Consider the following 72,089-nt stretch of genomic DNA (forward strand, 5'->3'; position numbering starts at 1 on the left):
CTAAAAGGGATTTTTATTATTTTTATTTATTTATTTAAAAATATATTTTGAGTGATTTGGTACACCTAAACTCAATACCAAATGACGACTCCTATTTTTTCCTAAAAACCTTTTTTAGACTATCATTTTGGGCCAAAATTGTCGCATATTTTAAGTCTCATTTTAGGCCTTTTTTCTTTATTTATTTTCTAAAAATTGAAAATACATTTTTAAACACCTAAATTTTATTTTTTTAAAAAAAATGGGGCGTGACAACTACATTTGGCTTGTGACCATTTATTTAGAATGTTAGTGATTAATATGAAAGGTGATGATGCGATCGTGTGAACTCCAAAAGTTAGCAGTCTTATTGATTATTGTCACAAGTGATACAGCCATATGGGTTCTTGCCTAGAAAAATAACATCAAATAAAATAGGTCATTTCAGGTCGGGTTTGGGTAATTCATGAATTTAAAGGGCCATATTCAGTTCAATATTGTGACACAAAAAATATAGCAGATGTGTGTATGAGTTAGTGTGTTATCTAGGTTACCTGGGTTTTAATATGACCAACCAATTTGTGACTTGAACTGATTGACATCCCTAATCACCCATCCTAATACTACTCTATTCAAGTATGTTAAACTTTGGAATTTTGATGAGACCTGATACTAGTATGATTGCCACCCCATCAATTGTCATGTAGAATCACTTTATGAAAATTAGAAGGAATAGGACCATAGTTGGGAAAGACTCTAGGCCAAATGCTGAGAAACTAAGAAAGATGGTGGCATCGTCAAATAGAACAAAAAATTTAAGTGTGTATCTATAAGTGAAGTTATACCAAACCCATGCCATAGATCTGTGAGTTACTGGTACATTGAGAGACTATTTCAAAGTTCTTTTACTAATGTTTGGAGAAGAGATCTTTTAGAGAAACACTACAAACAGGGAATGATAAAAATTTACTTCATGATGGTTGTGATGAAAATAAAGATAGATGGTGTAAGGCCTAACATATAACTTAAGAGAAGGTTGAATTAGGTTGACTAATAATATCAAATATTTTACCCAATTAAATATTAAATGGAACCAATTTATAAATATTCCTAAGTGTAGGATTTTTCCATCTCTGGCAACTTGATCAAAATTTATAAGTGAGTCAAAATAACTTTGTAAAATAGAGTTAATCTATGCCCTTAAACTATAGATCTTACCCTTCCCTTAAGTAACCTCTTAATCTTATTTGAAATAATTTCAATACATGAATAAAAAAACTCAAAATTCAAAATACTAGCTATTAGGAAAATCCAACCGCCAAACATATGGCAAGTGTCTGAAAGATGCCTTGAAATTTTGCTAGAGAGAAAACTTGACAAAGAGGATCATTGATCCTTAGTCCTTCATCTGAACTACTTTGGCCAGCGAAACCTTTTTTTCTTCTATATGAAACTGTGTATGCAATCTTTATTTTTTTTCCTCTTAGATCATCTTTGATTTTTCTTCTAATGAGATCTATTTGTCTATCATTTAAATACATTTTGAAATTGTTGAAACTTCACATCAATCATTTTTAATCATCAAAACATGAGTACTCAAGAATTGTTAAGTCTTTAGATAGGATTAGATGTTGGAAACTGTTCAATGTTTTGGTAGAATTGGTTCTTGAAAAGATATGTCAAAAATTCTTGAAGATCTGGAGAAGAAGCCTAATTTTGAACATCCTAAGGAATTCGCTTGGATACCGTTTGCTAGAACAAAAACTAAGAAAGATAAGAAATTTACATTTGAATTAAAACAACAAATCTAGAGAAGGAGTTTTCATTAACACGTTAAGCTAAATGAGAATTATCATAGAGTTCTAGATGGAGAGCCTTGAATGATTGAAAGGGTAATATGTTATTTTATCTGCCCTTTGTCTTTAGCTTGCACTTCTTTTTCCAAAAAGACAATTTGATCCATAGATTATGTAACATTTTTGTTGCTCAATTTTTTTCTACCCTTTTTCTTTTTGTTATTGTCTTTTTTTTATCATTGATTCTTATCTCTTTTATCAATGACTCTTATCGCTTCTTTCTTCAAAAGCAAAAGGATTCAATTTGTAGCACACATAATACATTTTATAATCTACCGTTGAAAATTTATCAATACTTTCAATTTCATTTAATCAACTAACATACTCAATTTAGTACCCTGAGGACATAATGGTGAGGTTAATGACTAGAATGATGCCTATGATATTCAAGATGAACACATCAATCTTTAAATTTGTTTATTAATCCGAATCTGGTGCTTTGAGAGTTCATTAATTAGAAGTCATTAAATTTAGTACTCAGTCCATAATAACTAGGCATCTATGAGGCAAGATTCCAATAGGGCAAAAATATCAACGATAGTCAATATCATGAGAATACTATATAATAGAATAGCATTTGTTGATGAGTTCCAAAAATATTATAACGTTGCCAACAAGTCAATAGGCTATGAATTTGTATTTGCACAAATTAATGGCATGAAAGATACTATATTTTATCCATTTACTAGTGAAAGGCTTCTCAAACCTTTCATTCCAAACTAAGAACTGATCATGCACATTGTTTTTCTCAGACCGTGACTGTGTTCAAAAGTTGGGAATCGAATGATCACAAAGGTTGGAAAAGATCAAGGAATAGAGTGTAATGCATATCAGGATGAGTAGTATAGTTTATGGGAACTATATTGTGCAGGGATTCATGGTATTGATTGTAATAGGGTTCGACGATTGATTGATGTAGTAGATAGATCAAGGACCAAAATAAATTCTGTTTGATGATTGTTGGGATGGTTTAGAAAGAAGTTTTAATTGTTTGTTCAACTATGGCTATGGGTAGTTGTAGAAAGAATGGAAAAGAGAGTGTGAATTATATTTTGGTTATAAACAAAGAAAGTGAAAAGAAGAAATGTGAAAGGACATATGAATAGTCGAAGCGTTTAGGAGAAGCTTAGGAAACTAGATAGCTATAAATGCCAAAAATGATGAGTTTTGAAGTTCAAAAGACGTACCTGATAAGAGGGTTTAAAAGTTCATAAGAGAAGACAAGAAGTCGACTAACTATATTACGAGTTCTACATAAAAAGGCTAAGAAAATTCAAAATGAATAGTTACATATTTAGATTCTTAGAAATGACTAGTTGGTGAAATATGTTATCAGATGCAATAAGTGCAAAAAATTGATGGGACTTCTCCAAATTTTTAAATCAAACATTTCATTAGTTTCAAAATTGCCAATTATGTGTTTGAAGGGGCAACTGTTGGGACAAAATAGACCAAGGTCAATGCTAGAGAATCGCATGAAGCTGATGGAGATTAAATTCTATTTATCGGTGTAAAAGAAAACTTGATGGGACTTGACCTCTTAAAGGGTGAAGATTATTGAGCAAAGTGGAAAGGTAGAGTTGAGCAAGAATGGTGTTACTGTGACGACCCACCTTTCCCCTAAGATGAACCAAAGGGTTTGGCGGATTACCTGCCCAACTCTCGTCAGGACTCACTCACGAATCTTAGGAAACAATAACAATTTCTAACTTTAATAACATGAACCCCAAAATAAACATCAAAACTCCATGGTTAAATATTACACACTATCCAGAATTCCAAATCATCCAAACTTGTATATACAACCAAACGGATAACCATCTAAGTCATTTAATCAAATCTCTAAGTATAACTAAGATGGCAAGTTATTTAAAACAAGACGTCAACTCTTGAGCTATATCTATTTACCCCAATTCCACGTTGCCAACCCATGTTAAGGAAAACAAGCTAAAGGGATGAACTTTCGCCCAGTAAGGTTCCAAGAAAACATGCAAGTAAACTAACAGGCATCCTAAAAGTCGCATTAAGAAATGATCACATCTGGCATGTAACAAGAAATATCCAGAGACATCATTTAATAGTGGTACAATCACGTATTTCATGGAGCATGCATGAACAAGCCAAGTAATAACACATAGTACAATCAATTTCAAAGGATATAGGACTACTATGGACTCTAGAGGTGGCTCGTACGGGCTTTAGGGGTGACCTCCTGTCTGACATGGCACTTAGTCCTGTAGGCACTAGAGATAGTGCCCGTCGCAAGTAGCATTTAGCCCCACACAGTACTTAATTCTGTTCAGTTATTCAAGGTCAATAATCCATATTTGAACTCTAGAGGTGGCTCTCGTCCATTTCGGACATAGCACTTAGCTCCGTCAGGAATTCAATAGCAATAATCTATATTCGGACTCTAGAGATGGCTCCCGTCCATTTCAGATGTAGTACTTAGTTCCATCAGGAATTCAATGGCAATAATCCATATTCGGACTCCAGAGGTGGCTGAATTCAACGGCAATAATCCATATTCGGACTCTAAAGGTGGCTCCCATCCATTTCGGATGTAGCACTTAGCTCCATTTGAAATTCAATGGCAATAATCCATATTTGGACTCTAGAGGTGGCTCCCATCCATTTCAGACGTAGCACTTAGCTCCACCACGAATTCAATTGCAATAATCCAACACGTATCAGTCAACTAGGCACTTAACATTTTTCATTCATCCAATATTCAATCATTACTGATAACATACGCAAACGACTTCAAGTCATGCACATGAACATCATTTCTCTTGTAAATAGTGTCAAGTTAGGGCAAATGCGATAAAGTATACACTTACCTAGCCAAAAGCAAGCCAAGCAAGTTTAAAACGTCACTAGCAAGTAACCAGTCAATCAAGTAGTCAGATTACATTTCAAGTAGTAGCTTAGCAGTTCAAGTAGTCAACAAGCCTGTCAAGATTACATGTCAATCAAGCAACAAGTTCTAACATGCAGTTGGACCACTCACCAAATTAAGTGGACAGTCACGTCTCGGCTTCAGGGTTTCCTTCTAGCTCACTACCAACTCCTGAGACATGCCCAAACCACAATTACACTTATCATCTTGATCAAAACAAGTGAAAGACACATAAAACACTAATTTAGTTAAAAGGTATAGAATCTTGCAATCAAATTCATGAAAATAAGGTTGGAAATCTTGCCCTTACTTTCGGCTTCTTTCATACAATTCTCTCACCATGATTACTTCATGTTTCTCCAAAGCCAGTGAATCGACTCATGCATGCCATTTTTAAATCATTAACAATTTAATGAGTCGAAATGTACAAGTTCGCAGCCAACATCTTAGAGTAAAGCTGGAGTTAAAGTTCAAAAAAATGATAGCTATATGTTATCGGTTTAAGCAGGAATTTTTCAGTAAAATAGCATTCCATTTGTCGAAAGTAAGGTTGAAATGTAACCATAGGTCATAGCTGGACAATTTCCTCCAAAACAAGTTGTATGCAAGTGGATTGCTAACCAAAAATTCAACTTTCTTTCATGGTTCAAGTATAAATCATGCAATACATCATAGAGTGACTATAAGGCATGAATCTCTTTGAAAACTTCAACAAAAATGGAAGTTACAAGCTAGAAAACATAGCTTCCACCTTACGGTATAGGCAAGAAATTCCAACTTTTATACAATTGGGTAAATCTGAAAAAATTTTAGCAAAATCAATAAACATGTAACTATGATTCAACCATATAAACATACCAGCTTCTATATAAATAGTTGTCATGATAGAAAACGTGAAATCTTAGCAAAACTTCACTCAAAATTCAAAGTAAAGGCTGACATTTCGAGCTTTATGCAATTGGTCAAGAACTTGGAACAATTCCAGCAAAGCAATGAGCATGGACCAACATTTTAGCCATAAAATCCACCTTGTTAAATAAATCAATGAAGTAGATAATGCACAAAGGGAGTTCCTAACTTAAACCAACAAACTTTGGGTTTTAAGGCTGAAACTTTTAGTTCTACTCTCTTCAGTCCACATTCATTAACCGTAACAGAATTTTCAACAAAGTTTCTTCACACATCAAGTCCTATTCCTTATGAAGTTCAGCAATACAGTATGTGTAGGTCATAGAAAGAGAAATGGGAGATTTATATGCCACGTTTAGACATATTCCATCAAGATTTCTTGGAAGAAAGGAACCAAACTTGCAACTTCACTCTATCGGTTTCATAGAGGTTATTGTAGTTGTGTTGCTGCCAATTTTCTCACATCTAAGCCAACAACTTGCTACTAAAATCAAAGACAACATACTATATATCATAGTAAATAAGAAATATAACATTTATATCAGGACTTCCTAGTGGAAACTCCTCAAAATTCACACTGAAAGGCTATAAATTGAGCTCATGTTTCCCCCTCAGTCAAATCTGAAATTTTTTTTGGCAGCCACAAACTCATATGGATGCTATGTGAGGACCCGAAAATTTTCTTATTTTTATCGAATATTATTGGTTTATTTAAATATTTATTCACCCGTTTTCTCCGAATAATTTATTTCAACCATTTTAAGTCCATCGTATGGAACAATGTCTTTCATATGTTTTTAAAACGTCTCATTAGCAAATTTAATTTTTCGGAGGTTCGTTTAAGTGAGGAATAATGAGTACACGTGTTTTGAGGCAAAATTCTATCCGAAAGTGCAATTATCTTGGAAAATTAAGAATAATCAATAGTAGATTAAGAAAAGTTAATTGAGAGATTAGATGTGAGTACGTTAAAATTAAGCTTATACCGTACGCGCGTCGAAAGTTTTTCGAAAGACGCACTGGTACAAATTAATTGGTGATTTGAGAAATTAATACTAGACTCATGTGAGGACTCATGTTTTATTTCTAAAATAACTATTTTTATGATTAATTACCCTAGTAGTAGTTACTTATATTATCGTTACAAGAATTCCTTTTAAGTTTCACTTTATCGCACGCAAATCGAAAATTCGCATAAATTGAGGCGGAGCGGCTAAGTGGAGATTTAAGAAACTTAATCTAGACTACTAAGAGTGAATAATAATAGTGTTAAAGGAAGTGCATTAGAGGTTTAGTGCACAAGTGAAACAAATTCGAGAGGAAACGGGCACGAAACGCGCCCGTACGCGCACTATTGAGAGTTGACTTTTGTGCCAAAATTTGAACTACAACTACCAAGCTTCCATGAGAAGCTTCCCATATCAGCACCATCTCTCTCTTTTCTCTCTCAAAGCTGCCGAAACCCTCAAGGAAGAAGAAGGAGCAAAACTTCATCTCATCTCACTCAAATCTTGCACCTTTTCACTCCAAATTCACTACACAAACTCACAACAACTTGGAGACTCACTTGGACTTGGAAGAGAGCATCATTTCCACGGTTTTCTTGGAGCTCTTAGTGGCCGAAATTTCTGATTTTCATCAACCAAGAGGTAGTAAATCATCCAACCTTTGAAACTTGATTCTAGTGAGTTAGATTTCACTTGGAAGTTTGTAGCTTCATGTGGGTATCTTTATTTGTTGGAAATCATTTGAGTGGGCTCTATGAAATCCCACAATGGACATGTTGGACTGATATGATGATTTTAGGTGTTATTTATGTTGATTAAGTGTTAAACTAGTGGATATAAGTTGAAAAAGTAGAAAGAAAATCAAAGAAAAGCTTGCATGAGAAAGGGCCGAATTCTGTCCTATTTTTGCAGAGCACTTGGTGCAATTTTTCTGTGATCAAATGACCTTGAATTTGTTGTAGATATGTTTTTTAGGTTGTTTGGAAAGTTTTCACAAAAAATTACATGATTTAGTTAAGAAAAAGTTGAGTTTTGGACAAGAACAAAACTGGAAACCGCGTAACAGGGGTCTCCTAGCAGTGATTTTTGATTGAGCATATCTCTCTGCTCAGATGTCAAAATCAAGTGCCGTTTATGGCATTTGAAACTAGACACTTCCAGTTTTCCAATGGTATAAAATTAAATTTCTGATTCGAAGTAAGTGAGCTGTACTAGTTCACCAAAGTTACCTATTCTGTTTTGTTGCTCTGCTCGAGAGTCAGTGAGGTGCTAGGACTTGTTGCTTGAATTTGAGCTAGCAATGAACTGAATTTCAAAATAATTTCTTCTGATGAAATGTACCCTTATGAATGTAGTTTCCAACGCCACCAATCATACCCATTTCCAAGTTGAATTGACTTAGTTATGGTCAAATTACAGAACTGCACCAGTGATAGAAAACCCTAATTTTGGCTAGCCGAATGGTTTAGCTCGAATTGGGACTTGTTATTTTGAAACTTTTGGTGTCAATCACCTACCAAATGTATGTTGGATGTTTTTTAGACAGTTTCTTCATAAATGAACCATGTTTGAGATGATTTCATTGGCCAAAGGTTTGAAAAAAGGAAAGCGGAAGCATAAGGCAGAATTGCCTTGGAAATTCCAGGAATTTTAGTGGTCTTGTTAACTGACTTCCCGTACGAATTTTTCCATGAAATTTGATAGAGGAGTAGCCCTTATATGGTAGTGTAATCATACCAAATTTGGTGCCATTCCAAGTCCATTTCGATGGCCAACTGAAGTCCCAAAGTTTATGTTTCAAATCTGGAAAATTGCCCAATGGTCTTCATTTTGAGCCAACTTTGAGCTGCTATATCTTGGCGCTCAAAACTCTGATTCTTGTTCCATTTATTGTGTTTTAAACTTTGATTGTAACTCTAATTGAGTTTCAAATTTTTGAGGCTAACTCACATTCTGTGAATTTTGCCGAATTTCCAAAATTTACCAAAAACCAACCCCAAATCTGTCTTGGAAGTGCAAGTCAGTAGCTTTAAGCCGAAATTTGAGTGTCTTCCATTTAGAATCATGGAAAAGTGTCTTCTAGGAACTTTTAGTACTTTGGAATTAGTTTCCAATGGTACCAAGTTTTCCAATTTTGGACCTACGGAGAGTGAGATATGATTTTTCAAAGAATGCACCTCAAATTTGAAATTTCTGAACTTAAAGGAAATTGAATTTTTAGAACTCTCCATTTCTCTTCCATATTGCTTGACCGTTTTACACTTGATTTCAAAGATGAAAATCAGTTTTTCCTTGTATTATTAAACCCCACTTTTGAGTCTCGATTTACGAATGATTAAGGCTCATTTTCATGATATTTTCTTAGATTGTACAAGAGTACAATCTTCCTTGATAATTAGGGGGTCTTAAGCGATAGTGTGTGATAGATAATTATTATTTACCCAGGCATTCAAGAGGACCTTCAAGAGGACCTCACAACGGACGCTTAAACACTTGAATTGAGTACCACTCTCTCATTTTAACTAGGTGAGTGTCAAGTTTGTGAAAACGTGTTACGTGTTTAATTGTCATTGGAAATTGAGTATTTTGAAAATGCTGAGTCGAGTGTGTACTTTACCGCACTTGTTCTCATTAAAGTGAAGTGCATTTGAATTACTTGACATGAAATATTTGAAGTGAATATTTACGTGAAGTATATTTGAATTACTTGAAGTGACTTGTTAAGTGAATTAAGTGAAGTGTTTCAATGATTAATTATGCTATGGCTGCATAAGTCGATTGGATTGAATCTCCTCGACTCCTAGTGATACTAGTGGGGGACGCCCAAATCTCATCGGCAGGCCTTGCAACTCGAGCCGGCATGGGCATAGTCGAGAAGCTTGGTGAGCCATGAGAAACGTGTATAAGCTTGATCTAATAGAGAGATCTTGCTTGGCATATTCGAATAGTATCGCCTTATATAAAAGACAGGCAGGCCCGGTACAGGGGTATGTAATGGTAATCGGGAAACGAGTAAGTGAAGTTTTACGGATTATAACCTACCCAATTGACGGAGTGTCAACTCGTGGAGGTTCTTAATCGTGCAAGTGAAAAAGAGCTCCTGAAAGCTCTTATATCCTTGAATTGTTTCTGTTTACTTTTCTCGCCCGAATTGTTATTTACTTGAATATTACTATTTATTCGTTAAATAGGATTGTTACTTGGACAACGTGCTTGCATGTGTATTTCTTGGCCTCACTGAGTATTGGCTCATTCCATTAGTTTGTTTTCCTTAACAGGTGGATTGGAAGATTATGAAAAGCCTACTAGGTTATGTTTTTTATTGGAATCTTAGTTGTAATTATTTAGTCGACTTTTAATGGTTGTATTTTGGGACTTGATGTATCTTTTGAGAACCTAATGTAAGATTTGGATATTCGGTTAAGGAAGCGACTTTTCTTTATTTAGACTGGTATTAATTTGGTATGTATCATTAAACTTGAATTGAATTGACTTGAGTTCTGGCGAGAGTTGGGCAGGCGTCTCGCGGATACCCTTGGGAGAAGTGGCGGTGTCACATGCTATATTTACATCAAGCTTTATCTATCAAAAGGCATTCAAGGATTCCCTAGCAACTTCCAGCAAAACAAGAGCCAAAATCTAGAAAACAAAAGGTTATCTCTAGTTCGATCCAAGCTAGGAAATTTTTAGCAATAAAACAAGTCTCTACAACCAGTTTCTACTTCAATCTAACCTCAACCAAAGATACATCAAAAGCCCTCTAAAGTATGTGAAAGAAATTGAAGTTCCAAGTCATGTTACCTTTAAAACAAACTGGAAGTTAACTCCCCTGTTTTGGTCTTTCTCCTCGGTCAAACAGGCTGGAAATGGAAGCAAGACTCAAGCTTCTTTTCAATTTTCTCTCTCTGGTTCCTCTTGGCTAAAGTGGAAGCAAAACAAGAGAAATTTCTTTGTTTTCTCCCAATCTTCTCTTGGCTGGAAGGTTGGAGCCGGACACAACCTTTTCCTCTCAACTCTCTCTACTTTTTCTCGGTTGAAACACTTGAAGGTAAGACAAGAATTTCTTAGCTCTCTGTTAGCTGCAATCTCACTCTTTCTCTCTGGTTTTCTCTCGGTTGAAAGATCGAGTAAGACAAGGAAAAATCCTACAGCTTTCCCTTCAATCTCTCGACTGGAAATGAAACAAGACAAGGTTATAATTCTCGCAACTCTCTCTCAAGTGCTCTCAGCTGGAATGATGGCAAGACAAGAGAAATTTCTCAGGTTGCCCTCAAATTTTTTTCCTACTATCTTGGAAAATGAAGAAGAAAGATCTCTCACATCTCCTCTCTTTAGAACCGGCAAAGCAAGAGAAAAAGAAGAGGGAATAATGCCGCAAGAAGCCTCAATTGGATAGATATAACTCTAGTCTTGGTCTAGAGTGGTCAAGATTGGTTGGTTAGGTGACAATTGGCAAGATTGCAAGGTAAGTTTATCTCTTTGTCTCTAATTCACCAAGATATTTAGACCTTCTCCAATTACCTCTTAATACCTCATGTCACTTAATCCCTTTTGCACAAAACTCCTTCTAATCCTCCAAATTTATTGCCCACCCTTACTAGTTGGTCACATTAGTATCATGCATTAGGAAACTTAACATACACCAAATTAAATAAGATAATAGGGTAAAAAGCATGACATAACCAGTAAATCAACCAAGAATTTAAGGTAAGTAGGTTAAACTAACAAAATCATAGAAAACGAATTTCAGATTTTCACAGTTACTAGATTAGGATTTGGAAAGGAAACGGGCTATCACAACTAGGGATGCATTCATGTTGAGTACAGTTTGAATAGTGCATTACTCAACCTTGACTTGAGTTCAAATAACTAAGTTCAAACTCAAACACGAATTCATCAACCTTTTAGAAGTCAAGTTCGAGCTCGACTTTAGTTTAACTTACTTGAGCTCTTAGTCGAGTCTAATCAAACCTAACTGAGTCGAATCGAACTCGATTAAGCCTAATCAAGCTAATCTAATAAAAATTAATATTTTCTATATAAGTTTAAGCAAAGGATATAATCAATTTTTCACTCTAATAAATGTGATATATATATATATATTGGAAGCTTGATTAGGCTCAATGAGTTTAAGAATATAATACTCAAACTTGACTAATACATATTATCGAGCAGTTTGAAGTCAAATCAAGTTCAGTCAGTGTCAAGCTTGAGTTGAGTAGTTGATTAAGCGACTTGGGAGTTCGAGTCAAGTAGTTTGGTCAACTTGTAGCACTAATCATAATTAGCGAGATATACGTTGAATCATAGTATTAATGAAAAAAGTGAGACAAGAGTCTTATCCCTAAAAATAAGGAAATATGCGTGATGAAATAGTCTAATGAGTTTTAGATTAAAAAAAAAAAGCATACATATATCTAATATAGTAGGAAATGGATGAATATAAGCCGTGATTTCAAGAAACGGGATAGAAATAGAGAACATATTAATGTTGCTAGCAACTATGCAACTGTCAAACCACTTGTATAGATACCAAGATAAGAGAAAAAATTAGACAATATTCATAGTTCAATAGAAAAAATATTGAAAAAATCTTTCTTAAATGTAGCAGTTTTTTAGGTCTTAGTTTTAGGATTTAAAACTTTCAGTCATCCATTTCTAATTTTAGAATTTGGGCTAAAGTTGTTAAGGTTTCATATTATTTTATATGTAAGATTTCATTAGTATTCATGTCAGTTGACTTCATTCGTATTCATGTCATCCAGAATTTTTGCTGGTTGAGAATTTGAAAAGGCTAACCTATATTTTTCCTCATTCATGAACGGGGAACTAACATTTTAAATCTAAGATGGCAAACAAACGAGTTGCTAGGTCAAACCTTGACTCCAGATCGAGTTCGTTTGAGCTCAAATCAAACTCAAGATCCTTGTCGTGCCCCATTTTTTAAAAAATAAAATTTAGGCATTTACAAAAGAAACGAATTTTTATTAAAAGTTGAGTGAAAAAATGCTTTTTTAATTTTGGAGAATAAATAAAGAAAAAAAGGCCTAAAATGGGACTTTAACGAATGTGATAGTTTCGACCCAAAATTTAGTCTAAAATGGGTTTTAAGAAAATAGGAGTCGCCACTTTGGTATTGAGTTTGGGTATACCAAGTCACCCAAAATGTTTTTCTAACAAAATTTAAATAAAATAAAATTAAAAAATAGAATAAAATAAAACCCTTTTCGACAATTCCGGGTCTTTGAAAACAAGAGAAAATGAGTTCGAGAGTCGTGGTTGAAAAAAGGGAAGGCAAAGGTTCGATTAACTCAAACCTAAGGCACCCTTTCAACCTAGTCTAAGCTAGTTGCGAGATTTAGTCAAAATTTTCCTAATCTAACCCTTAAATTTATCACGTTTGGATGTTTCCTACATGAATGCAAATCTAAATTTATAGAAAATATTGAAAGGGACAAAATATCCATTCAAGGATTTAATTGATATCAATGACATTAATTGCGAAGACCAAAATAATCCCTCAAAAGGGTCACGAGTATGCAAAAATGAAATCTAAAAGAAAATTAAATTAAATTATATATAAGTATAAGTGGTCAAGGGAAAGGGGATGCAATATAATGGATACGAGAGGCAAAATCTCGTGACACAATTTTTCTTATACAGGGATTAATGGGATATTTAAACTAAAAAGTTATAATCGTTCATTTCCCATGTTCAAAGAGTAATGCTCCTAATCTAGACAAGCAAATGAATTAATTTTTTTTTTTTTACAATTTCTTAAATGATGTGCAATTCTAAATGATATGATTAACACATATAAAGTGTAGGGGATAATATAATAGGAGATATCATGCAAATGAGAAAAGATCCTAAAATAAAAATATGCATGAAAATGTAATGAATGTCACACAAAGATGAATCTAACGCACGAACGCTCTAAGGATCTAGCATTGGACTAACCCATTTCTAAAAATTCTTACTAGCGTTGAACTAGCAAGTAAACGGAGGGAGAAGCCACAACTAGCGTTGGACTAGTGTGGTGATGTCATGCATTCTTAATACATAGTAAGACAAATAAGACATAAATTAAAACAAATAAACATGTAAGAGCACATAGTAGATAACATATAAACATAATATCTAGATGCAAAAATCGTAAGAAAAAACGGATAAAGTACATAACACATATGTCACATAAACACACAAAACATATATATTACAGTGGGGAGTCCAACTACAATCTAAAATAGGGAACTATAAGAAAAGAAGCCTATCTATCATATCTATTACATTAGGCTATCTAATTACAATTTTTGTAAAGAATATTACCTATCTATTACATTTTGAGGTATTTAAATACCTTTCAGATAAGCATAAAAAAATTAAATGAACATTTGAATTAAATATATAACAAAGCATGCGAAAATATATAAACACATAGGATCACGCAGGAGCACATAAAGCACGTACTTGACATTTAAATAATAGCAGAGGTACCTCCCTTTTGAAGTGGTGACTAAATGGAGTCAAATTGTCCTATTTATACTCAAAATGAACAAAAGAATCATGACACCAATTTAATTGGAAACAATAATAATAATAATAAAAGTACTAAATTTACATTAATATGTCAAACATAAAGAAATTTAAGGGTATCTAAAAATTACATATTGAATACATTCAAAAATAACATAATTAATTATTAAAGAAAAGAAACAATTATAATAGAGAGAGTCAAAAAGTCATGAGGGACTCAATTGTAAAAAATCAAAAAAATTTGAGCTCAAAAATATAATTTTTCAAAAGTGTAGGGGTCAAAATTAAATAAAAGATAAAGTTTAGGGACTAAATTAAAATTAAATTAAGGCCTAATTGAAAAAATCCAAAATTTATGGGGCATAATAAAACTACCCCAAAAATTAGGGGCCAAAGTGAAAATTTCGATTTCTGATTTGGGCAAGGAAAAGGGCTCTGGGCCGTTTATCTTTATTTGCTTGGGCCGGATGGCTCCGGCCTGAAAGAAAAATATAGGCTGTCTTCATGAAAATAAAAACAAGCCCAAATGGAAAATTACCCCAAAGCCCGGACAAAAAACCCTAAAAAAAACTCTAGCCCAATCAAAAGTCAAAAAACAAGCCCACCAAAAAAAATAAAAACCAACCCAACATTTTTTTTCTTTTCCTTTCTTTTCTTTTTCCTCTCGTTTTCTTCCTCCACTCTGACCAGCTGAAGCTCCAGCTTGTCACCGACGAATTTTTTCCGGTCACAAAATACACCCCTCACTCGATTTTTTGCATAGAATCCATTTTTTAAGTTAGATTTTACAAAAAATGACCCGAACGTGGCCAAAATGCCAAAAAAAGCCCAATTTTTTATTTTTTAAAAACACTATAATCACTACTAAAAATCATAAAATTTATACCAAAACACTCCTTATGATTTTTACAATATAACTATGGCCGAAATCAATAAGAAAACAACAATTATATGACAAAATTAAAGCAAAACAGTCCAAAAATAAGGAAAAATTATTCACACGCTTCTAAGGCTCAAAACTTCAAATGTTTGAGTACTTAACGTTTTCCGGCCTTACCTAGCCATAATCATCTACTTTAACAAAAAACATGCACAATAATGGGTACTTTAATTTGGTTTTTGATTTAGGCATTTTTACAAACACCTAATATGCATTCACAGAAATCATCTTTTTTTCTTAATGTCATTCGTGGCCTACCACCAAAACTTCAACAACATCAGTGGCAACAACAAAAACGAAAACAAGAGACAAATAAGCATAAAAAACATGCATTTAATCAAATTAATTAAGGAAAAGAAAATCTGAAAAAAAAAAGAAGTACCTCGATGAAGGTTATAGTCCTTTGCCTAAGAATTTGATGAAATTCCAAGCTTCAATCCAACCGGTTGATGCCTCCCTTTTCTTTTTTTGATGTTGTGAGTGAGTGTGTTGGGAATTTTGGGTCAATGGCCGAGAGTGAGAGTTGGGGAGTGGAGAGTGCTTTTTTTTGTGTGTTGTATCTTGTCCTCTTGGACAATAAGAGACCGAGAGATTGTATATGGGAGCAAGAGTGGAGTGTTTGGTTAGTAAAAAATGGTGGTCTTTTACCTAATGATAAGAAAGGTGAATAGGAACATGGAGTGTAAAAATGGGTTAATAGTGCATTTGGTGAAAAAATGATTAGGATGATTTTTTATTATGATTTTTGATTTCTTGATTTTGTTTGTTTCTTTTCTTTTTCTTTTTTATTTTTTAAAACCAACCTAAAAATTAAATAAATAAAAAAAGCACATTAAAATACAAGAAAATAAATAACTCATTAAATAGATAAATATTCAAGAAAACATTAAAATTGACAAAATTTTTGGTGTCTACAATACTTGAATATGGTTATTGAATCGAATTCAAGCCTTTAGGTATTCTATTTGAAAGCTAGTCAAGCTTTTCAAGCATCATATATATACACATATACATACATAAATACATACATATATATATAAACCTATACTTTTAGAACAGAATTATATGTCATACTACTCGAATTCAAGCATGAGCTCGATTTCAATTTGCTTTTCGAGTGAGTGCGACGTTGAACTCGAGCTCTCTATATTTTAAACATCGAGCTTGAGCTTCGAAATCAAAAATTCGTTGAGCTTGAGTTTAGATGTGTATTCGATCTTGACTTGACTCGTTATCATCCCTAGAACAAAGGTCATGCATTCCAAAAAGATTTTCAACATAATTTTTGCAAGAGTTAGGGTTAAAAGTCAAAAAAGTAGATGCCAAGTAGATGCTAGGAAAAATGGTTTAAATGGTTGAAAGGATGAGGGACTGGACTCTTATTTGAAAAGGGTTAATTACATCTGCCTCCCTTGTAGTTTGGTCAAATTACCAAATGAACCCCATGATTTGATCAAACTACAGTCTCCACCCTTGAATCGCCAAATGTTTTACAAAATTAGAAAACATTAGAGAATCTATTGATGCTAAAAAAAACTACATTTGAAAATCTGAAAATGCCCTTTTCTAGGTAGCTCTCATGGGAATGACATTTTCGTGGACTAAATTACCCTTCATCGATTATTTCAACTTACCTATCTTTGTGTATTATAATGAAATAGTATCTCTTTTAAAGTCAAATTCTTTTCTCCCAAAACTCTAATAAGTTTGGGTGAAAAATAGGGTTGAAGATTTAAGGGATGAATTCCAAGAATCAAATCTAATTATAGCCTAGAAGTATGGTGATGGTATTCTTATTGAGTATTTCAAGTATTTTGTGAATATAATCTCTAAAGTGTTAGGGCTTTATTCTTAGATTTGGGATTTTTAACTTCGTTCTAAGAATTAGTAATTTGAGAAGGTTTCGCTCAAATTGCAGCTGCATCCTCAATTATATATTGTGATTATAACATTTAAAGTGTTTTCCTTGTATTTAGAGGTTTTTAAATTTGATATCTAAGAATTGTAATATGAAAGAGCATTCTCTCCATGGTATCCACATAATCAATTTTTGATTTGTTGTTATAGATGGCTTTCTCAAAGAATAGTACAGCTAGTAGGAGATGATGAAGTGAGTTATGTCAATTGGCTTTCTCAAGTAATAGTATCTAATCTCATGGAAAAAGATCTCAAGAGGCTATACTATAGTTATTCCTTACAAAGATGGTTAAAATGGGTTGTGCTGTGTTCTGTCACAAATGATAAAGTGAGTTTTGAGTCTGAATTCATGAGAAATGTAAATGTCTAATTCAAGCATTAATGATAGAGAATTTTTAGAACATTAATTACTGCTAATTTGGTTTTACTTGTTTCATCTCTATGATAGAGAAGAAGAAGGAGAGAAAGATATTTTGGAAATAACCTTTTTCTATATAGAATAAGTGATACAACAATTATATATATATATGAGATTCAAATCAATCAAGATCCTAAAATCAGACTAGGATAATTAGGCTATCTAATCACTATAGTTAAACTAGATACTATAACCAAGCTACTCACAATAATTAAACTAATATATTTAGATATTTTAACAAATGTATCTAAACATATTCAACACTTCCCCTCAAGTCGAAACATATAAATTGTGTGCACCAAACTTGTCACATATATATTTTATTCAATGATCTGTGAGTGACTTCGCGAGAAAATCAGCAAATTGATCATTTGAATTAACAAACCATATCTCAATAACTTTGAAAATCAACTTTTCTCTCATAAAGTAACATTCAACTTTAATGTGCTTAGTCCTCTCATGAAAGACTGGATTGGAGGTAATATGAAGTGTGGTTTGATTATCGCAAACCAACTTCATTGGATTAATGAGTCCCTAAATGCAATTTATTGAACAATTGTTTGAAACAAATTAGTTCACATGTAGCCATAGCCATAACTCAATATTCAGCCTCGACTCTAGATCTAGCAATCACGTCTTGCTTTTTATTTTTCTAGGATATTAAGTTTCCACCAACAAGAATACAATACCCTATGGTAGAATGACAATCAATAGGTGATCCTACCCAATCTACATTAATGTTACCAATTACTTGCATGTTTCCTCTGTCAACATATAATGATTCTTGGTTTGGTGCTCTTTTGATATATTTAAGGATATAAATTGCTGCATTTCAAAAAGTATCACATAAGGAGTCCAAAAATTGATTGATAATTGATATAGGAAAAGATATTTCAATCGTCCAACAAGTTTTTGATATCTTTTAGGATCTTTAAGAGACTCCTCCTATCCTGACAATAATATAACATTTGGATCTATAAGGGTATCGACATACTTAACATTTGACATGCTTGTCTCCTCCAAATACCCAAAGCGTACTTCCATTGATAAATAACAACATCATCTTTAGATTGGACAACTTGGATGCCTAAGAAATAACGAAACTGGTCCAAATCTTTAGTCTAAAAATGGCCAAAATGATGTTTCTTTAATCGAACAATTCCTTCATGATTATGTCCTATGATAATAATGCCATCCACATAAACAAGATAAATGCTACCTTTTGATGGAGAATGATGATAGAACACTAAATGATCAACCTTGCTGCAAATCATTTCATATTTTTGGACGATATCACTGAAGCATCCAAACCAAGCACGAGGAAATTGTTTTAGATTGTAAAGTGTACATTTTATATGACAAATCATTCTACTAGACTCCCTCTAAACAACAAAGTTAGATAGTTATTTCATATAAACTTTCTCTTGCAATTCACCATGAAAGAATGCATTTTTTATATCTAATTAATGCCAATGATATACAGTAGCAATAGATAATATGAGATGAACGAAAGACATCTTGGCCATTGAAGAAAAGGTGTTAGTGTAATCTAGACCAAAATTTTGATTATATCCCTTAGCAACAAGACGAGATTTAAGATGATTAATTTTATCATTAGGACCAACGTTAACAATGTAAATCCAACGACTACCAACAATTGATTTATCAAGTGGGAGATGAACCAACTCCCAAGTGTTATTGGAGTAGAGAGCAGCCATTTCATCTATCATTACTCGACACCAACTAGGATGGGATAAAGCCTCCTTAACTATAGTTTTCGAAACAGACACAGATGACAAAGATGGTAGAAAGGCATAATGGGATGATGAAATATGATAATTCAAACAATTATAATTTGGACATTGATTTCAAGCAGAACGAATACTTTTTCTGACAACAATGGGTGGACTAATAGGAGATAGGACCACGGTAGATGAAAGAGTTAATCAAGAACTTCAGTAGATTCTTTAACACCATTATTTAGAATTGTAGTCAGATGATCATGTCAATAAAAAGTAATAAGTGGTGGTGATTTGGATGGATTGATAGGCTTATTTAGTTGCTTACAAGCATCAGTGTCCTGGGTAAGAGGAACAAAATAAGCAGAGAAAAGAATATTCTCAGTGATCGTAGAATGCTTCGATTTATTAAGAGAAAAGAAAGGAGCAATATCAAAGAACATAACATTTACAGAAATGATGTACCATTTGAGATTAGGAAAAAAAATATTTGTACTCTTTTTGTGTCCGAGAGTACCCAAAAAATACACATTTGATAGCACGAGAAGACAACTTATCTTTCTTTGGAGTTAAATCACGAACAAAATATGTATAGCCAAGTGTACAAGAGGAAATAGAAAATAGAGGTTGATTTGGTTATATAAGCGAGTAAGGAGCTTGATCATTAAGAATAGATGATGGCATGCAACTAATTAAATAGTATGCATTGAGAATAGCATCCCTCAAAAAACGTAGTGGAACATTTGCACAAAGAAGTAAAGTACATGCAAATTTTACCAAATGTCTATTTTTTTCTTTCAGCTGTTGTGAGATATAAGAATATGATAATTAGTGAATAATTCTTTTGGAACTCATAAATGACTTAAAAGAAGTAGAAAAATACTCATGTGCTTATCATTTTGCAAGGTTCTTATGAGAATGCCAAATTGTGTTTGAATTTTATAAACAAAATTTTGAAAAAAAAAAACATTTCATATCTACTTTTTATAAGAGACAACCAAATACAACGTGAATAATCATCAATAAAAAGAATAAAATATTAATACCCTATAGTGGAAGTAACATGGTTTGGTCCCCAAACATCATAATGGACTAAAGAAAATGGAAATTAAGCTCTATTATTAACCCTTCTCAGAAAATGATTATGGGTGTGTTTTCTAAGTTGACATGACTTGCACTCTAAAGAAAACATAGTAAAAGATGGCACCATTTTCCAAAGTTTATTTAAATTTGGATGGCCTAAATAATTATGAATTAGTAAAGGATTATCTATTGCGGAACAAATTATTGATGCCCTATGACTTATGTCCTGAGCCAATCATCTGTCTCATACCCCAATCTTGTACAATAACAAATTGCTCATCAAATGTAACTAAACATTTAAGAGAATGACACAAACGACACAGAGACACTAAATTAAAAGGACAACTAGATATATAAAGGACAGACTCAAATGGCATGGAAGAAAGAGGATTGCCTTGTCAATCCCTTTAGTCTAGGTTTTGTGAATCATCAGTAAGAGTAACGTTAGGCAGAGAAGTAGAGCTACTGAATGAAGAGAAAAGATATGGATTAAATATGATCTGTGGTAGCAGAATCAAAAACCCATAAACCAAGAGAAGGAGATTGAGAAACACAGGTGCAAGCATTATCGAAGCAGCAAGCGTGGAAGACTATTTGGTTGTAAACCATTGCAAAAAGACCTCATACTCAGGTGTCTTGTTTAGAAACGCTAAATGTCCCAAATTTTCACAATGCACAAATTAGACAACATTTGCTGCTTATGATAGAGGTGTCTTTTGTGTGTTCAACCTGTCACAATGGTCATAAGAAGGACGGTTTCTATTACCATTGTAACCACCTCAATCTCAGCCACGACCATAGCCTCCTCTTTGGCTAGATTAAGATGCCAAAGCAAAAGAGTCAACAACTATAGTCTATGTAGATAATAGTGATTTATTAGGAATTCGTAGTTTTCTAGAAAATGCTTGAGATTGGGTAGGAATTATGGGAATAGCAGGGATTTGATCACAAATAGCAAAATATTATGTTGGCAAACCAAAAAGAGCCAAAAGCATAAAAAAGATACATTTTTGAGAGAGTTGTTCGTATTGAATTCCAATAGAGAGTAGCAACTCATTAAAATCTAAAAAAGATACCCTGAATCCTACCTAAGAAAGAGCTCGTAGGTACGTCAAGTTTTCAAGGGGCAATAAGGCTGACCAGATTAGAACAATCATTGGTGTATAGTGCTTTAGCCTGCTTCCAAACACTAAAGCAAATCTATGTAGATGAAATATTTGCTTTAATGAAGAATCAATAGTTTGCCAAAACATGCTACACAATTGAGTATCAATTTTCTCCCACTTGGATCAATCAACCATAATATAATCAGATTTTGTAATGAGATGATCTCTATATCCTTGTTCCATAACCATAACTCAACATTGGCGGCCTAAGTAGAGTGGTTACTACCTTTCAATAGTGATAATTGTAGAACTAGTAATAGATGGATTGACAATAAGAGGAGTTGTTGTGATGGACTTGGATGTAGATGTTATAGATATATCGGATGTAGACATGATGATATCAGATCAAAAAAATCATTGGGTAAAATTATCAAGGGAGAGGATTGGAAAGTAAAAGGTCTAAATATTTCTTTCTCTCATAGCTTTGATACAAGGAAAAAGAAGAAGGAGGATAGGAAGATATTTTGGGAATTACCTTTTTCATATAAAATAAGAGATACAACAATCATATATATACAAGATTGAAACCAACCATGACCCTAAAATCAACCTACCAAGATTCTAAAATCAACCTAGTATAATTAGGCTATCTAATCACTATAATTAAACTAAATACTATAACTATTCTTCTCACTATCTTTAAGCTAATGCATTTAGACATATTCAACACTAAAGGGTAGTGTTGAATTAGAAGCTGAAGAAAGTTGGGTAGTCTATCAAGTGGAGAAGAAGGACTGCTTTTGACATCTAAAAGATAAGTAAGTGATATGATAATACCATGTTTTTATTTAAATTCCTGATCATTTTTCTTTATTGGCTTTTTGTCTCTTTGCTCTGGCTGTTGACAGATGTTAGCCAATCACACGTTTCATTTGATAAGTTGGTCAAACCATAAGAGAGGTAGATATAATTAGCCCTATTTGAAAGGAGAAGATCGAGACGTAGAACGTGTAAATAAAATAAAGGGTTAATCATATTTTATCCCCTTAAAGAATACCCCATTTCTCAGTTTACTCCCTAATCTTTAATTTTGCTCACTTAACCCCCTTTAGGACAAAATTGCCCTTGTATTACTTTGACTTTTTGTTTACCTTGTTTTCCTTTCTTTCCTTTCTTTTTCTCTTTCTTCTTTATTTAATTCTTCCTCTTTCCCACAAAAATTTTTACCTTAATGATTGAAATTAAAAAAGAGGAATTGCAAAGATCTATTTTCTTCTTAAATGATTAAAAAAATATTCAAATCACTTTCCTAAAATACAATTTTTTTAGCCTTTCAATTCTTTTAATTTTGGATTTTCCTCTTTCCTTTCTAGTTTCTCATTTTATTTTCAAGAAAATATCATAAGATGAAATTGTTTTCCTTTCTTTTATTTCTTTTTCTCTTTCTTCTCTCTTTCATCCTTCCCAATAGAAATTTCATTTCAACGAAAATTTTTGTTTTGAGTTTATAATTACATATTTCTAGGTGAAGGTTTAAAAGACATCAAAAACTAATTTTGATTTTTTGTATGATGCCACGTGTCACAAATTTCAATTGATGATTATTAATCAGGTCACAATTTCATCTTAAGATATTTTCTTGAGAATAAAATAAGAAATTATAAAGGAAAGAGGAAAATCCAAAATTAAAAGAATTGAAAGGCTAAAAAAATTATATTTTAGGAAAGTGATTTGAATATTTTTTTTAATCATTTAAGGAGAAGATAGATCTCTGCAATTCCTCTTTTTTAATTTCAATCATTAAGGTAAAGATTTTTGTGGGAAAGAGGAAGAATTAAATAAAGAAGAAAGAGAAAAAGAAATAAAAGAAAGGAAAACAAAGTAAATGAAAAGTCAAAATAATGCAAGGGCAATTTTGTCCTAAAGGGGATTAAGTGAGCAAAATTAAAGATTAGGGGGTAAACTGAGAAATGAGATATCTTTTAAGGGGATAAAATGTGATTAACCCTAAAATAAAATACAAAAACAAAAATGATGGAGCACACGGCTCTTCTCTGCCTTCCTCTCAAATAGAACAGATCAGCCCATCCGTCCTCAAGTCTACAGCCCACAACCCAATAGACCTCCACTGGTGGTCCGTCCCATCTCGTATCTGATTCTTCATGTCTTAGTTCACAAGATATGTCCAGCTTCGTACATCAGAAGAGGATAGCAGCAAACGAAAACGATTGAAGGAACTAACTCTCTTCACATAGCCGGGCCTTTTTCCTTCTCCATCATTGTTGCCGCTGGGGAGATATACATCTTCACTTGCAGCAAAAATGGTAATTAATCCTTCTCGCTTTTTCCCTCTCCCTCACTCTCTTTCTATGTATTTCGATCGATCTCAGAATTCTGATTTATGTTGTGTACTCTATTATAGGGTTTGCTAAAGGACCAAGCTCAATCTTTGTTTTCTTACAATTTGTGGTTTTCTTTGAGTAATTTGATTATAAAGTTTAATTTTTATGCTTGTCGTTGTTTGGTTTTCGGTTTATGATGATTTGTTTTGATTTTATCTGGGTTGTTTTAACTGGTGGATTAATTGTATTTCTGGTAAGCTGGTGAAGTTCTGGATATGAAATGCTTCATTTTTTTGAACCTTGAGTTGTCAAGGTGTTTCTTGATAACCTTTTTAAGGATTTTTATGAGTTGCAAAGATTGAATTTTTATAGTTATTGAGTCAATTGTGCTTGACTATGTATAAAATCTTTTTTATGCTTCATTTTTATTCTTGCCTTTTTTTTTTTGGGAATTGATCTTTGAAATGTTGTATTGTTAGCAAGTTAATGGATATCGAGTAAGGAGATTCTGTTTGACATAATATGATGGATTTAGAATGGAGAAATCTGATGCTGGTGGGAAGCCGGTTGGAGTTAATTGGCAAATGGTTTTGCTGAAGTAGATGTTGCTTGCAAGCCTATATTGGTGCAAGTAGAACATGAAATGGAGGACAATAGTATATTGGTTGTCCTAGGGTTCAGTGATTTTGCAAATATAGTATATTATAATTGGAAATTGTGCTTAGGTTGTTCAATTTTCTGTTTTCTATAGGCCGACCCTGAATTGGAAGCTATCAGGCAGAGAAGAATGCAGGAGCTTATGGCTCAGCATGGTGTGGTAAGTGCTGCTCCTTTGTTTGTGTATATTGCTGTTTCAGTGAATCATAGTGTTAAGAGTTTAGGTTGGATCGGAGCCTCATCTATTCTAACTACTGACGAACAGGGAAATAATCAAAACTCAGAGCAGCAAAAAGCTCAGGACGATGCTAAGAGGTTGATATCTGTCCTCATCTAGTTTCAGCCTCTCTTATTTTAATAGCCTGGTATTCCTGGACATGTATTTATCTTTTTTTATAGTAACTCTGTAATTTTGACAGGGAGGCTGAAGAGCGGAGACAAATGATGCTGAGCCAAATTCTGACATCTGAAGCACGAGAAAGACGTAAGTTCGAGCATAAAGATAGCATTCTGTTTGTTGTGTATTTAGGTTGCATGTTCACTTTTAGAATTTAGTGGTTTATGAGAAAAGTCTTTGCAATCTTTTGGTTATCTAAAAATATCCAACTTCTACATTTTCATTCCACCTCTTTGTTGCATTTGTAGGAAGGATGTTTTGGCTTTTCTTAGGTACATAGCATTCTTCATTTTGTTCAATGACATTTTTTGGTTGAATCAACTTTGGTCTATTTCTCGATCTGACAGTATCAGGAAGGAATATTATCTTTCAGTTTCCAATCATTTTCTTTTGCAAATCAAAAATAAAAATTACTCGGAAAGTGCTAAGTTTGCTTTTTCTGTGTGGCTCATTTGGAGACAAAATTGTGAGCAAGATCTATGTATTGGCATTTTGCACGAATACTCCTTTTCAAGCTAACTAAATCATTGAATAAGTTGTGTAGGTGGTCTTCAGAACCATATCTTGGAGTATGTGATAGTAAAGATATTCCTTATTAGGATGCAGTTACTTTGAATCTGTGTTATGATCCATAGGATATGGATGATGAGGTAATGCTAGATCTTTGAGGCTTAGGTGCATTGTACTTGGCATGTCAATTATGCAACATGTGTAATAGTAGTTTAAGGAGGATGTGGAAAACATGTTTAGCCATCGTATTACTTGATTCAAATTTTGAAGATAGAGAAGGAAATACATTCTATATATATATATATTTTTGGTGCATAAAGTATTTAAAAGAAAAGATTTTTTTTAGTCTAAATTTTCATGTAAGAAAAAAGTGAAATAATTGTCAACAAAGGAAGGAAAGCATAACCTTTTTTTTTCCCCTGATGGATGGAGTAATTGTTTATTCTTCAATTTGGTTTGTTGCTAAAGTGCTTTTTTCTTTGATCAGTCACACTGAGGAGAAGAATTGTTCCGTAGTTGTATAATTATTCGCTTTTCTCTGCAGAACTATAGTAGTTTTTCCCTCTGGCATGACTAAGTTACTCTATCTTAGCTCTCCTGGACTTTCCAACTGTATAAGATACTCCTATAACAAAAAATGTCAGTATTTTTCCTTCATTAAGTACTGTAAAGGTTAAGCTGTCTTTTCCCCTATATTTGGGTGCCAAAAATTTGACTTTTTACTTACAAAGTGTTCTCCTCAAAGAATTTTTCTCCAGTACAAGGTAGTGTCTATAATATATGAAACTTGAAATTCATGAATTGGAATCAAGGCTTTGCCTTTATTTGGCGTTTATTATTCTTGGCTTGTGTGAATTATTTTGATCCATACATGTTGCCTGAGAAATTGGTGGTGTATATGAGCTTGGTGGAGCTATATTAGACCTGTTAATGAACATTGATGATGATTGATGTTTTCTTGTAAGAGATGTATGGATCCAATCTTTAGTGGCATCATTATGGTTTATATAGGTTCTTAGTTTGGGCTGCTTTATGTTCGTAATGCAGAACATGTTTTTAAATCAGTTCTTTGAGAAGTTAGATTCATAATTTTCATCTTCAGAATACTGTCGCAGCATGATTACTCAAGTAGTGGAGAGACTGATTAGGGATCTAGCTGGACCTATAATGACACCATTGGGTCTAGTTTGACTATGTTTTCTAAGACCTTATGGTTGTTATTTTTATCTCTGTTTTAATTCTGTTGCTTTTAACTTGATGATCACATTTGAACGAAGAAATTTATACTTGGTTTTATATTATATTCTTGTGGATAGTCGCTCGAATTGCATTGGTGAAACCTGAGAAAGCTAGAGGAGTTGAAGATGTTATTCTGAGAGCTGCACAATCGGGTCAGATCGCTGAAAAGGTGCATCTTTGCTGCTTTCATTGGTGAATGCTTATACAACATATGTGTTCAGTGATTGGACTACAAATATATTCTATCAATGATCTGTTATTAGAAACATATTTGAATATTTTATGCAACTCGCGAAAAAATTGGGTGTTTATCAATAATGTTTTTTATTTAGGTTTCTGAGGAGAGGCTCATATCATTGCTTGAGCAAATCAACACTCAAACCACTAAACAGACAAAAGTTACGGTAAGTCAGAACTTCTCTTTTTGGCTTTTATGTCAGTCATGATTGGAATGTCGTTTGTACCTTTTCTATTTCTCAGATTCAGAGACGTCGGAGTGTTCTTGAAGACGATGATTAGCATGTCTGCAGCCTTGGATTCTTATGCCCCATCCTTCCGCTTGGTTTTCCTGCCATGTTACCTGGTAGCATTTCAATCTTATGCCTACTCTGCCCTGGTTTTCCAGTCTGGTTGTTGTAAATTTGAATAGATCTAGAATATTATTGTCCAAGTTGAGAGAGTAATATTTGTCATTTTAAATCTTTAATCTGAGTGCCTCTTGTACTTAGATTGTCGAGTCTCCAGTGAACTATTTGCACCTCGACATGGATGTATAAACATATGTCACCAGTTTCACTTGTGATTCGTTGCACTTGCAATGGGGAGGTTGGGAATCAGATGCTTCAGCATCAAATGATATCCGAGGCAGATTTTCATGCTAAATACTGGTATTTTTCCCAGTTTGTGCTGAAATAGTTCTCGAAACTAAGGAATAGGGCTCAATGCCTTCGTTTATGTGAAGATGCCCTGGATGTAAAAAGGTTGTTCTCTTCTCGGACCTCGCCATTTTCCCAAAAATATGTCCTTTACTAGGCACTGGGCGTTCTTGCATAAAAACCAAATGTAGATTTTGAAATAACAAAAAATCAAATGTAGATCTTGACGCAACAAAAAATGATTTTGAAATAACAAGATATAGAGACAACAAAGTTTGTCACTCGTTAATATTGCATGCAGTAACTAGAGCTCTTAATTGAATCGGGTAGCTCGCGAGTTGAGCTTGACCCAGCTCGATAAGAGCTCGACTTGGCTCATTTACTAAGAAAAAAGAGCCGAGCTCAAGTTGTATATATACTCGTCTATTAAACGAGCCGAGCTATGCTCGACTCGTTAACAGCTTGATAGGCTCGAATAGTAGGGGTATTATTGTAATTTCATTTTGTATCTAATAGTTTTAACTCGGCTCGTTAACAGCTTGATAGGCTCGAATAGTAGGGGTATTATTGTAATTTCATTTTGTATCTAATAGTTTTACCCTCTTTCCTTTTCTCGATTAGGGTTCGACTCAGTTCGTTAAGCTCGGTTCGATTTTGAGCTCGAGTTCGAGTTTTCAGCCGAGTTTGACAAGTCAATCTCGAACGGCTTTTGAAACTCGAATTGCTAATCGAGCGAATTCGAGCTAACTCGATTGGAGGTTCGAGTTGAACTCAATTATCATGTGCTCGAGCTCGACTCAGCTCGATTAACAGTTCTAGCAGTAACATAATTAAAGCAGCAAATGTGGATTCTTGAATAGTAATAATATATTATGTATACAGGAAAATGTTAATCATACTCTAAAATTTGTCATTCTCACAACACTTCGAGTTCGGACAATTATAGCCACCTCTGTTGAGGTTTGGAAAATTACAAGAAACCTCTTCTAGAAAGCATGTCTTGGTAACAAATTGGTGATGTAAGCATAAAAAAAAATTTCAATGAATATTCCATATAACCTCTCTGTGATGTATAAAATAAATTAAATGCTAAAAAAATCAACTATCACTATTATGCGTTAAGTGAAAATTTCAAGTTAGTTTTTCACAGAAAAATTTAAGTCATGTTTTGAAAGCATCCTTTTTCCGGTATTTTGGACATTTTTTTCGCTTAAGTAATTTTTGACGATACTTATTTTAATAAATGCATTCCTAATTGGTTGGTTGCCTTTTTATAAATTGATTAAGAAATCTAGTCAGAAGAATTGGGAATGAAGTATAATGTACGAGATAAGATGACATTAGAGTTTTAGGATAAAGAAACATTACCAAAAAAGGATTTTTGTTTTCTCTTTCAAACTCATTTTTCACTCAAATTTTGTAAAGTTTGTGAAGGTTATCATAGTCTTTTCATAACATCAAGAGAGGTGTAAGTGTAATTTTTCAAATTTCAAGGGAGGGAGCCATAAATGCCAAAAACCTTAGAGGAGGTTTCTAAATTATGCTTTCTTTTTTGTTGCTCTTTAAAACTTACCATTCTATAGGTGAAAAAAAGGGTTGGGGTTGGTTAAATATATTTCCCGAAATAACTTAATCCTTTTTATTATGCGTTAGTAATGCTAAAGCAGCAGTCATATTTATATCATTTGTGGATGCAGCTAACTTCCCATAAGGTAGTTGTATGATTTTTCAAAGTAAAGGGCCCTTGACTTCCCATGAGATAGTTGTATGATTTTCCAAGGTAAAAGGCCCCCTGACCATTTAGAAATTTAAAAAAAAAAAAATGCTCCTAGTTCCAATAGAAGGAACCCAAAAGAGGAGTGTGATTGTGTGAATAATAAATTTTGGAACGCCATTAACGCTGTCCTATATAAAACACAGTTGAGTTTGTTTGGACAAATATAATTTAGTTTGCAAAATTTATTCTCACAAATCCCAATCACCTTTTTATCTTCCCAATCACCTTTTTATCTCACATACATCACATCACAAAAAGTGCTACAGTAAATATCTCAAATAAATCATCCAAATAAACTCTTATCCAAACAAACTCAGTTAATGGTTGGTTTGCTTGGATCAATTGGTCAGGCACTTGAAAGCGACGAGAGTGATTGGACAGGGGATTATTTAGAATAATTAATATATCACTTTTTTATGATATAATGTATGTAAAATAAAAAATAATTGAAAAGATAAAAAAACGTGTTGAATAGTAGGTTTTTGATGCGAGTAAATATATATATGTTTTTTTTTTGCAAATTATTTCTATTCCAACATGTTGGATTTATTACTTTGCGGGAAGAAAAGAGAGAACCAAACTAGTGTAATACCGCTGCTTTAAAAAAGAAAAAAACTAGTGTAATACCATCGGTTGAAAAAAAACAAGCATGCCCTGCAAAACAGGGTGCACAATGTTAATACACTTCAATGCACTTTTTAGTCACCATTCCCTTTTCCAACACACTTGATTTTATTGAACAGGGCCAATACTTTGATATACACGGCAAAATAGCAAATTACACATTTATTTTTTGAGTCCACCTATGTTTGTTTTTTGAGTCTGTTTACAAAAAGCTATTGAAAATCACGAATATTTCTAAATGATAGATACAAATATGGAATAAGGTTGGTCCATCCTTTAGTTATTTTTATCTCTAATCGATTAGGTGTATTGTGCCGATTTTTTTGAGTAATATATCTGGAAATCTCTGTTAATACCTTATTAACACTATTTCGAACACAATCCATACATTCCAAAATCACCGTTACTCGTATATCTTTATCGTTGGTCATGAACCCCTTGAATTTTTTATTTACTCATCTATTTTTATTCGATATTAAGAAGAAAGGAAAGGAAAAAAAAATAGAAGCACCGTGCTATTTTTATTCTGATACCATGATTTTAACATTTTCAAGCATTTTGAGAACACTTCCTTGGTTTAGTGGTTTATGTGAAAGCTAACATTCTCCTATATTACCACAAATATTGATATTTTTTTTTGGAAGCACACAAATATTGATGATTAATTAAAAGGCTTGCACAAGTTGATACTTGTATAATTTTAAGCTAACAGCCACTACAAGTATCAACCACTTCCTTGTTAAGTTTTTATTACTGTTGAAGGAAAAATGGTTATTGGTTCCACTTAAAAGGCTTACCGGTTGTCTTCGCAGTTACGAAACTGCTGAAATCCGTCCTTCAATCCATGGCGGAAAGCAGCCGCAGCGGTGGCGGCGGAGCTTTAGAGCTACCACCGGAGATAATCCACCATATCCTATCTTACCTCTCAGCCGAAGAATCAACAAGAGCGAGTTTACTATCGAAATCATGGTTAGGAGCGTGGCAAACACGCCCAAAGTTGGAATTCAATCCTAAGCTCTACTTCCACAAGAAACTCAAGCTACGCCGCACCTGGCTTCGGAGCAAAAAACAGATAACGAATATTTGCGAGGAGTTTTTCTGGCACGTGAAGAAAACCCTGAAGCCCTACCGCAAGCAGGGGATATGTATAGACACGTTGAATTTCAGGGTTGAAGGAGTCTTTTCGCTGTTGAACCCATTCGTCATGGAATGCACGAAGGTAGCCGCGCGAAACGGGTTGGAGGAATGCACGAAGGTAGCCGTGCAAAACGGGGTGAGGAATCTTGATTTTTCACTCCCAGACTGTGATTTGCCTGAAATTGTGTTTGGGGCTAAATCCCTAGTTGAATTGAGTGTTAGGGACGGTTATATCATGCCAATGTCAGTTGGGAAGATTATGTGTTCTGAGCTTAGAAAACTATGCCTTATAAAGGTAGATTTGGATGTAGAGATGTTTGATAATATAACTGAAAGCTGCCCTTTAATTGAAGTGTTAGAAGTTCGGTACATTGAGGGGTTTGATAATTTTAAGGTGACTAAGTTGAATAATCTTAAGGAACTTGCAGTTGGATTACTTGAAAATCAGTCGGTTATAGTTGATGCACCAGAGCTTGAGTCGCTCACTTGCATAGATGAGGAAAATGGTAATGAGGAATCGACTTGTTTGATTACTTTGACTGCCTCATGGTATCAGAATCTCAAGTGTTTACTGTTTACTGGGATTGGGATCGGCGACTCTTTCTTTATGGAATTTGCATATAAGTTTCCCAACCTTGAGGATTTGATAGTGAGATATTGTAGAGAATTGGAAAGCATCAAGATTTCAAGTCAGTCCCTCAAGAGGATACAGTTGATGGACAATAATAGGTTGGTAGAGGCACAGTTTGATGTTCCAAAGATTGTTTCTTTTGAATATTGTAGTGGTCGCAGCATCGTACCCCGGTTTCATTTCGCAGCTGCATCCAGCGGTTGGACTTCTTACTTTTGTTTATCCAAGAGGGTTGATGTTAATAGTTCATGGTTTGTCAAATTGAGAGAATTATTAGCAAGTGTAATTCAGTCCAAAATTTCACTTGAGATTGACTTTGGATGCAGCATATCCTTTGATCTGGATGAGATTAGAAATATAGTAAAAACTCATGAGCCTCAAGAGGTGCATGAGTTGGCTTTGCAATTTGATTGGATGTTCTCCTTAGAGAAGGGACTTTCAGCCCTTGATGGTCTTTTTTGGGTTTGTCGTCCTAAATATGTCTACGCACACTGGGATGATGACGTACGAGAGAATGAGGCAATGAAGTTTCTATATGAGACACTGATGTTCAGAAAAATTCAGGATAGGTTTCATGATTCACAGCTAAGTAAGATTTGGCTGCATGATTTAAAGGAAGTCAATGTTGAGGTCTTTGATATGGGTACATACGTGATAGTGGATAGAATTGTTTTTACTGAAAGGGGGATGAAGGAGCAGCAGCAGCAGGAAGATTTGGACTGGGAGAACTTTTTGAGTTTGTTGAGAAATAATGGGATTAGGGAAAGGATAGTTTGCTTCAAGTTGGAATTTAGAACACATGATATACCACAAGAAGTTAAAAGATTGAAAATGCAGAATTTGAAGTTGGATCAACAACAGAAACTGTGAATGGTATGTTTTTAGGAATATTCTGTAAGTATGGTAATCTAGCTGAAGCTCTCTAGTTGAGGGTATTAGTTTATTGAGTTTATCTGTTCATTTGTGGTTGAGTTCATAATATAGCTGGACATGTTTCTCTTGATTCAGGTACCAAAATTTTGGTGTTTTTAAAGGATGGAGAAGCTTATTGCTAGTGTAATTCACCATTAAGTGCAATAAGGTTTCACCTATTGCTTCAGTTATTTGGTGGAAATATTGTTTTTAAAATTGGTTTTGCAAAATATGCTGTTTTCACATATTGTGGTTTGTTTATTTTGTGGGTTGTTGAGTTCATTGCACTTTTTTTTGTTTAACATCACAGGTTACATGTCATCAAGAAGCATGGAGGAAGGGTTAGAGATTGCTAGGATTCAAGAAGGAATTTGCGGTGATGGTTATATTCTATCATACTTACATGAGCTGTTTAGGAAGTTGGACAAACCATGGCTAGTATTTCTTAATTTTTAACCAGTTGTTGGGAATATTGAAAATTATACTGATTTGGAGGTTTTGATTCATTTTGGAGTCTGTTTATGCTTTTACTTGATATTTTAAGGTTACAGGTACTACTATTTCATCTAAAGATCCAGTGCTGGTTGAACTGAAATAGCAACAGTTGAATCTAACTGGCAACCATTATCTGAATTTTTGAAGCCCATAGTGCTGATACTTTAGGTGCAACACATAATTGATCATATATAGTTGCTTTAGCCAGCTAGTTTACTTAAATTCAGTTTAGCTGCTGTTATTTTTCTTGCTTTAAAATGTTTTTTCTTTTATATGGTACTATGAAAAAATGTGAGATTCTTGCCTGTGAAACTCTCTTTGAGGACTCTCTTAAGATGTTGCAACATGCACCAAAATACAGGGACACTACATCCCTGCCTTTTGGCACCAAAAGACGGGAATTCTGCTCCTAGTAGGCCTTCTTTTTTTTGTTGGGGGGGTGGGGTTGATTCTGAAGGTGACTATTTAAAATGGCCTTAGAAATTGTGAAACAAACTTGAAAAACTGTCTGTACATGACCAAAAAGTCTTGATAGCTTTCCTTTCTTGAATCTTAGGCATGTTCATTGAACCAGGGTTGAAGTATAAGTTCTTTCAACAATTTGTGGGGCATTTTTCTTTAGGTAGAGATTTTCTTGAACAGTGCAGCAAGATAGATGACTTTAGGAAGACACTAATTGATTACATCTAAGCAGTGCTGCCTGGACCTTAGTTAAGACAATTACAGGCAATGTTGTAGACACATTTGCTTGGTGTGTACAATTTCTTTGGAACATTACAATGAAGGTTACTCACGGAATTCTTGCTAGCTTTAGGAGCTCAAATACCAAAAAAGTGATACTCTTGCGGGTACTAGATGCTGGATTTGCTCTAGATTAGCAAATGCAACAGTACAGCAACTTGAGTAGCTTATTCGTACTGCTTCTTATCTAATTCCTTTGCTTCTGATTCACCTCTGTGGCTACTTGCTAGTTAAATAGTTTTCTTTCAACAGTGCTGTAAAGCATTTAAGGGAGATTGGTAATGAAGTCAATTAGCATGAGATGGTACCGTAAAAAGGTTTTGTACCATAATTTGCTTTAATGTCTTGGCTCTTATGGAGACTTGGCACTTAGGCTTATATGCTAGGCAAGCTCCACCAATCCACTTGTTCTGTCTGCGGTGTTGAAAGTAAATTGATGAACTGCCTCTTTTTTCTGTCCAGTTCCAGGAGTGCTTTACAGAAAATATTTGCTCCTTCTTTGTATATATGAGGTAGATATGATTGGTCAGTTGAACTATCATGATTAGAAGGGCTTTTGCTCGGAGTTTTATCGGGCACATTGGTACCAATGTACCATGCTGGTCTGTTCAGATACATCTTTTTATTGTTTTCTCTTTGGGAAATTGTCATGGACATTTTGGGTATAAGGTTGTTTGTTGGAGACAAATAAACAGGAACATAGAGAACTATGATTTAGCTAGGATGGAGCCAGTTTAGTTGATACAATTGGAGTCTACATAACCGAGTTTTGGTAGCATGATGCAAAGGATCTATGCATCTTTTTTGGAAGACGTAGTTGTTAAATCATTAGTGGCATAATATTTTGCCTCTTGCTATAGTTATTTGTCAATAGTGTCTTCATATGGATTGTGGTTGTTTTAATAAATATGGCTTTTTTGCTTCATTTGACAATTTTTCATTTGACAACGATTCTCTGAAAAGACAAACAGTGTTTGGTAATTTGATTCATCATATGTTAAAAATTCCATGAATATTTCTTTATACACTTTATAATACGTTTTTGCTTTACATACATCACATTCTAAAAAATGGCATAATAAAATTTTCCTAAAAGCTCCTCAAAAAATGTGATCCAAAAATTGTTTTTGTCTTTCAAATCTACATTAATAAATTCCAAAAATACAACACATAATATAACCAAAAGAAAAAAAAATTCCCACCGTTCTTCTTCCACACACTATCCAACACCACCACCACCACCTCCACCACCACCACCACCAATCACTCTCCACTGCCACCGCCACAGCCACCATTCTCCCTCCTCCACCACTGCTGCCACTTTCCCCCTTCCTTTCTCCTTCCTCCCTTTTCTTCCTCCTCTCTCTTCTCTCCTCCATCGCCAATTTTGTGTTTTTGGTCGAAATGATGGATAGAAGACTCAAGCTTCTCATAAGTAAACATTGGTGGAAGAAGACTAGTTGAGCAGTGTCTCGATGGAAAACAATGGCGGGATCTTCTTCTAAAGCCAATCCTTTTTGCCTATATCAAAAAATAATAGTACCAACAAAAAATATGATCAAGAAACACATTAACAAGAAAAGAATGCACAAGATTGCAATCCTATTGGCACCCTTTTCACGAATTTGTGCAGCTGGGGATTTGAAACAGAGGAATGGCTTTCCACGGTCTGAAGGATTGAACCCACAAGAGCCATTATTAGCCCTGCAGGTTTTGCAGCTCATAAAGTAGCTATTTGGTCTTCATCTAACTCAACTTCAACTCCAAGTTTCAAGAAATTGTCAAGAAATCCTAGAGCATCACCTTCGCAGCCCTGTTGAGAGTCTTGTTGGTGTTTTGATCTACATTCAGAAGAAAGGTTTTATAGGGGTTCTTGAGAAGTTTGCATTCTCAGGAACAATGCTTGAAATTTGGAAGGTTTGGAGGTGGACAAAATTTGAGTACGAGAAGGAGAGGGAGAGGGAGGAGGAAGGATGTAGGAGGAGGAGGGAGAATGAGAGAGGGGGAGAAAGAGGGAGAGAGTAGAGTGGTGGTGGTGAGTGGTGTAAGCTTTTTTCAAAATATCTCAAAAAGGTTATAAATTCAAAAAACAATTCCTAAAAATACACTCGAAAACACTCCTAAAAACATTTACAGTAAAATTTTTCCATATGTACAATTACAGTAAAGTTTTTGAAAAATACCTTGTGTGGATTTCCTTTGTTTTCTCAAAACTATTTTTTGTTTGTAGAATCTATAGTAATAAATTCCAAAAATAACTTCAAAAATAACTCCAAAAACACACAAATTCAAATACACCTAAAAACTAAATAAAAAATACTCTCATCTTTCTTCTTCCACACACTACCCACCACCACTACCCCTCTTTGCTCAACCGCTGTGACCACCCCTCCTCGCACCACCGCTGCCGCCATCCACCCCCTCCTCCCTCTTCTTCCTTTTGTTGTTTCTGTTGGTCACAATTCGTCAAAATTAAGCTCAATCTAGAAAATATTATCCAGTTCTTGAACAATTACGCAAGTCTCCTTATCTAGCTTCCAGGGTGTTACCCTGGTTTAAAGCCAAGTAAATCCAATCTTTAGTACTGCTATATATTCTCAGCTTTGCTACCTATATTAAATTAATCGCTCATATTCTTCGACTAATGTATTGTTTATACTAGTTATAAAGCAAGAAGAGATGGGCATTTCCCGCCACCCCATGATCATCATCAAAATCCACCGCAGGGCCAAGGCCATCAGTAGCAGGAGGAGAAAGCAGCATTTCATCCAAATGCCATCCCATTAATCAGGAAAATCCCGATAGTCAGCAAGCTGCTGTCGGCAAGGTTGCCACTGCCGTTCAAGAAGATTTTCATTTGCATATTCTTCAAGATCAAGAATTGCATGATGCAGCTTCACTAATCCCAAATCTTGAACTTCAGCCTTTCTATCAAGACTAAGAACACCATGATGCAGCTACACTAGTCCAAGTTAATCTTGAGGTAGATATTAATACTAGTCTGGAATTCGATATCAGGAAATGACGCAGTCAAATCACAAAAATGGGATCCTTTGATCGTCACCATCATCTTGGTGTAATGGTGACTAGAGCTGTGGTAATTTTAGAAACAATTTTCCAAATAAATCAATGTAACAATGATATGGATACACTAGAAGCTCAAATTCTCATTAATTAATTCAAATATTACGGAGAAACAGATATTTGTGTGGGATTAGAGGGTGAAGAATGTTGTGAAGGAAACTTGCGAGAAAAGGAAGAAAGTATTCACTTAACTAAGCAAACTCAATCTTGACAAAATAAGCAAAATTGTATCTGAAAGAAAATGTGAGCTCACAAGGTTTATTTAATCTTAACTAACTCCCTAACAACTAATTGAATGACGACATGTGTCCATAAGGGAAAAGACAAAAAGTTACAACTGCTACTTATACTCTTCCTTTTGCTCCAGCAGAGGCGTGCTTCTCAGCAAGGGTCGTTCCTCGCCTCTTCAAAAAATTAGCTTTTACCTCTCATGCCTTCTTCCCAATTTCTGACTACCAATCTGAGCTTCCATTTTGACCTGTCCACTGTGACAAGGCCTCCCCCTTAGCACAATCTTGTCCTCAAGATTGGAAACTTGGAAAAACTGTCTCAATGTACTTAGCATCTTCCCATGTTGCTTCTTCTGGTGATGAGTTCCACCACTGCACCAACCAACTGTAGCATTATTCCTCTTCACCATCCTTCTATCAAGCACTGCAATAGGCTCCATCCTCACTCAACCCTCTTTATCAGTGACTAGAAGCTGTGTGGTGGGAACAGCATGCTTACTTACCTTCCTTTTCAGTAAAGAGACATGGAAAAATTGGATGAATTAAGGATTGAGCTGGTAATCTCAGCCTATAAGCTACCTTTCCAATTCTGCTTAGGACCTGATATGGTCCACAATACTTGGCAGAGCGCTTGCGAGTCTCTCTTACAGCCACTGTGTTTTGTTTGTAAGATTGTAGCCTCAAATGCACCCAGTCCCCCACAGCAAATTCCCTTTCACTTCTCTTTCTATCAGCATACATATTTATTCTCTGCTGTGCCAACTCTAGGTTTTTCTTTAGCATAGCGTCTAGCTTCTTTCATTCCTGTAAATAATCCTTCACAGCATCTATATTGGTTTGCAAATATGGCCCTAGAGCTAGTTGTGATGGTTTAAGACCATAAAGTGCCTCAAATGGACTCATCTATATGGAAGTATGGTAGGTGGTATTGTACCACCACTCAGCCAAAGACAACCACTCATTCCATCTTTTTGGTCTATCATTTTAAAATTTAAGGTAATAGTTAATTAACGTAATGTGTTGATTTAATATGATGTATGTATTAATTTTAGTTTAATAATAATTAGTTACCTTTTTTTGAACTATTCAAATTAACAGGTAAAGGTATCCGATGAATAATCTGAACTAGAGATTGAGAGTGTTTGGTAATGGAAGTTAAAATCTGTAGAGTTACTCATGGAGTTTGGTAAAAGACTTAAATATATGGTTTAGAGTTTAGTAAAATGGATTTTTGAGAGTATCCGACCCCTGCCATGTCTAGTCAACATGACTTGTTTATTCTCACACATGAAATGTCCCGTACTTCTTCTGAGGCCCAAACTTGTTGAAGGCCCAAATGAGATTTTGATACGCGAGCTAGTAAGTTAAAGATGACAAATTGCTTTTCTTTTAGACAAATTTCACCATTTCTTGTGCACACTGCACAATCCAGTAACCGTCAACAATCGTCCCTAACGCGGTCGCTAAGTCTCTGTTCGCTTGATATAAAATTCCCTATAAGACAGAGTTCAAAAATCCCATCCCATTTCCTTCAATTGATTATATCACAACTCCAACTTCCATTCTCATTGTTCTTCCCCACGTATATATTGAATTCATCTTCTGTATATCTCGTTTGAGAAGGACTCAGAAGCAGTAGTTGAAAATTTATCCTCCCAACCCAGATTGCACAGCCATTTCTAGTGCAGAGCTGGAAATAGAGCTATTCAATCGCCCCTGTTCTTCTCCTACTCATCTCTTGATCATCTCTCTCCATTTTTAATCAATCTTTATACTTTCTTCATCCCTTCAGTCGGTCAATGCTAATCAGATTCTCCTTCAGTCAAGAATTATTGCTTTTCTTGATAATTTCTTGGACAGATTCGGTCTCTTTTTTCCAACTTCTAAGATGAAGGACAAGCAAGTCAAAATTTTGATTTACTCTTGCTGTTTCTCACATCCATTGCGTTTCTTAATTCATTATTCATATCTTGGATTGATTGTTTATTGTACAGACGGAGAGCTGAAGGGTCTAAGAAACAAAAACAAGGTGAAGATCCCGAGGCCACGTCGAAGGAACTGGCTCATCTTCCTGAGTAAGAACTATCAAGAAGTGTCCACAATCTAAGACCACGTGGAAATAATGGTCTTGATCTTAAGAGTACTGGTGAAGTAGGCAGCATGGGCAATGTTCATCATCAGCCTAAACCTGTTGATCCTGATCAAGGCCAAAAGGCAGGTTCTTATAATCTAAGCTCGCATAAAAATGCTGGTCTAGGTCTCTAAGAGTACTGGTGAAGGAAGCAGCAAGGGCAATGTTCATCATCAGCTTACACCAGTTGATCCTCAAGATGGTTAAGGCTCAAAGACAGGTTTTTACAATCTAAGATTGCATAAAAATCCTGCTTTTGGTCTTAAGAGTACTGGTGAAGGAAGCAGCAAGGGCACAGTTCATCATCAGCTTACACCAGTTGATCCTCAAGATGGTCAAGAACCAAAGAACAGATATAATCTAAGACACCGTGGAAATAGTGGTGCTGTTATTAAGAGCACTAGTGAAGGAGGCAGCAGGGGAAAATTCCAAACTCAAGCGAGTACTAAATGTTCAAGGCGGCCATAGTTCTTACATGAGTACAGATTCAGCAATTTCAGAAGATAACTTCAAGAAAGATCCTGCATATCCTGGCTTGCATTGTAAATCTACAGGATCATCAAAGAAACATCCACCTTATGGAGATGATGATGACAATAAAGGTCCTCCCGGTGCTTTTACTGGAAGCAGCATTGAACTTCAATCTGGCAGAAGGACATCAACATTAGTGAAGTAGCAGACAGAAGAATTCTTGTTTCTGTGGTCATATTCTTTATAAAGTAGATTAGTAGGTATGTCTTTGTATTGCTATTCAAATGATTTTTGTTGATCTTAGTCCCTAACTTTTGATGTTTACAAAATAAATGGATGATACTAATATATTTTCAAGATATACTTTGAGTTATGAAACAAATCAGATTCAAAGATTAAGTGCAATTGAAAGAAACAAAAGTTGCTGAAAGCTGTTGGACGCTTGTTAAGACAGGATCGGACGTCCGATAATTATTGTGCAACTTCGGACGCATGAAGAACTCCATCACCGGACGTCCGAAGGAAATAAGACATTCCCCCTAACTCACTGACTTCGATCGGACGCAAGTATCGGACGTCCGATAATATCCTTCAAACTTGACGAAAGCTGTCGGACGCTCACAAAGATAATATCGGACGTCCGATAGAATTGAGATATTCCTTCTAACTCATTATCTGCTTTCGGACGCAAGCACCGGACGTTCAATAGAATTGAAGAAGCTTTTCAAACTCATTGCCTGCTGTCGGACGCATGCTACGGATGTACCGGACGTCCGATACTCCCAACGGCTAGTTGACTCTTCAACTACTTTCTATCCGTTGGAATCATTAATGAAGCACTTTCTTGGTCTCCTGTAAATAGAGCATGGTCAGAAATTTCAAATAACTTTTGTACACTGAAGATACAAAAGATATAGAGTAGTTTTAGTGAGAAAACACTCTCCAAGAAAGATTTGTAGTCTTGGTGGTATGAAGTTTATTGTAAGCTTTTCATTTGTGAGTGAATACTTCAATAGTGTAACTCTGTGAGGGTTGTCCTAAGGGATAGTAAAACTTTCCAACTTGACCGAATGGAGCTTGGGGTAAGGAGGAAGTGAACCTTCCTTTATACACAAGATTGATTGTATTTCATGAACTTGAAAAAACTTGTTTGAATTGATCTACAAGCTCAAGAGGCGCTTGGTAGTCAATTGGTTTGCAATTCTTCTCTTCTTATTTGCTTATTGTTATTTTGTGATCTTTAAATTGCTTATATCTTCTACTTCTCTCAAGTGATTTTGTTCATTGATTGATTGATTCATTGTGTGATCACTTAGAAAAGAGGGTAAATTTCATATTGAGCAAAAAGTGCCCATAATCTGATTAGTTTCTTAATTCACCTAATATACCCCTCCTTAGGTTGTTTTCGATCCTTACAATTTTGACAGTGGATTAATTGAACAACTATAACGAATTTGACTGGCTCAATAGCCATTTTGATTTTCTGTTTGATTCGCTTTCTTATCGTTAAGGATTTGCCTGATCTGAGATTGGTTAAGTTATCTTTTATTTAGCAATGTTTATGGCAAAAAAACAAATGGAAGTGCTGGCTAATTTAATGAAAAAAAAAAGTTTGGCTATACATTGATTACATTCTATTAAAATTTATTTACGTGCGATGTGGATGGTTTTGCATTTTCCAGGAAACGGAATATATCCACCATACACTATGGTAGGTATATTGGGGAACTTTAGTGCATGATGCTTTTTGTTTTGATATAATCTGATGAAATAGGTAGACTTATTTCCCTATATTAGTGTTTGGTAACTATACGTCAATATTTAGATTGCTATTTTCTAAAGTTTTTATAGAAAATACATTATAACGATTTGATTTGTTGTATGTGAGGTACAAAAATCATTGAAAAATGTATTCACGAAAAAAAAAGGGCATTCTAAACAAGGCATAACTATTTAAATCTTAAATATTATGCACGGTGCTATTGACGGATGTTAATTTTTATGTTAATTATTTTTGAAGAAGCAGAAACAGTAACAAGTTTTCATGTAGAGCTCTGTTTTAAATGGTTCGTTGTTGCTTCCCTAGGGGTTAGGGGAGCACGGGCCCAAAAGGTTGTCAGAAAAACTGCTCGAGCCAATTTAGTGTAAAATGCATAAGATATAACTTTGTATGCACATAATATAATTCACTTTCAATAACGTGTAACTATAGAACAAAATTTTGTAAACCCCACATAGAATGTGAAAAACGATATATAAGATGCGATTTGAACCTTATATATATCTGAAAAAGCAAAAACAGTAGCAAGTTTTCATGTAGAGCTCTGTTTTAAATGGTTCGTTATTGCTTCCCTAGGGGTTAGGGGAGCATGGGCCCGAAAGGTTGTCAGAAAAACTGCTCGAGTCAATTTAGTGTAAAATGCACAAGATATAACTTTGTATGCAAATAATATAATTCACTTTCAATAACGTGTAACTATAGAACAAAATTTTATAAACCCCACATATAATGTGAAAATCGATATATAAGATGTGATTTGAACCTTATATATATATATATTTTTTTTTTTTGGCCAAATTTTGGTCATGAATCTTCAGGAACGGTTCTGCAACCGTTCTTGCCCCTCCTCTGGGTTAGGGCGCCAGTGCGACACATGGAGTTACCAAGTACGACTGAACAAACTTATTTGTTTTTTATATGCTTAACTTCAAATACCTTTTTTTTTTAATACTTGCAAAGGAAAGTAGCTTTCGGGGATTTTGTAGCTCTAATTCGAAAGGTAATTCCAGGGACTTGCTGGCTAATGCATCAGAGAGGGGAATCTATGAGTACTTGTAGAGTTCCAAGATGTTGATTTTCTTGTATAGTGAGTGATTCAAACGATTTTTCCAACAAAAATAATGAAAAAAAAGATGAAGTTGAGAGACATACTTTAACAAAGTGCGGAAAGTGGGTTTTTTTCCCCCTAGACGTAGATTTTACAAACCACTGTACAAACTTTATCTGGGCTTTAAGAAATCACACTCTTTTTTTTTTTCTGAAGTTTCTTTTCACTTCCATACAATTTTCTCGTACAACCGATAAAATTATTTCATAGTTTCATAGTTTCTTTTGGTGATGATTTCACTTATTACAATGAAAAATGTGTGACAATGGGGCACTAGAATGATTAATTAACAAAGACAGTGCAATTTTGTATATTAAAGAACATTTATATCGGCTTCTCCACTAAATGAATGGTTTTTTGTGTACATCTCGTCAAAAAAGTTAATATAAATACCCTTGATAACAAGTGGTATATAATTGCATCTAGAATTAATTTATTTTTCTTGATTATTTCTATTGCTTTATTAGTATTTTTTTTTCGTTTTAATTTTCCTGTTTTTTTCTTTGTACTAATTTTCCCTCTTTCTCGTGGCTTCTGGTTATAAAATGTACATCTTCTCTTTGCAATCAAGCTGGCTGGAACCAAGAACTTAAGAGACAGATCAGGTACAAGAGCCCTCCAATAGCAGTATAGCTACCTTGATAGATGACATTCTTAACATGCAGAAGCTGTTTCGCATGTGCTTGTTTCGCTTGGTTAATGAGGAAAGTATTACAAAGAAGTAAAATATTAGGCCATGCTTGGATTACTTGTTTCCGTCGAAAAATATTGTCGTTTTCCGTGATCACCTTTTTCCCTCACATATATCAAATCGCTATAGTAATTTTTTCATGAAAAATGATAGAAAATGCAATCCAAACACAACCTAAGTTCCCATGCCTTAAGCATTTTTGTGGATGAGGAATGGAATTTTCTCAGTGCTATTTGAGCACTAGATGTACAGACCTTTCGAGCCTTTGGTCGCACATGTAATTATTCATTACAATGAATGAAATGAATCTAACGTTTCGTAAAAAAAAAAATCAAGGTGACTGGACTGTTAGCTGTGCCTCTATTTCTTCTGAAAGTTAGCATTTGTCGCTGTGAAGTTTGTCTAAAAACTCCATAAAGCTTTCATCTTTTGTTCTGCTGGCTTGGGCTTTTCTTTTTTTTTTTTTCTTGTTTATTTGGAGCCTTGAATCTGTTATCTTGCTAATTGAATTATGGCCTTTATGTTCTCTGTTGAAAGGTTTTAGATATTATCAGCATTTGTTAGCATGTGTTTGCTTGTGCTGTTTCCTTTTATTGTTTTGACTTACGAAGCGTTTGATAATATTGAAAATTGAAAATTGAAGTCTGAATCCATTAAGTTATTGAATTGTTAAGTATTAAATTTAATATATTTGAATGCATATCACAATCAGTGATAAGTGGAAAGTTTATTACTGAATTTTGGGAGCATGTTTTGTTTAGAAAATTTAATGTCACTTAGGGTCCGTTTGTTTCGGGTGAAAATGTTTTCCAGGAAAATATTTTCCTAATTTCCCGTGTTTGGTTGCACAAAAGTTACTGAAAACATTTTCCTATGTAAAATATTTTCACTCATCTTATGGAAAACAACTTCCTTTCCAAACTTACTGAAGTTGTTTTCCGAAATGCATGCATCCCGCCTGTAGTATATTTCAAACTTACTGAAAACATCTTGTAATATGTTCTTTTTTTTTTTTAGTGTAAACAGGAGAACTCGAACCCAAGACCTCTTCCTTACACTCCCTCCCCCGTACCACCCAACCTAACCTAACCCTCCCCCTAGTATATTCAAAAAAAAAAAAAAAAAAAACCTCATCCTACTCATCCTATGTTAGTAATTAATTATGTATAATAGGGACATTTTTTTCTAGAGAAACTTTCAGCAGTGAGAGTGCAAGATATATGTCACAATAAGCATTGCATGTGATTGATATTTGACACTAAATGGCCAGCAATTTGTTTATTGCTTAAGGAGATATTTTTTGTTCATATATACATTTTTCCAAGATTTTTTAAAGTTAAACAATGAGATAAATTTTCTTATTTTGCATGGGAAGAAGTATGTAGTTATAATGTGTAGAAAGTAAAGATAGAGATAAAAGTGAAAATATTTCAATAGTTAAACAAACACCAGAAAAATGAAGTAAGAAAATATTTTTAATAAGCTAACCAAACACCTAAAAATGATGAAAGGGAAATGATTTTCATGGAAAATTACTTCCACGGAAAATATTTTCCCAAGGAAAACATTTTACTTCCAACCAAACAGACCCTTAATTAATTCAGACATTCAATTTTTGATTATCAAACGGTCTGAATATGTTAAGATCTGATTTATTTAAGTTTAAGTGTTGAATTGAGTTATCAAATAGGGCAATCTAGTTTTGTTTAATTGAAAAGCAGAAAAAGCGTAAAAGACAAAAAAAAAGGTAATAAAATAAGATTTATTGCTATCAGACATCTGTAAAATCTCCATGACAATTTTGCCTTTTGTTCTGCTGGCTTTTTTTTTTGGAGTCTTGAATTAGAATATTTGTGTTCTCTGTTCAAAGCCCTTAAACATTATCAGCATGAATTAGTATATGTTTGCTTTTGCTGTTTGATTTTACTGCATTGACTTAGTTTAGTTTGGATCTGTTTAAAAGAAAAAAAAAAAGAAATGTTAAAGTTAGAAAATTATTGCACCATTTGCTGAGAAAACAGATCATCTTCTTTCCACTAACCGCTGAGGAGGATTCCACTTAAGACAAGAATCCAACCTCTCCTAAATCTGCTGAGATAAGCCCTTTGAAGAAAAGGCGTGATGCTATGATGTGAAGTTCCCCCCATAACTTCGTACTATCTTTTATTACATTAATGTACCACTGAATTGTTGGACTATCATCCTTTTGGAATCATATTAAGATCCATTAAGATTCAATTTATCATTAGAATTCAATGGATCCTATGATATTATATACTCCCTCCGTTCCAATTATTTAGTCATATTTCAGAAATTCAATTTTTTAAAAATAGTAGTTTGATTGTGATGTTTGTACTTATCTTTCCAATTTTATCCCCATAAATTCTAAATTTAAATTTGAATGGTAATATATATATATATATATATAATTAGAAAGAAGGATTATATTGAAAAGAGAGACTAAAAGGAGTTTTGACTTTTCCAACAGGATAAATGTTTTGGGACATCCCAAAATAGAAAGTAGGACACTTTCAATGAGACCGAGGGAGTAACTATCATGAAATATGAATTAAGCAATTAACATGTTACCCTACCTTTGTTTTGAACAAAATCGCACTGGAAAGTATGTAGTTGCTTGACAGTTATGCAAATGACAATTGTACTATTAAGCTGTGCTTATGTTAATTATGTCTTTATTATGTGATTAGGAATGGTACATGAGCTTATTGATAATGCAGCCTTTGAACCATATAATATGAAACTTGCCTTAGCAAGGGCACAACACAAGTAAGAACACATTGAAGGGCCAATGCTGTGCCTAACACAGCCTGATTCCCCTAGTTTCCTTTACAAGTAATGTTGGTCTCTTATGGCAAGAATGGAAAAGCTTGACAGATGGCTAGTTGATGAATGAAATGTCAAGCATATAGTACTATGCTAGGATCAAATGATTGTTTATATTATTATAAAATTGGTTCAACTGCCACGTGGATAGAATTTCCACAAATTGCAATGTCCCTTTTCCAGGAAATCACATGCCATCTAAGACGTAGCAGTATTTTGACAAATTATGCAATTATGATTAATTGGCTTTTCTTTTTTCTTTGTGAAACAAAAACAAAATTCACAATGAAGTAAATTACGAATGCTTTTGGTTTTTCTGTAACAATATATTGGTATCACTTGAACAATCTTAACCAAATAAAAGGAAATACAATTTTGCATAATCAACATTTACAGATACAACACCAAGCTGCCCTTTTTATTCTTTCAGCAATGCATATAAATCACACTTCTTTTTCAAATATTTGAAAGAAAAAGGTTGAGTTAGGTTCATGTAGCTGCCCTAATTGGATAGAGTCACACAGGTGAGATAGCAGGAAACCGAGAGGAGTGGTAATCAAGGATTATTTCTTCTTTCTAGCAGGTTTCTTCTTTGTTGCTGCTTTCTTCTTGGACTTCTTGAGTCCAGCTCCACTCTCCTGTCAGCCAACAGAATGATACAATCACGGTTCATTCATAAAACTACCAATTATGATGTGGTTTTAAATATAAATCTGCTAAATCAACCTACACCTGGATGTTGTCAACATCATTTATCAATCTATATTAATTTAAAGTTATGCTGAACTGAATGAGGTTTAAAAGTAATATAGCGAAGAAACCGCCAGCCCCAAACTTCGATCAACTTTAGAAACTATTTCGTTGTGAAGAACACATGGGAGGCTGACATTTTGAGATTCAGTATTCAGTTGTAGCACAGATCATACCCTTCTGTATTGTCTATAAGCAATTTGACCAGTCAACTCCTGTCCATTTCCAGCTACATAAACCTGAAGATGACCATTAGGTTAATAAGCACCATATGATGTGAATTTGGCATAAAATATTACGTCTACAAAGCAATAGAAAAAAGAAACAAAGGGAAAGTAAAGCGTATTGCAAGTATCAAAGAACAGGAAGCAACGCGGAAAAAACAATCAGAAACCTCAAGCAACATAGAAATGCAGAATCCAAACATTTCTGTAACAAAACCAACTTAAAGCGAATCATTGTGCTTAAGTCATGAAAACTATCAGCTAAGATATAGACTCAACATAACAGTAGATCTATGTTCAGAAACTATTGAAAAAAAAACAACAATCTGAACGCAATTCTTCAGACAAATGGAGTTTGTGTTTCAACTTACTCTTCTTCCGTCAGCAGCTGTATACCAGTGCCCAGAAGATTTACCTACTGCATGTATCCTTCTTTTGCCAGCATCTTTAGGATTTTTAGCAGAACATCTAGGATTTATCCAGCTCTCTGATTCCTGTGACAACTCTTGAACACTTGATTTTCTTGCACTCTTTTGGCTCCTTGTTGAGCTTGGCCCATTCTTAGGTCCCTTTTTACCATGTTTCGGAATTTCTCGTTGATTGAATTGGCCCCTGAATAAGTAAGACATGGTACATTATACATCTACCACAAGTATCCGTTAAAACTTTGAAGTGTGCATATTATTAACATCTTACATGTAATCAATTGGGCATGCATTAAGCTGTTTCTGTCCTTGGTTGTTTCCAGCCTCCAAGGGAAAAAAGTTGGGCAAACGAGAATGAACGAGCTTTTGGATCCTTGGATCCTCGTGATAATAATAGGCATGAGCAGGTGGTTGAGGCCCGGCCACATGTTCTTCTACATTATTCTTACTGAAATTGCTGGTTTCATAACAGTCTTTGTCGCAATTCCAAAATCCATTTTTACCTTTCACAGATCTGAAATACTCCTCGCAAACCTCATCAAAAGCTGGAGTAGGTATGTTCAAGGGCTTCTCTGAATGAATTTCTTTCCATAAATCCTCAGATTGGGACATTCTAGCTGAGGCTTTAGATTTCTTCACTTCAGCTGCAGCTTCAACTAAGTGGGGACCAGAAGCTCTGTCTTTTGAAGAAAATTCTACTTGATTGACTACTTTCTGTGGACCTCCAGGGGGAGAAGGTTCATCAGAATCAGAATCAGAATCTATCAACTGGAACTTTCTAAGGGGACTGACATGTAACTCAGGGAAAACCAATCTGTTGCAAGTAGAAGCATTTGAAACCTCTTTCTTCTTCCTCTCCTCTGCCTGTATTGCTGCTTGTGAGGCTACAAGCCCATGACCAGTTAAAGTGAACTTTGAACTGCCGCAGATGGGATTGTGATGCTTTGAAGCATTGTCTGCTATTGAAACTGCACATTTAGTAAGGGCGAGTGTTAACTGCTCGGAATTCAGGTTTCATTTATCTGTTAAATAACAAAGGAAGATGATTTTGAACAACCAAAAAACATTATACTGAAAATGGCTGAAAGATAAAAATCCAGATACAACGGAAAAGGTCATCATCAGGTACTAATAATAAGTGAGAATATTACCAGTTATTTAGTTATGCTAAATAGGTTGTGAAGACAGATCCCCACACCCATGTGCCACCATAGAGTCATCAATGACATCATAGCTTAAGGGAACTAAATCAAGTGATGCAAAATTGATGTCTAATCCTCATCTGTGTAAATAGTAATCCTGCCCAATAGCCTACTAAAGCCTATAAGGTTCATCTCCAAATGAAGCTACATACTAAAGATTGGAAGCCGCAACAAATGCTTTACCACGTTATGTTGATGTTGACTCGTGCAAGACGTACTCATTTCACCTTCACCAAGAGTAGGACAGATTTTATGCCAAATTTCGTTATTTACTAATCTCCTATTAATTCATCACAAATAGTCTGCTAAAGGTTTGCACTATAATTCAATTTGAACGGCAAAAATGGTTTCCCAAATATAAAGACACGAAAGCATAAATCCACAAAGCCTAAGTCTTTACTGGATCTTATATAATAAGTTACAAACATGGTCCTCCAAATTCAGATATAAGAGAACAAATGCAAGAAGCAAGTAATTGAGCAACAAAAACTCAACTTTTGCAGGAGGGAATACACTAAAGTCTTTACAATCTTATATTTTCTGCACTAAAAACTATGACTGCTAGTCATAGGGTACGCATACTCATGTACTGGACTTCTACTACTGCAGATTTCTTGCTAAGATATTTTATCGAGGCAATATACTTTCATAATTCGTGGAGTCTTTTAAATAATTTGACAATAGTTTCCTATTTCTCAACTTACAAATTCTTCATTTCCATGTTCTTGATCAGATTCTCACAAATCGGACAACTTTGTTAGACATGCACATTACCCTATTTAACATTCCTTATAACAAGAAAGACTTAATCTATGTTCTATAACAATTCCCAGAGCTGTAGAAAATTCATAATCTAAAGCAATATCTTTATGAAAACCTTAAAACTAAAACTTTCTTCCTTGTCAAACCGGGCTTGCTACTAAAAATGAACCCCTTTCTGTTCTCACAAACTCAAAACGCTGGGGACCAAAAAAAAAAAACTTTATCCTTTAGTTTCTCTGTCTGTGTGAGAAATCAAATAAGCTACTAAGATCCCAGAACTCAAAAACTAGAAAGGGGAAAAAAAAAAGAAAAATAATGAAATTTGTGAAAAATCCAATCTTTTCACCTGGAGACGGATCTTCCTGGGAAGAGAACTCTTCAATCTCATCATCTACATTGAACCACTCCTCTTTGGATTTCCCTTTCTGGGTGGCTAATGTGGGCCCTCGCCGGAGCCGTTTGAGGGTCCGAGGTGTGTCCGATACTTGTGGTTTAAAGCCCATTGTTGGCGTTTCAAAATCATCCTCCTCGTCGTCGTTGTTGTTTGAACGGATGGTAGCTCCGGCAGATGATCTTTTAGCTGGTTTGATATTATAGCTGGTTGATGGTTCGGGTCTTCTAGCGGTCTGGGGCTCCGGGTCCGGGTCCAGGTCCAAATCGAACCCTAGTGAGAATGATGGAGGTTCAAAATCCGCCATTGCGCGGTGGATTGAGGTGACGAATGCGACTGTTTAGGTTTTTTATTTTTATTTTTTTCGAAGGATTTGCATTTGTTTTTGCGCCAAAATGAGATACAAAAATGAACTTTTTGGCGCTTAATTTGCGGATTTCAACTTTTACCAACACTTCCTTTCCTTCTAATCTTATTAAAATTGCATTCAAAAAAGGGCATCTGCAAAGTAATCTGATTTCTTATTGTGCTATACGCTGTCGTTTCGTGACGGGAGAATTTTGCAAATTTGTTTTAGCTTCTTCAAGTCCAAAAATGCAACTATAATAGTTTGGCGTTCATTCCTTGCAGTTTATTATGAGATCATCATCATATATAAATAGATTAAACCATTAGGGCTTGATTTCACGTTTTCTTTGAATACAAAAAAAAAAAAAACTTGATTCGACCTCCAACTTAATAAAAATGTGTTTGAGATTAGGTCGAATAGTAATTGAGTCAAAATCATGGATTATAAGCAATGTTAAAGTCAATAAGAAAAAGGTGGTGTGTGTGCTAAAGCCAATATTACAGCGAGTGTGTGTTTGGTAGTAGATTATTTGGGATAATTTAAAAAAATACTGTAGCACTTTTTGATGTGATATAAAATGTGTTGATAATATAAACAAATAATTTTTTATAAATAATTCTCAATCCAAACAAACCGCCTTAACTTGATTATCATTGATTTTGCCCCTATTGCTAAAATATATTATGCAAATTTCTTTGGTTCTTTTTCTTTTTGAATTCTCCTTTCTATTGTTTTTTTACTATAATCTAATATGTAAGCAAACAAGATAACATTTTTATGGATGTTTAAAATGCAATTCTACAAAAATGTATCATCTTAATTCCCTTTTGGTGATCACTTAGGCATTATCATTTAGTCAAATAAGTATGTATTAAAATAAAATTAAATGGATTGATTAGCCAAATTGATGTGAACTCAACCCAGTAAGAATCTGTTTTGAAGAACTAAGTCGATCAGGTAGGAAGGAACTATCTTGACAAAGTTATGAACAACAAATATCTTACTAGATTTAAAGAGAACCCGTCTCTAGAAACTTAGTGGATTAGTTAGTAGTTGGAAAGAATAAGATGACATGATCATTTTACTTTGAACATCACAAGTATTTGATACAATTCAAGAAGAAACTCACGTTTCGTTAAGGAACTCCATAAGAGGAGAACAATTCACTTTTATTGATTCATTTCTTCAAGTGTCTTACAATGGAACAGAAGCAACCTATTTATAGTTAAAATTTAAACTACTAAGACTAATCCAATTTGGACAAAGATTTAGTCACTTATTTTCCTAACTACTTTTAAATGGCTCAAATAGCTGACATAACTGACCATATTTATTCATAATAACGACTAACTAACCAACTAAACAAAAAATAAAAAATCAAGCAAAACAAAAGAAATCAAACAAAATTAAAAACCCTAAGATCAGTTTGACGGGAATATGCGAGGTAGATGACTAGATTGGTAGTCAGATACGAGGCAGAGACAAATCAAGAAGAAAACTTTGCTCCACAGTGATCCAAGGTGGATCCGTGTGCGGATTGTCACGCGGATCTGCTTCCAGGCTCCAAATGACGTTCACAAACTTAATTTCATCTAACTCCATCCCCTTCACGACTTCATGTATTCTAATGGAATCTTGAACATCATAAATTGGTGTTAAAAAGGCTCTCAAACATTTTGGCACGAGCTCTCGCCCTACCTAAATGGACAAAACGAAAACATCCTCTCACTTGCATTAACTGGATCTGTTGATAAAATAGCTGTAGTATAACACCTCCACCCTCCTCGCCCCCACCCCCCCCCCCCCCCACAACACCCAACCCACCAAAAAAAAAAAAAAAGAAAATCCCAAAAGGAAGGAAAAAGGACGAAAGAGTAGGTTAGCTGCTTATAGTCTTTGATTCATGTAACTAACTCTCAATTAAAGATTTACAAGGAAAATAATCAAAGGAAAAAGAAACATGTTCAACTACTTTCCTATTCACACAGGCCAAAATTTCCAAGAACCATTTCCACCCCATTTCCATTGGGATCAAGGAAGTGGTGACAAGATGGAGATAAATGGAGGCTGAGAGGTCCTTGTTCTATATCTGAATTCAGAACCTAATAAAAAACTTTACAGGACATAACAAATATACGAATACAATTAACAAACTTTACAGGACCTAATTTACACCTGCCCTTACATCTCAGCCTCTGGTATGCTTTGCAGGGCAGGCCTCCAGGACCTTGGATGTGTCTCATTTCCGTCACCAAGGTTGAGCAACAGTGCTAAAACCTCTTTCACCGGTTTCCCTTGTACATCCACCTTACTCAGAAGTTCCTCCAATTGCTTCTTCGTGATCTTGATCTTCACCTCTGCCCCTGCCGTGGTAGAAGAAGGAAGAGATTTAGCCCCCTTCTTTCCTCCAGGAAAACTCTCCTCCTCTGTTTTCATTGGCTTCGCATACAACTTATTGTCTTGGCCAACCCCACTAGAAGAAAACACGGTTTTCTTGGCCTCTGATGGCACCGGCGAGGGAGAGCCCCAATCATCCCCTCCCCATTGTGTGGATGATTCTTTGATAATACAGTTTCCCATCTTCTAACAAATGAATGCTTGTAATCGATTATTAGTATTGAATTCAAGAGAGTAAGATCATAAGTTGGTGTTTATATATATATAGGCAGGTAGGGCCCGCAGGGGAGCCTTTGGCCCCACAGTCTATAATAAAAAACTAAAAATATAAGAAAACTGGATGGGGGGTGTAATGTTTGGTAAAAAGTTTTTAAAATAACAATATAGGACTTTTTGTAACGTGACGTATGTGAAATGAAATAAGAATATGATTAAAGAGATAAAAATGTAATTGAAAAATATATTTTTTTAAAAAAATTTCTTTTAATGACTAATTCAAACAACCAAAAAAATTACACAAAAGACAACAATTTCATATCTAAAAATATGACCATTGAATATGCATATAATGAAAAGAAAAAATTTGATGCTATTTTCTATAATGTACGCAAAAAAAAAAAAAAATTCTGCACGTTTCAAAGGGATCCATGTAAACTGTAAGCAAAATGATGTATGAGTAAATTGTGTGAGCAAAATCCCAATGAAGATATATATATATATATATATATATATATGTGTGTGTGTGTGTTTGTAATGACAAAATTTTATTTTATTTTTATACTAATCTACACTATGGAGAGCGAAAGTCTAAAAAAACTTGTATAAGAATTAGAGAGCGAACCACCAAATCAGACATATATACAGTTACATTCTCTGAATTTTTTAAGAATAAGGAAGCACTCCACTATCCAGGAACCCTCGACCAACAAGGATACATGGCGAAGAAAAAGGCCGTGGCAGACAACCGATCAAGAAGTTGCCAGGAGGGATGACAAGGGTGTCCTACCTGGCAGGTGATGGTGCGTTTGACGTCGGAATGTTCGGGTGTCCCACTGTTCTTGGTTGGGGCCTCGATTGAGGCAATTTGGTTGGTTGACGCCACCCCCACTTAAGCTTATTGAACCGGTGGTGGCTCAGCACACTTCAGTCGGCTAATTGATGGACCATTAAATTTTAGAAATAACTTTAGTTATAAATGAAGAAGAAAAAAATGTGATAGAAAATGACTTCTATTTGTACCAAAAGAGGAATGCATTTTTGGCATAGTTTCAACATTATCTACATGTATTATATAATGTCTAATGAGATTGATTCGATTCAAAATAATGGTTAAAAATATTTTCACCCAATTTTTTGAAAAGAGACACATAGAAAGTGATAAAAGGTTTGGATACCAAAATTATCCCAAATAATATTTCGCTTGCATCACAAACACATTTTCCAACCTACCTTTTTATATTTCCAATCACCTTTTTATCTCACATACATCACATCACAAAAAGTGCTACAGTAATTATTCCAAATAATATTTCAAATAATACACTATCCAAACAAAAATTTACCATAATTGAGAAAATGGCTTGAAAAGAAATTTAAAGCAAGAGAGGAAAAGTAGACTGATATATGTAAACATGATAAATTGTTAATATGTTCAATGAAAGAAGAACAACGTTTATTTACAACAATTCAGAAATGGTTTGAAAAATATAATGATTAATCTTTTATATATTAATAATGTATACACTTTTACTATTAGATCCATGATATATAATTCAAATTATATATATATATTATATATCCAATCGTGATAGTATATACATCATAAATCCATATAAGATTTACTTAAAATGTAAAGCAAGAGAGCAAAAGTAGAGGTGATTTTTTGAAGCTCCACCACTCGAGCAGCTGAGTATTAGCCAAACCAAATGAGCCGGCTCCGTGTGAAAAGAGATTGGCTACCGAATCTTGCTTGCGGATTTCCATTGTGAACGCAACTGGGCAAGTGGAATCTTGCGCATTTGTGCTCTAGTTGCAGTCTCACGCGTGAGTTCCCTAACCTACTTTTTCTAGCTGATCTCACGCTGGTTGTAATTAAGCACCTTAAACATTTCATTATCACATTCTATACCCCTCAGAGTAGGTTGCTTCCTAACCACGGGCTTTGGCTCAGCGGCCAAAAAAAAGGGACTTAGTCTTTTTTTGAACTGTGAATTGAGGGTTCGAACTCTACATGCAATAAAATCATTAGATTCTCCTCCTCTAGATTAGAATAGATTATGTTATAAAAATGTTATCATTACCGTAAAAAAAATGTAGGTTGCTTCTTCATCCCATGATGAAAGTTGTAAATCACGAGTCCTTCCAAACACTTTTTAATTATTTTACATGCATCACAAATATACTTTTTAAATATTTTTTATTTTTAATTGTCTTTTTATTTTATGTATATTGTATCATAAAAAGTGTTACAATAGTTATTTTAATTAATATTTAAAATAGTACTTTATCAAAAAAAAAAAACACGCACACACAAACACACACGGCATTTAGGGAATATTGCATAGTTTCGTGTCGACCACTGGGTATTGCCAATCTGCAATGTCAGCAATCGAGAAGATTGAGCAGGAAGGGACCAATATATTGACACTGGAAATGTGACATGTGCACTTAATTCAAGTGAAACAACACTGGAATACTTCACATTTGATTTTTGTGACAGGATCCATAATTTTTTTTACCTAATAAATATCGTTCTAAAACAACTGAGATCTCAACGAATTTTTGTGACCCATCCTTTGCAACTCATTATTGTCCGCCTCCACTAAACCACGGATTAATATCTTCTCTAAAATAATTGAGCAAGTTTAAAACTTCATTATTTGTCTTAACAAAGATATCATTAAAACACTTTATCGAGTAGTTTTGTTGCTGTTGCTAAGAGGTTAACTACTTAATTAATTGTGGCTTGCGACAACTAATAATGTGGGGATGTAGTCCAATGAGATGGTATCATCAATAATAAGTACCTTGGATAACACTTCTATTTCTTCTAATCAGATGAGGAAATTGAACACCATAACACGAGGGTTGCATAATTTCAAACAAGTTGAGCAGTCACTCCATTGTCTACTTGAGCCTAACAATGACAAGGTACGATATATATGTGAGTATAGCCCGCTTACTAATTCATGGCTGACTTTCCTGAATGATTGAGAAATCAAAGCTAGTAATGACAAATAAACTGATGAATCCTTGACTGTTGATTAATCTGTGTGGACCGTGTGGTGTACTAGTAGACTGAATATTTTGTCACTTTAAATTTGAAGGGTGGCTGGCGGCAAGCTAGCCTAAATTGACTTCTTGTAGATATCTACTACATGGACTAATTAAGGGTAAATTCCAATGTTTTGAAACTCGAGCCATTAATTGAACCGGCCAGATGTATGGGTCGAGATTCAATCGGTTGAATCGGTTCAACCTGGTTCAATGACTTTTTTAAAAAATAATTTATATAAATATATATGCACAAAATAAGACATGCAATGGGCTAATTTAAGACTTTATATAATGAAAAGTTTAATATTTTCAAAGAACTTGGATTTTCACAAATAAATTTTTTAAATTATAAGTTAAAACAAATAAATTTATCTCAATATCAATTGTATTTACCAAAAAATAAACTTAAATTCAACCCAAAATTAGCACAATATTCTAAATATATACAAAATTCACATCATGGGACTTAGAGATTGCGAGTTTAAATTCTAAATCACGTTTTTGGAAGGGAAATTTGCCAAATTGGTCCCTAACATTTACCAAAAACACTTTTTTAGTTCCTAACATATAAAATCAGCCAAAATTGTCCCTCACATTTAAATTGTAATCCAATTTGGTCCTAATGCTCGTTTTTGCTCATTTCTCCGGCTAAAAATAGCACGCCTCTCTCACGTGGTCATATTTTTAGGGGCAAAATCGAAAAATACATTTCATTATCGTTTGAAAGTAAAAGGATAGGGGACCACCACCCCCTTTTCACCTTTCTCCCTCAAATTACAGTTTCAAGAAACCCTAAATTGCATCCCCTAATTAACAATCGTAACTTGGAAATGTTAGTGACGATGATGACGAAGACAAAGCTGTAGAGTGTGATTGAAAAATGATTGAAGGTTTGGCCAGAAAATCGTGAAGAAAATCTTTGAAAAGATGCAGAATGAATCGGGAAAATGAAACTTCACAATGGATTATGGTAAGTTTTTTTTTTACCAATGTGGTTAAAAATTGTTGACGAATCTTGCTTAGGACTGTATTTTGCTTTAATTAATTGAAGATTGTTCATTATTTTACTTAGTTTTGCTGTGGTCCCCAATTTTTATTATGAAAGGCTCCACCTTTCTGTCATGGTCCCAAAGTAATTATCGTTTTAATGGCTGACAGGGGCCAATGAGATGCATATTTCTATTTGTATACACTTTGGAGGTGAACTTAGAGATACAGGAAATAGAGATTATATAGGGGTTCAGTTGACATAGTTGATGGTTGTAATCTAGAAAAATGGTCTCTGTGTAAGTTGGACGAAGTAGCTAACAACCTTGGATTTGAGCCTTATACAGTGGGTTACTACTACCTGATTCCTGGTAGGAATATGTGTAAGTGCCCGGTGCAACCCAATGAGTACAAACAAATTCACAATGATGCACAAAGATATATCAAATTTAAGCACAATAAAGAAAACTTAATTAAAGAGAAAGGATAAGAAATGCAAACCAAATATCAAACCAATAGCCTCTTCAATTGATGGCGATGCTAACCAAGATGTACAAGTGAAGGCTCACTCCTTCCTCACCCCAAACACACTTTGGTTGAGCCAAGGAGTTTTACAACTATTCTAGTTAACCCTCAACAACCTACACTTGAAAGATCACTCACCCAATTAAGAACTATTTTATACAAATGAGGCAACCTTCACCAAGGTTTTACCACTTCAAGTGATAGGTTCACCTTCACCAAGGTTTTACTTCTCCTAGAGAGAAACCTTCACTTGAGCAACCTCACAACCCAACTTCCCCAACCCCTTATACAACCAACAAAGAATGTTTCTACTCAAAAATCTCACTTGTAAGCTTGTATTTTGTGTTGGCAAAAGTCCCTTGTCTTCTTGTGCTTTGGGGTATTTATAGAAGGTGAGAAATGGCTTCAAAAGGCTCTCTAACGGTCAAATATTAAATGCTGTCAAAACTAGCCGTTGGCCTGTCGGACGTTCGAACCACCTGTCGGACGTCCGAACCCTGCGTTCAAACCACCTGTCGGACGTCCGAACCCTGCGTCCGAACGTCGTCAGAGAGTCATCAAATCTTTGCGAAATTTCTCGGACGTCCGATGCGATCGATGTGCGTCTGATGCGTGCGTCCGATCCTTCCGGACGTCCGATGCTTCCTCACGAGCGTCCGACAGAGTTTCCTTCTTGATGTTCTTCATCCTTTCGGACGTCCGATAGCTTCCTTTCGGACGTCCCACATGAGTGCCCTGTTTTTGCTTCTTCTTTTGTGCCACAAGAATCTGTTCTAACAAATTGCTCACATAAAAACATTAGCCCAAATCTACATTTTAGTTTGTTAATCATCAAAACCAAGGATTGATCGACCAAGGTCAACAATCTCCCCCTTTTTGATGATGACAAACAAAATGAAGATTTTTTTGATCAAATAAGTTCAAATAAAACTCCCCATTAGAAAATGCCAACATACAAAGAAATTTCAATAAATCCTACTCCCCCTTTTGACAACAATCAAAAAGCAAACTCCCCCTTTATTTTCCAAATCAAGACCATATAGAATGACAAAATTTTCATGATACCAATTGTAATTTTTTATAGGGTTCTTGGGAGTTAGTACAACATGATCTAGCAATCCACATGGATTTCATACCTTTTCTCATATTTTTCTTTACATAGCAATCATTTTGCATATGTCCAACTTGGCAACAAAAGTGACACATGATAGAAGTATTTTGCACATAGGTGGATTTAATGCAACTAATTTTCTTACTTCTTATCATAGCAAACTTATTTGTACCTTGAAAAGATTTGCTTTCTTTTGTTTGAGAAAACGTTTGTTTTTCATTTTGGAGAAACTCGTTCAAGTCATTAATTCTTTTCTTTAACACATTTTGTTCCTCCAACATTTTTTCATAAAACTTTGTTTTCTCTTCCAACTTCCTTTTCAAATTATTTTTGCAATCAAAAACACTTTTTTGATTTTTTAAATCATCATTTTCCATTCTCAAACATTTGTTTTCTTGAAAAAGTTTGGAGTTTTCTTCCAACAAATCATTTATTTTTGTTTTCAAATCTTTATTTTTAGCATAAGATTTTCTCAAACTTTTATGCATTTTAATCATAAGAATTTTCACATCATCATCTTCATTATCTTCATCACAAGAAGAGTGATAAGAACTTACCTCATCTTCTCCAACGGCCATTAGTGCCATTTGGGCCAACTCTTCTTTTTCTCTTTTTGAATTGCATTCATCCCATGTAATTTTGCAATCTCCTCTTGAACATCTCTTGTTGAAGATCTTCTTGAAACTTTTGATGTGAGGAGTTATATCATTGTCCACTTCCATGATTTCATTACCCATGAAGGATGGGTTATCCCCCACTTGAGATGCTTTAAAAGCTATGCCTCTCTTATACATTCTTGCATTTTCTTCCTCTTGCACTTTGAATTTCAGCTTTAATTCATAAGAGGTTAGGGTATCCACAAGAGATTCAATGGACATAGAATTTAAATCTTTTGCCTCTTCTATAGCATTTATTTTGTTTTCCCATTCTTTTGGCAAGGCATTCAAAATCTTTCTATTTTTCTCACCCAAAGAATATTTTTTTTCAAGCAATTTAAGATCTTCAATAATGTCACAAAATCTACTACACATCTCATCAACATTTTCAAGAGGATGCATTTTGAAAAATTCATATTGAGAAACAAGCAAAGATTTCTTTTGTTCTTTAATATCTTGGTTACCTTCATGAAATACACACAATTTATCCCAAATATCTTTAGCTGATTTACAACCTTTAATCCTACTAGATTCATTTACATCTAATGCATTGTACAATATACACATGGCCTTGGCATTCAAAGAAAGGTATCTCTTGTCTTTTTCATTCAATTCTTGTCTAGTCTTTAATCTACTCAAATTGGTGGTAGAGTCAACTATTCTAGTTTCATAAGGACCATCTTCTACCACATACCATAATTCAATATAAACGGATTGTAAGAAAATCATCATTCTTTGTTTCCACATGCTAAAATGAGAACCATTAAACATAGGTGGTCTATCAATAGATTGTCCTTCTAAAAAAGAAACTTTTATGGTTGCCATGATCTTTACTCTAAGCGGTTAAGCTTGATCAAAAGAGACCAAGCTCTGATACCAATTGTAAGTGCCCGGTGCAACCCAATGAGTACAAACAAATTCACAATGATGCACAAAGATATATCAAATTTAAGCACAATAAAGAAAACTTAATTAAAGAGAAAGGATAAGAAATGCAAACCAAATATCAAACCAATAGCCTCTTCAATTGATGGCGATGCTAACCAAGATGTACAAGTGAAGGCTCACTCCTTCCTCACCCCAAACACACTTTGGTTGAGCCAAGGAGTTTTACAACTATTCTAGTTAACCCTCAACAACCTACACTTGAAAGATCACTCACCCAATTAAGAACTATTTTATACAAATGAGGCAACCTTCACCAAGGTTTTACCACTTCAAGTGATAGGTTCACCTTCACCAAGGTTTTACTTCTCCTAGAGAGAAACCTTCACTTGAGCAACCTCACAACCCAACTTCCCCAACCCCTTATACAACCAACAAAGAATCTTTCTACTCAAAAATCTCACTTGTAAGCTTGTATTTTGTGTTGGCAAAAGTCCCTTGTCTTCTTGTGCTTTGGGGTATTTATAGAAGGTGAGAAATGGCTTCAAAAGACTCTCTAACGGTCAAATATTAAATACTGTCAAAACTAGCCGTTGGCCTGTCGGACGTCCGAACCACCTGTCGGACGTCCGAACCCTGCGTCCGAACGTCGTCAGAGAGTCATCAAATCTTTGCGAAATTTTTCGGACGTCCGATGCGATCGATGTGCGTCTGATGCGTGCGTCCGATCCTTCCGGACGTCCGATGCTTCCTCACGAGCGTCCGACAGAGTTTCCTTCTTGATGTTCTTCATCCTTTCGGACGTCCGATAGCTTCCTTTCGGACGTCCCACATGAGTGCCCTGTTTTTGCTTCTTCTTTTGTGTCACAAGAATCTGTTCTAACAAATTGCTCACATAAAAACATTAGCCCAAATCTACATTTTAGTTTGTTAATCATCAAAACCAAGGATTGATCGACCAAGGTCAACAATATGGCAGATGGATTAGTGTATATGTTGTAGAAGGAGGATGCTGCTGAATTGGCTAAATTAGGGATGATGTATGGGTTAGTTGATGTGTTCTTCATTCATCGAAGAACATATAATCTGCCTCATTTTGCTGGTGATAAAGAAGGAAGAAGGAATGATAGTAATAGGAATAATAAAGAATTTGTACATGTGGCCACACCAGAGCATCTTGGCAAAGAATCTGTACATGTGGCCATACCAGAGAATGTTCAAGAAGATTCTATACATGTGGCCACACCTAATTTTGCTACTGATGGTGGTTTTCAAGACGCTAACATGGATGGAGGAACTCCTTCACGTACTGGTAAGAGAATGAAACAAATTGCAAAGAAAAGAACTTCACTTGCAAAAAGATTGAAAATGCAGCAGAGGAGAAAGGATGTTGGCCATCAAGATATTGCTGCTCAAAGTGGTGTTAGTGGCCAGAGTGGATCATGCCAAAGTGCATCTCAAACCCAAAACAAAAGTAAGCATGGTGAACATGAGACTGGAGGAGCTACAGAAACTCATGCTGCTGAACATGAAACTCCTGATGCTGCTGAATATGAGACTGCTGAAGCTGTAAAAACTGATGTAGGTGAACATGCAACTGATGGAGCTACAGAAATTGATGGTAATGGAAATAAAAGACATCGCAAAGGCAGACAAGAAAGAAGAGCACCAACTAAGTCAAGAAAGACATCCAATAGAAAGGCTGAAGGTAAAAAGTCATTAAAAAAAATGAGCAGATCAGAGAGGATATTGTTTCAAGTGATCCCGAGAGTCTGTATGATAGCGAATATGCTATAAGTGATGAAGAAGAGCTAATGAAATCTATTAGTGAAATACCTGCAGATTGGACTAATGTTGCAAAACAGTTCAAGACAGCAAAAAAAGGTAAAGAAAAGGTACAGGAAACTGCTGTTAATGAAGAAGAATAATGAGTGTAGTATGAAAGAGTCAGATAATTCATCACATGATGGGCTGCACAGCAATGAGAGTTCTGGAGATGAAGGAGGGAGTAAGGATATGGACAAGAAGAAGTTTAGGGTATTCAATCCTACAACAGAGATGGATGACCCAAAGTTTGAACTTGGGTTGTTATTCAAGTGTAAAATTGACTTTATCAATGTTGCAAAATCACATGGAGTGAAGTATGGAAGGAAAATCAGGTTTAAGAAAAATGATTCAAACAGATGCAAAGCCATATGCAGAAGCAAGAGATGCATGTGGAACATATATTGCTCAGTTAGGAGTGATAAAGTGACATTCCAAATAAAAAACATGCTGCTGACTCACACTTGTGGTAGGACAACCTATCACGGCCTGGCAAGTGTGACATATTTGGCCAACAAGTATTTGGTGGACATTAGACTGAACCCAAATTTTAATGTAGGTGATTTTATGATAAAGGTCCACAAGGACTTGGGAGTTAGTATCGCACCTAATGTGGGGTATAAGGTAAGGGCAAAAGCTAAAGAGATGATACATCGTGATGTCATGTCCTAGTACAGTAAACTTTGGAGCTACTGTGAAGAACTTCAAAAGGCAAATCCTAACTCTAATGTGTTCATGAATACAACTGAGAATAATGAGGGTGATGATGAGTTTCAGAGATTCCATGTGTGCCTAAATGGTTGTAAAAGAGGGTTTCTGCAGGGTTGTAGATATGTTGTAGGTCTTGATGGATGTCACTTAAAAGGCTGTCATAAGGGAGTTCTTCTCACAGCCGTTGGTATTGATCCAAATGATCATCTATTTTTGATAGTGTATGCCATAGTTGAGACTGAAAATAAGAACTCTTGGAAATGGTTTGGAGAAGAGCTAAAAGGTGACCTTGAAATTATTGATGAAAGCATTTGGGCATTTATAACCGACAAGCAAAAGGTAATATATAACTAACTTTATCAGCCTTGTTGTTATGATAATACTTAGTGACAGTAATATAGGTTTGATTTTTTATTTCATTTATAGAGGGGCTAGTTCAAGCTATTCAAGACGTACTGTCAGGGGTTGAGCATCGCATGTGTTTGCGGCACATGTATAATAATTTCAAAAAACAACATCTAGGCTTAGCTCTCAAGGAAAGGATATGGGTTGTCGCACGAGCTTCTTATAGGGATAGATTTGCTGGATTGGAGTCACTAAAAGAGTTTGATGAAGGTGCTTACAATTGGTTGGTAAATCATACTTGTCCAAAGGAGTGGACAAGATCACATTTTAAAACAAGTGTAAAATGTGATATTTTGTTGAATAATCTGTGTGAAAGTTTTAACTCCATAATCCTTGATGCTAGGCAGAAACCAATTCTTAACATGTTGGAGACCATTAGATTTTACTTAATGGTTAGAATGGAAAAAAAGAGGGAATGGATAAGGAAATACACTGGGGAGATATGTCCTAAAATTCTGAAAAAGTTGGAGAAAAATAAGCTTGTTGCAAATGACTGCATTCCTAGCCATTCCAAGGACTGGAAATTTGAAGTTAGGTGCATGTATGGTGATAGGTATACTGTGGACCTTATTAGTAGATGTTGTAGTTGTAGAAAGTGGGACCTTAATGGCATTCCTTGTGCACATGCCATTGTTGCAATTTGTGACACTGGAGAGGAATCCCAAAAGTTTGTACATGATTGCTACTCCAAAGAAGCTTACATGAGGGCATATGAACCCATGATAAACCCAATGAATGCTGAGCAAATGTGGAAAAATTCTGACATGCTGCCCGTGCTACCCCCTGAGAACATAAAACTTCCTGGTAGACCACGAAAGGCTAGATGAAGGGAGCCAGATGAACCAGTACAGGTAAAAAGCAAAATAAGCAGCAGCAAAAGCTATCTAGAATTGGACAAATGGTGTATAAGTGTCGAAAATGTAACAAGACTGGCCACAATAGTAGGAAGTGTCCAAGCCAGACACAAAATGTCTCTGCTGAGATTGATTCACATGGATTTGTTAGACCTACACCTCCAGTTTCCAAGTCAAATACTCAGATGTCTAAGGATCTCATGGCAGATGCACCATTGTGAAGTCAACAATCTACATCAAACTATTCTACTGCTGCAAGTATTCCAGTGAGTATCATAAACATCTTTTGCTTGTCAAATACTCATATTTTACCTTTATGTTATCTAACAAGCCTTCGTTAAAATTGTCAAGGTGGAGAATATTGGGAAGTGCAAGTGCTCTATCTGCTACCAATATGGTCACACCAAAGATAGGTGCACTTCTACTGTTGCAGAGCTTTCTCGAGGGCAGGCACATGAATCTTCGAAGATCAGTGGAAAGCAAAAGGAAAATTGAAGTGCTAGTGGCTTGTTTAAGCATCTTTTGGTGGCTTTAGCTACAACTTTTATGTTGTGTTTTGCTTTTGGGATATTATAGTTCATGTATTACGACTTGAGCTAAAACTTTTACACTGCTGTAAAGAGCATCTTGGCTGTTAGTTTTTGCTGTAAATATTTTGCTATTAGTTTTTTGCACTGCTGTAAAGAGAATCTTGGCTGCTTCAAACATTTGCTACAAAATTCTGTAGCTTATTGTCTTCAAATTCAATGTTAAGAGACATGGTCATTCATCAGCTTTCTTTTACATTAGCAAATTTCCCTTTCCGACAATCAATTGACCAAAATGCAGCTTTGCATTCATAATTGTAAATGGTACAAACATGAGCCTGTTCTATTACACAATAATTAACAAAAGTGCAACAGTTACTATTACACAACCATTAACAAAAGTGCAGTAGGTACAAAAAGCCTCTTCATATTTTGGATACTGCTACATACTCTCGGATTCATAGCCTTTGATAAAGCCAGACACAATTAAAACAACATGTTAGACCCACCAATAACTGTCTTCCAATTTTTGTTTAATTCTAGCTTATTAACAGCAGCAAAGTGCACATCCAAGAGGCAACCAAAGCAGTCCAAAGCAATTTATCTCTTCGGATTCTCTGTTCTTGATCAGCTTATAGCCGGTTGATTGTTCTTAATAGACCAGGTATTATTGACACATATCTACTATACATTGGTGGGTCATACCACTTGAAGCCACAAGCACGAGTTACGTAAAATGCACGAAGAACATTAGATATCAAGACCAAATTTTAACCCCACATCCTAAACCCAAACTGACCTGAAATTTCTAGAAAGCTTACTCCATAATTTGGACAACCATAGAATCTTCTCCTCAGATTTGCAGGTTTCCAAGAAGTTACAATGATAGGCTCCTTTCCACAAAGACATCGCTCGTTTGGATCCATTTTACTCTTCAAAGGTCAGCTTCTTCTTCCTAATTTCTTGCTACTGTGTTTTCCCTTTTCAATTTCAATGGGTTAGTGAGGCAATTAGATGAAGGAAAGATGGCTTCTTTCAACCTGTAATGAAATATATTTTCCGGTATTGCCCCTAAAAATATGACCACATGAGAGAGGCGTGCTATTTTTAGTCGAAGAAATAAGCAAAAACGAGCATTAGGATCAAATTGGATCACAATTTAAATGTGAGGGACAATTTTGGCTGATTTTATATGTTAGGGACTAAAAAAATATTTTTGGTAAATGTTAGGGACCAATTTGGCAAATTTACCTTTTTGAAATTTAGAGATAGCAATTTTTTTTTAAAAAAAAGAAGTTTGGAGTTTGGAAGAAGTTTGAAAATAGAAAATAGAGATGCAAACTTGATATGAGGCAAAAAAATGAGAAGAAAACGAGTGGTTTTGGCATTTAATAATTAGTCTTCAGGGTTAATGAAAACCTACTCTTTTTTTTAAATTTTTTTTTTCAATTTAATAGACAAAAAAAAAACATTGCCGGCTCAACAGTTCACTTCGATTCATACGATTCTTATCGATTTTTGAGTCCAATCAATCTAAAATATGAATCAGACTGGAGCTATGAATGATTTGGAATCCGACTAGTCAAACCAGCCGGTCCGATCCGGTTTTCAAAACAATGGGAAATTCCCAAGTCGAGGAGGCCATGCTGTTACGTGTACATTCAAAGCAAACCAATATATGTAGTGCAGGGCGATTTTCCAAACACATGATCTTATCTCTTTTGTTGATTCTGTATTATTTAAAACACGAGCTCTTCTTGCCACTTTTAATCGCTTTAATTTTGATGCAAAATTACGCTACGTAGTTAAGGCCATGCCTATGTACTTGCATTGCATGCATGGCGGCTAACTGAGGATGCAATATATTGGTTGCTCGTTGAAATCATGCTGCGGGCTTAAGATACTATATCTTTCCACGAATGCAACAGTAAAAAGGTTCAAATTCTTTTTTGGATTAATCTTTCCTACACTGACAGTGCATACACTGTCAGCATTGGATGAATGACAACCATCTAAAATTTGAATTTGAAATTCAAGTTTTACACATGTGTCATGAATCCAACGGTGATAGTGTATGTACTATCAGTGTATATAAGATTTACTCTTTTTTCTTTACTTTTTATTTTTGCTAATAAAAGGGTTCAAATTCATACCAAAGATGACTTTTTTTTCCCAATCCTAAGAGACGATGAGGCAAAAGGCTTGAGCATTACCAATTAGACGAGACAATTTTGGCTGCTTGTGCAAGTAGTAAGCTTTGTCTTTTGTGTTGGGGAATTGGAACTTGTATTGTTTAAGGGAAATTTGCGAAATTGATCCCTAACATTTACACAAAAATCTTTTTTAGTCCATAACATTTAAAATTAGCCAGAATAGTCCTTAACATATAAATTATGATCCATTTTGGTCATAATGCTCGTATTTGCTCATTTTTTCGACTAAAAATAGCACGCCTCTCTAATGTGGACATATTTTCAAGGGCAAAACTGGAAAACACTATTGTTTTCAGTGTAAATGTGGAATTGAAGCTTCTGCTGCTGCAGCTTCAGTATATTCTCCTCAAACTAAAAAGTACCCGCGTCAATTTGAGGCTTGGTCCCCCTAGCGATGTGGCTGTTGCTGTTGATCCCCTAAGGAACCACCACCATTAAACCCGGCGAGCTTGATTCCGTCACCTTTTCGTTAAAGCTGTGTGATCCGACCACCAAGGAACCATCACCAGCCTATTTCTAGCAGATTGTGTAGGAGGCGAAGCCCGGGCATCAAGATTGTGGGTTTTGGTGGGCAGTGGAAAAGAAGAGAAAAGAGATGACATGGAAGATGATTTGGGTTAAGAAAGCGAAGCGAACAAAGATGACGATGGTTTTGGAAGCGATGCCAAAAGTCTTGAACTTTCTCGATTTTTTAGCAATTACTGTCCATCTCTCTTTTCTTGAAGTTCATTAGATTTATGTGGATTTAGGGTTGAGGAAGACGACGAGATAGGGGCTTTGGGGGGTGGGATTGGGGTGGGGGAAGTGGAAAGGAGATGGATGAGGAAGAAGAAGATGATGAAGATTTTGGGGGTGGCAGTGAGGAGAGAAATCCAGCGGATCTGGAATTTGAGAGCTGTGGTTTATCTTCTTGTTCTTGATCTTGTTCTTCATCGGAAGAGGCGTAGCTCGCTAGTAAAGAGTCCATGACCAGAAGCAAAATGGGAGAAAAGCCTTAATTTTAGAATAGGGAAAGAAAAATATGCGAAAATGTTGTCCTTGAAAAGGGGAGAAAAGCTTGTGTTTTCCAGTTTTGCCCTTGAAAATATGCCCACGTGAGAGAGGTGTGCTATTTTAGTCGAAGAAATGAGCAAATACGAGCATTAGAACTAAAATGGATCATAATTTATATGTTAAGAACTATTCTGACTAATTTTAAATGTTAGGAACTAAAAAAGTTTTGTTGTGTAAATGTTAGGGACCAATTTGGCAAATTTCCCTTTGTTTAATTGACAAAGGGGAAACACCTTTCTTATTGCATGAAATCTAAGACAGATACAGCGTGCTAAATTATTGTGGGTTGAATAATTTTATTAATCATAGGTTGGAACAGAAATTAAAGTAGGAGCCTAGAATAAAAAAGAAATTAAAGCTGACCTTGGTACTTTGGCAAAACGCACAGGTCTCTTGAATATCAAACAATATATATATATATATATATATATATATATATATATATATATATATATGTATATACGTATATATGTCTAAGTCAAAATGGATGATGATTAATGACTTGATTTGATGGTAATCATGATGGTACTAAGAGTTTAAGTGCTTAAATTAATTTTATCTTACAACAATTATGCATGTGCATAATGTGGGGTTTTATTTGCTAAACATGCAGTCATACGTACTTTATGTTGACAAAAAAAAAAAAAAACCAAGCTATTTAGAATTTTAGTTGTTTTAGAATTATATTTATTATTTGGTAATTAGATTAGAATTTGGTGTCAAAGTTGGTTTAGGAAATAGAGTTAAGTCATATTTTGGTATTATAATTAGAATAGGATTCATTGTTTATTTCTCTATTTAAGGACTTAAAGTCTGACCATTTGTGGTTGAGGAAAATTAATAGATTGATTGAATAACCTCCCGTGCCCTTTTTTTTTTTTTTTTTTTTATTGCTTTTGAGATCAAGAACAACAGTTTCGTTTTTTTATATTGTTCAAAGCAAGCCTTGCGGCTTTGTCTATTCTTTGTTTAGTTACTATAGAAAGTTTCATTTGAGTATTAAAAAGTTGAGACATTAATTTTACTTCCACTGCATGATTTTTTGTGCTAACACTTTATCATACCAAACATATCATAATTCATGGTGCCATCAAGAAATTATAAGTATCTTATGTAACACTCGTCTTCTAAATAGCCGAGCAATTTGAACACCACAACACAATTAATGGTACATATATACAGCATGACCATACATAAATATCAAACTTGCTCGGGAGAAGCCACTTAAGGCTGACGATGACAATGTATGAATATGGTGTGCCTACTGACTCATGATTGGCTTTTCTCATTTCTTGAATTCGAATGATCGACAATTGCACCATCAATGGGGTCGGACCAGTTTTAATTCAGCCCATTCAGCCCCAAAAAAAAGCTGACTGAGCCTAAGGGTGCATTTGATAAAACTAAAGTTTGAAAATTAAAATCTGAAAATTAAAATCTAAATCCATTAAATTATTGAATTATTAAGTATTAAATCAAATATATTTATGTGTATATCACATCCAGTAATAAGTGAATGGCTTCTCACTTATTTTTGGGAAAAAGTTTTGCCTAAGAAATTTAATGCCATTTAATTAATTCAGATATTCACATTTTGGTTATTAAATGCGTCTGAACATATTAAAATCTGAATCTATTAAATTTAAGTATTAAATTGGATTATCAAATAGGGCCAAAACTTTAATTGGGCCGAGTAGAATTTGGGCCTAAATATTAGGCCCGAACTAAATGTGAGCGGAGGTTAAAAAATACTGGGCTTAGACCCAATTAAAATTTAGCCCATATAAGACTATAATTACATATGTAAAAAATATTTAATAATATCTATAATTTACAACTATACATATTACGACATAAAATGTTAATAATTTATATATAAATTTGTATTAATTCATAATTATAACATATATTATATATAACTATATATTTAATTATGAATTTGGACCAAATCCGATTTGAGCCTGAAACTTATATAATAGTATGAATTAAGATTGAATCTTTTAATATGAGTCCAAAGTCCGAAAGTTCAAAACCTAAAAATCCATATAATTTGTGAGTCGTTGGACTTCTAAAACCCAAATAAAAAAACTCAATTGACACCCCTAATTGAGGAATCAATTCAAAGCTAGTAATGACCATTCACGAGTAATGTTACTTGTGTATCTAATAAACCTGAGGAGGCCATGCTATATATAACTTTTTCATTCAAAGCTAACCAACATATGTAGGCCAATTTTCCAAACACGTGGTATTATCTCCTGTTAATTCTACGTTATTTAAAATTCAAGCACTTTTGCCACTTTTATTCCTTGTGCCAAAATTGTGTTACGTAGTCAAGGCCATGCATGTGTACTTGCATGGTGACTAGTTAAGCAATAGACTGGTTGACTGTTGAAATCAAGCTGCGGAGTCGGGGCACGATGCCCCTACGCGAATGCAAAATTGAAAGGGTTTCAAATTCATACTGAGGATGAAACTTCTTTTTCCCCCTCTTTCTTTGTTTTGCAATCCTAAGAGACGATGAGGGAAAATGCTTGATCATACTGATTAGAATGAGACAATTTTGGTTGCTGGTGATTGTGCAAATACTAAGCTTTGCCCTTTTTGTTGAGGGAATTGGTCCTTATTTTTTTCAATGGAAAAGAGGGGAAATACTTTTCTTCTTGTGTAAAATCTAAGACAGATACACGGTGCTAAACGATTGTAGGTTGAGTAATTTTATAATCATAGCTTATACTAGTACAGAAATTAAAGTGGGAGCCCAGTATATATAAAAAATGAAATTAAAGCAGGCGAGTAGCCTTAACTCAATATTATAAATAACACGATAGGGGTGGAAAATTCCCAAAAAAAAAAAACGTCTAGTTTAACTGTTAAATGTTGTTTAGGTCTAAGTAGCTGGCTTAAGGTTAATTAGTCGCATGTGTGGGTTCTTTTGACTGCTGAAACATATAAGCAAAAAGGATTAGAGAAAACCTGCAATCAATATAAGTACATTGATTTTTCAATTCGAGGGTACACAACTTCATAGAGAATCTTTCATTCAACACAAGTACCTCGGCTTTTCCTTTGTCAATTATTCTTAGATAGTTTGGTGGTGGTCAAATAACATTTAATTACATAAAGAATATACAATCAATTACGTGGCCTTCTTGTGTTCTTGCATTTCTATGCAACAAATATATTCTCGTTGATTGCTGTTGACTTACCTAAGCAATTATGCATTTATTTCTTCTTTTTCGTCTTTAAACCTCTTTGTGCTGTTTTTGTTGAAAACCCCAAGTTATAACAAAAAATTTGCCTCATTCTTGAGGTGTATTAAAATTTGGTACCCTGATTTATAGTAATTTAAACAATTACTCTCACTGAACGCGCTCACCAAATTAATAGCGATCAGTGATGGGGCTATCTAATTAGTTAAATTGAGTCCAATTATTTGTTTAAATTTTTTTTTTTAAAAAGAAAGCAGCTACAGTTTAGATCGTGTTGACCAGTTTAGGAGACCATATAATATTACCAATATACTGAAGTTGGTGAGAATGGACTCTAGGATTTTAGTGAGTGATCGATGAGCACTAATGGGAATACGTGGAAAATAGTTGAGGTCCTCGAGGACACTCCTTCCTCAATGTAACAAAGACTGAGAAAAGGTGGAATGTGAATTGCCAAATGTGTGAAACACTAAAAAGTAAAGAAAAAAGGACGTGTTAGAAAGGGACGAATCTGGAGAAGCCGATAGCTACAATCAAAATTAAAGAATGAGAATTTCAAAGGTCTACATTTATGCAATCACAAGTTAGATGTTAGTTGCATAGTCCACGACATTTTATACACATTCCTCTTGTCATTTTGGTTTTGGCCAATCAGACTTAGCTCCCCGAGGTTTATTCATTAGTATTAGGGTTAATTACAAAAATTCCCCATAAGGTTTAACTAGTTTGTACTTTACCCGCTAATATTATTTTTTTCTTACTTTATCCCCTAAACCTTTAGTCAACTCTAACATTGCATAACAAAAATATCAAATAGACATTGATACCCCTGAGGGTTAATTATAGTAAATCTCCTTAAAGTATGGCCATTTTGCATTTTATCCTCTAATATCATTTTTGTCTTAATTTGTCTATTTTGTCCCTAAAACCATTAGTCAACTCTAATATTTTATACTATTCAAGACAAATAGTGTTTAAAAAATTAATATCTCAAACATAACAATGAAAATTATTATATATTTATAGACATATGTATTGTTAAATTTATCTCCATAATTACAGGTAGATAAAAGAAAATATCTCGCTCATCTCACGTGATAAGGGAAAACATATTTGTGTAAAACTAAACTATGAAAGTATTATTAAAGGTCTATAAATGGGTTTGCTTGGGTTGGAGATTAATTGGAAAATTTTTTTAGAATCACAACACTTTTTACAATTTGATATTTATGAGATAAAAAAGTGGTTAAAAAAGTAAAAGCTAATTGAAAAAATTTTTTAGATG

General features: G+C 34.7%; 4 protein-coding genes across 5 annotated transcripts; 3 read left to right on the forward strand and 1 right to left on the reverse strand.

The window, feature by feature from the left end:
* The first annotated feature begins 23,572 nt into the window (after positions 1–23,572).
* Positions 23,573–27,416, forward strand: LOC113710595 (uncharacterized). The gene is made up of 7 exons (XM_027233697.2): positions 23,573–23,713; positions 24,483–24,548; positions 24,654–24,703; positions 24,808–24,872; positions 26,612–26,703; positions 26,867–26,938; positions 27,015–27,416. The coding sequence occupies exons 1-7, from the start codon at positions 23,711–23,713 to the stop codon at positions 27,051–27,053; spliced, it is 387 nt and encodes a 128-aa protein (XP_027089498.1). The 5' UTR covers positions 23,573–23,710; the 3' UTR covers positions 27,054–27,416.
* A 2,984-nt stretch (positions 27,417–30,400) lies between these two features.
* On the forward strand, positions 30,401–33,061 carry LOC113710717 (uncharacterized). Of its 2 annotated transcripts, XR_003452936.2 has the most exons (3): positions 30,401–32,451; positions 32,587–32,659; positions 32,801–33,061. XR_003452936.2 is itself a non-coding variant. In XM_027233833.2 (2 exons), exon 1 carries the CDS (start codon positions 30,655–30,657, stop codon positions 32,446–32,448), a length of 1,794 nt encoding a protein of 597 aa, XP_027089634.1. In that variant the 5' UTR covers positions 30,403–30,654; the 3' UTR covers positions 32,449–32,451; positions 32,801–33,061. The 2 variants fall into 2 exon arrangements, 1 of the variants encoding a protein (XP_027089634.1); XM_027233833.2 differs by lacking the exon at positions 32,587–32,659 and having other exon boundaries at positions 30,403–32,451.
* A 13,362-nt stretch (positions 33,062–46,423) lies between these two features.
* Positions 46,424–50,288, reverse strand: LOC113709617 (uncharacterized). Its single transcript, XM_027232412.2, has 5 exons — positions 49,775–50,288; positions 47,736–48,432; positions 47,411–47,651; positions 46,992–47,054; positions 46,424–46,703 (listed from the first exon to the last, which is right to left on the reverse strand). Exons 1-5 carry the CDS (start codon positions 50,124–50,126, stop codon positions 46,629–46,631), a joined length of 1,428 nt encoding a protein of 475 aa, XP_027088213.1. The 5' UTR covers positions 50,127–50,288; the 3' UTR covers positions 46,424–46,628.
* Positions 50,289–61,943: 11,655 nt separating this feature from the next.
* LOC113710104 (uncharacterized) lies at positions 61,944–63,772 on the forward strand. Its single transcript, XM_027232948.2, has 4 exons — positions 61,944–62,453; positions 62,502–62,879; positions 62,969–63,168; positions 63,289–63,772. The coding sequence occupies exons 1-4, from the start codon at positions 61,944–61,946 to the stop codon at positions 63,770–63,772; spliced, it is 1,572 nt and encodes a 523-aa protein (XP_027088749.2).
* The last annotated feature ends 8,317 nt before the right edge of the window (positions 63,773–72,089 follow it).

The sequence above is a fragment of the Coffea arabica genome, chromosome 9e (genome assembly GCF_036785885.1).
Source record: "Coffea arabica cultivar ET-39 chromosome 9e, Coffea Arabica ET-39 HiFi, whole genome shotgun sequence".
NCBI lineage: Eukaryota > Viridiplantae > Streptophyta > Magnoliopsida > Gentianales > Rubiaceae > Coffea > Coffea arabica.

Coding starts and splice junctions, on each gene's coding strand:
- LOC113710595 (XM_027233697.2), top strand. Junction 24,704..24,807: donor GCTCAGGACGATGCTAAGAG/GTTGATATCTGT, acceptor TAATTTTGACAG/GGAGGCTGAAGAGCGGAGAC. Junction 26,704..26,866: donor CGGGTCAGATCGCTGAAAAG/GTGCATCTTTGC, acceptor TTTTTTATTTAG/GTTTCTGAGGAGAGGCTCAT.
- LOC113709617 (XM_027232412.2), bottom strand. CDS start 50,126: ATGGCGGATTTTGAACCTCCATCATTCTCACTAGGGTTCGATTTGGAC. Junction 48,433..49,774: donor CCAGGAAGATCCGTCTCCAG/GTGAAAAGATTG, acceptor CTAAATGTGCAG/TTTCAATAGCAGACAATGCT. Junction 46,704..46,991: donor CTTATAGACAATACAGAAGG/GTATGATCTGTG, acceptor GTTGGCTGACAG/GAGAGTGGAGCTGGACTCAA.
- LOC113710717 (XM_027233833.2), top strand. CDS start 30,655: ATGGCGGAAAGCAGCCGCAGCGGTGGCGGCGGAGCTTTAGAGCTACCA.
- LOC113710104 (XM_027232948.2), top strand. CDS start 61,944: ATGAAAGAGTCAGATAATTCATCACATGATGGGCTGCACAGCAATGAG. Junction 62,880..62,968: donor TTATAACCGACAAGCAAAAG/GTAATATATAAC, acceptor TCATTTATAGAG/GGGCTAGTTCAAGCTATTCA. Junction 63,169..63,288: donor GATGAAGGTGCTTACAATTG/GTTGGTAAATCA, acceptor CCTTGATGCTAG/GCAGAAACCAATTCTTAACA.